This window comes from Wolffia australiana, chromosome 12 (genome assembly GCF_029677425.1).
Source record: "Wolffia australiana isolate 7733 chromosome 12, ASM2967742v1".
In the NCBI taxonomy this organism is placed as follows: domain Eukaryota; kingdom Viridiplantae; phylum Streptophyta; class Magnoliopsida; order Alismatales; family Araceae; genus Wolffia; species Wolffia australiana.
The window spans coordinates 2,780,560-2,852,648 of record NC_135846.1 but is presented as its reverse complement, the minus strand read 5'-3'; the positions used below and the strand labels follow the sequence as shown (position 1 = coordinate 2,852,648).

General features: G+C 38.3%; 2 protein-coding genes across 5 annotated transcripts; both read left to right on the top strand.

The window, feature by feature from the left end:
- Positions 1-18,098: 18,098 nt before the first annotated feature.
- On the top strand, positions 18,099-23,681 carry LOC144710520 (uncharacterized). Its single transcript, XM_078584329.1, has 5 exons — positions 18,099-18,249; positions 19,956-20,094; positions 23,015-23,108; positions 23,213-23,293; positions 23,363-23,681. Exons 1-5 carry the CDS (start codon positions 18,216-18,218, stop codon positions 23,498-23,500), a joined length of 486 nt encoding a protein of 161 aa, XP_078440455.1. The 5' UTR covers positions 18,099-18,215; the 3' UTR covers positions 23,501-23,681.
- A 12,706-nt stretch (positions 23,682-36,387) lies between these two features.
- RGD3 (ROOT GROWTH DEFECTIVE 3) lies at positions 36,388-67,873 on the top strand. Of its 4 annotated transcripts, none has more exons than XM_078584286.1 (30): positions 36,388-36,670; positions 37,410-37,451; positions 37,514-37,585; positions 37,918-38,012; positions 38,758-38,978; positions 39,403-39,460; positions 40,500-40,581; positions 41,584-41,921; positions 50,432-50,540; positions 51,279-51,756; positions 52,427-52,559; positions 52,660-52,728; positions 54,074-54,285; positions 54,728-54,959; positions 55,265-55,432; positions 55,512-55,937; positions 56,950-57,390; positions 58,061-58,180; positions 58,265-58,747; positions 59,197-59,735; positions 60,454-60,943; positions 61,043-61,111; positions 61,501-61,605; positions 62,643-62,849; positions 62,936-63,199; positions 63,285-63,334; positions 64,176-64,285; positions 64,383-64,465; positions 66,283-66,510; positions 67,443-67,873. In XM_078584286.1, the coding sequence occupies exons 3-30, from the start codon at positions 37,537-37,539 to the stop codon at positions 67,608-67,610; spliced, it is 6,027 nt and encodes a 2,008-aa protein (XP_078440412.1). In that variant the 5' UTR covers positions 36,388-36,670; positions 37,410-37,451; positions 37,514-37,536; the 3' UTR covers positions 67,611-67,873. The 4 variants fall into 4 exon arrangements, with proteins under 4 accessions (XP_078440412.1, XP_078440411.1, XP_078440414.1 ...); XM_078584285.1 differs by having other exon boundaries at positions 37,497-37,585; XM_078584288.1 differs by lacking the exon at positions 37,410-37,451.
- The last annotated feature ends 4,216 nt before the right edge of the window (positions 67,874-72,089 follow it).

The window sequence follows — 72,089 nt, the reverse complement described above, 5'->3', positions numbered from 1 at the left end:
CATTAATCACTAAATATAGAATATAGAGCAAGCAAGGGGTCGAACCACAGGGAGGCGGCAAGTAAGAATTTTTATCCGATTTTAATGAATTAATTCAAAGATGAATTAATTTTGTAATTAATAAACCTTAATTATGCTTAATAATGTTTTTAATTAATCAAAATCAAGTAAAAAACTTAATTTTGATTTTAATTATTTCGGTCAAAAAGCTCAAGATATAATTATTTCAATTATAAGATCAGATTAATTCGGATTATTAATTTCCCAATAATTATAAAATTTAAAGACAATTTTTATGAATTAAAATTGGGAATTTAATAATCAAGAAAGGGATTTTTAAATTGGACTTCAAGATGAATGAATTTTTGAATCAAAATTTTTTTGGAGGTTTTTTATATATTAACTTAAATTTATAAACAATAAAAATTGAAATCTAGAGAGATAAACTAGACAAATTAACCTAGAGAGAGAAAGTGAAGAAATTGGCGAAAAGGTGAAATTCGACCTTAAATTAAAAATATAATAATTCAGAAATGTTCAAAATTGATGTATAATTAAAGACTAAAAACCATATCTTGAATCAGAATCAAAATGCAGAGCTAATTTCATTCAAAACCACTTCTAGTGCCTTGGCGTTTTTAGAGTCGTTCAAGAAGAAGTTTGAAATACACATCAGAAACTTACAAATTTGAGTGCAGAATCAAGAACTATCGAATTCCAAAGCAACTCTGGCGTCCTTCCTGGCCAAATCCTTGGAGAGAGCTTCAAAAAGTGAAATTTGCCTTTTTCCATACATCTATTTAAATATCCAACCATAGGGAATGTAGAGGGGAAAAATACAAACATGCCCTCAAAATTTCAGCCCAATCGGACATCTAGATCTCAAGATATCAAGGTTTTACTGGCGCTTAATCTGCACCGTTGGATCTTTTATCTCTCTTCAAAATATCTCAAAAATTGGCATTTTCTGATTGGCTGGCATTATTTTTCTCGTTTTCCGCCTTCTCGGATCGCGTTCTGACACGTGGTTGTCCGCGTCCGCCACCCGCAATCATTGGAAAGTGATTCTTGTATTTAAATGGACCAAAAAATGCCACGTCGCCCTTAGCTTTATTTTTTCCTGTAAAATAAGCAGAAAAAGACAATTGCAGCCGCAGTTTTTTATGCTTGCATCGTCGATTTCTGTGTGCATTTAATGCACGTGACAAATCGACGTTGCATGCGTCTTTAATCACGTGTGTCGGTTAGCGCGTGCATTAAATGCACGCGACTAACTGATTCACGTGCATAGAATCAAGCCCGCGTGTCACTTGCCGCGTGCATTTAATGCACGCGGCTGACCGACGAGGTAATTATTAAAAAAAATGAAAAAGGTACCTTTCTCACCGACCGCGCCACGTCGATGCCCTTTTAATAGAAACATTCGCTCATTATGGCATCGCGATTCGCAATGCCATAATGAGCCAATAATGTTCTTTTCTCTCTCTTAACTTTATTTAAATAATATACATCCATATATTCGCCCGAATTTCAGGTGAATGACGTGATGTCCCTTGATATATTTATAAATATATTATAAAAGGCCAAATAAATAGAATATGTGTTATTTAGATATGAAAAAATCATTTCTTAACTAAATATTGGCCAGAAAATTATATAAAAATATGGGAAAATTACAGAAAAATTAGGAAAGCCCTTACCAACCTTTAGCTAAGTATTTAAGGCCCTGTAAAAAATATTTATTCAATGAAAGGAAGGTAAATACCATGTAAAAAATGATAAAAATTAGAAATAATAGTAAAATCAAAGTGTAAGCCATTTATCTTAATTTTTATATGATAACATGCAAATATGGTCATTAAAACACATAAATATGATGTAAAATTCATCAATTATTCATGTTATTTTGCAAGTTATCAGACCTCAATTCCGTAAAGCCTACTTGCTGTAATAAACCCCATAACCTTTATAACTATCACCTCGCATGGCACACCAGCAACTGGGATTTGCCTATTGCCTGATCAGTCATATGTTCAGTATCATGGTGTAAACCAGCAGTGAATGAGCTTTCAAATGTCTCATCATTTCCAGGAGACATATACCCAAGACATAACTCCACATGTCTCTCATAACTCCACATGTCTCACATGCCTACTAAGCATGGAAAAATTAGATTATATAATAGTTCCTAAACTATAATATGATGCAGAAATATTATTTACCATAGATGTTATCATCACATTAATGATAGCCTCATGTCTAAATCTTCTAAGTTGGATGAGCACAGGAAACTATCATCAACACAGTCATAGTTTATCAAACAATAATAGTTGAGTTAGAATTAAAAAACATGACCAGAAATGATAAATACTGCAATCCAATGTGATATTTCCAACAACCTGGCATCAATCTCATGAAATATATCCACGATCACATAGTTTAGAACACAATATGATGGAAAATGAACATGAATATAAAATCACAATAAAATAAGATGAATATTGCATGCATATTGTAACTATGGAGTGAGGTAAAAAAAAAAATTAAACATCATAGAAAATGAGATTTAGGAGGTAATTAAGAGTAAACATCAAAATAAAAGTAAGATATGATACTAATCTTCCGTTCATACACGACCATTCAGTGCAAGCAAGATAGATGGATGAGAGACGGAGAGGGAGAGTGAGAGAAGGAAAAGGAAGGGACAAAGATGAATAGAGGGAGAGGATAAAAATCATACTCTAAATGAAGAAATTTGGAAATTACAGAGAGTAAAGGAGGGAGAAAGGGAAAGAAAGGGTGAAAGCTTGATGGGGGGAGAGAGGGGAAGAGAAGGGAGAAGATTGAAGAGAGAGAGAGGGAAAGAGAGAGAGATATGGTGCAGGGCAGAGAAGAGGGAGAAAGGGCTAGCGAAGGGGAAGGGAGAAATATGTATAGAGGGAGACAAGGAGCAGTAATCTACTCGATGCGAAAGTTGGATGGTGGAGAAACAAAGATGCAGATTCAGCAAAATCAATTAACTTCTGAAACTTGATTATGTTTCTGCTATCTGGCTCAAAACTGGCTCTGATGCCCATTAAATGGAATCTTATAGTTCAATGTCATTGTTTACAATTTGGCAAACAAGAATGTATAGATTGTTTAAAACTTGATTGTTGAAAAGGACATCACATCAGTGTCATTGGATCATAATTAGCTCACAAGAAGGTGAGATACAATAGGAAATCTTCCTTATATTTCTTGGAATCGCAGTGGAACTGAGCTAGGGCCTTTTATGGGCTCCAATAAGTAGTGCAATAAAACAAGTGTATAACTCCTATATTTGTGTTTTCAAATGATGAATCTATATCTCATTTATGCTGAAAACATTTGGTCTTATGGTTCAATGATTAATCCTTGCAACACCTTAGGTTGATGGATTGAAATAAGGGTTAGAATGGCAAACGAATGGTAAATAAGTGTAAAGTATTCACAATAATATTAACCAACAAATAACCATGCTCTAGTACCACGTCTATCAAAGCCTAAGATCTCATTGAAAAAGCCTTCGCGTTGATTATTTTTCCAATTTAAATAAGGGTTAGAATGGTAAATGAATCAATCCATATCATCCACTAACTATATTCATTACACTCAATTGGTTCTACTTAAGGCTGTTATTACTGATAAACTACAAATTAGGGTAAAACTTATAAGCAAAAGTTGTCTCAACAGGGAACAAAACTTAGGGAAATAGCTATTTCAAAGGGTGAATTTTAGAAGGTGAGAAGGATAACATATAGCATGAGATAGTGAATGAGCGAACATAGTAATCATGATAGAGGTAGCAGTTATTTAAGAGGACCAGACAAGTGTCATACTAGTAATGGATCATTATCAAGCGAGTAGGACTAGAGTTTACAGAGAATGAAAATGTGAATGGTGGCCATGAGATAAGGTTATGATTAATGATAAGAAGTAGTTAATTTGGGGTTTAATAGTTTAGGGTTTACTAATTTAAGTTTTAATATAATATTGGAGACTGGGAAGATGAGACGGACTAAAGATGATGGTGTGGTGATGGAGGCAATGAAATGAAGTAGAGTGCAGATTGAGAAAGAAGTAGATAGAGTTCTAAGTTTTCTTAGACGAAGCAAGCAGGGGACACATGATGAGTTTTTGATGGCATAGGGAACATGTTAGGTGGATGGTAGGTTGCGTAGATAGGGATGATGATGGATGGGAATGATAGATGATCTACATAAATGTGTCGAAGAATTATCAATGTAAGGCAAGAGGTAACCTTATATCCTTATGTTCCACCGGGCTTAAGGTGTCTTTCTCATGCATATCAATCTTCCCATTTCTCTTTTGATCCGTTCCAAGCACTAAAGACACCAATAACACCCTTGATGGACCTTCAAAACTTCACTTTCTTTTGATCTGCCTCTCTATGAGGAAGTGAGCTTAGAGATTTTTTAAAATTGGGAGCTCAATCTATGGATCCAACCATATGGATGGATATTGGATATAAAGACGAAGTTACCCTTAAATTTTTAGCTCAATCAGAGTTCTAGATTGTCAGAGATCAATCTTGGAAGTTGGATGATTCTTAGTCGTTGATTTAATCAAAAGGTTTCTCTCTCGTCATCCTCCTAAGTATCATCATGTTGTTTTGTTAGGGTTTTGTATTGTCCTGGCATTTAATGTGATGATTAGCTTGTATTCTTCCTCAACTTTCGTGATAGAAGGATCTTGTTGTGCCATGTGTTGCATTCTGAAAAAAGAGACAAACGAGATAAAGATCACCTATTTAATATAATATTTTTATTCACATTATCTCATTGACGTGTGTGTTAGTGCGTGCCACATCGGCACGCTTCATTTCACACCCACTTACAAAATGACACATGGGCCCCACATGTAAATGTGACACCTTGTGTCTCATGACAAGCGAGACGTTCACAACTTTTAACCAGTTAAAAGAAGAAAACATATTTTTGTAAGTGTTCACTCCTTGGTCCCTTGAAAATTTTAAGAAAAAATTGTTAAACATTAAATGCCATTAATGATTTGCAGATGCCAATCAATAATGAAGTTTAATGACTGGTTGCCAGCTACCATTAATCTTAATCTTTTAGTTGGTTTGACAAATCGAACCGTGACACGTGGCATTGCAAAAACAAAAGGCTTAAAAATATTCCAAAATTCATATTAAATTAAATTTTAGCTCAAAAATATAAATTTATAAATATATATGTGTATTTCCCCTTAAGAAAATCATATCTTTATGAATATAATATCAATAAAATCAGGAAAATCATATTTTGACTCAAAAAAGTGTTTTCTTTCATATTGTGTTGTCAGAAAATCCTAAAAAATGTAATAATGTGCAGAATTCAGAACATCAATATAAAAATAGATTTAATCATTTTAGGTTAGCATTGCAACGTGATTTTAGGTTCACAATGGTGCTCGCGCTCCCACCCAGCACCGTGCACGGCGCAAGTGCGCATGGCAACGGTTGGCATTGGTTGTCATTGGAGTAAGAAAATGTCCAAAGGGGCACCCAAAATGTCTGGACATCTTTTTGGATTTATTTCCATTATTTTTTAGCCAATGCACTTAGAACCTTGCTCTAATTCCATTGTTGAGTTTTGTGCCTTTGTTCAATCATTAAAAATAAGTTTTTCCATGAATACGTAAGAGATTAATAGATTCCAAATCAATCTTTAAAATCAATATGGATTTTTTATGGGTAACTTGTTCCACCCTTGACTTGCTCACTCTAAGATTTTTCTGATGTTGTTCATGTGTTTGTCTTGTAGAAGTATCTGCACGATCACATAGCTAAAAGATCTCCACTCTTCGTCTTCAATTGTCCTTGAAAATCTTAAAGATCTTCTCACCATGAAGACACTCTCCTTGGTTAAGGGAAGAAGAGATCAGAGTGGAGAAAGGGTGATGGCGCGGCACCGTCCGATACCGCAGACTCGTCACGCGAGGAGCCAGCACCGTCATCGAGTCCACCACCGACACGTGTCCAGTCGACACGACGGGCCGCTGCATCGACGCGCGACCCCGGGTTCAGGTACTCGGCATGACGACGCGCCATCCCCATCGTTAGAGCGTTCGACTTATCCGCTTTTATTTCCTTTTATTTCACTTTGTTGGTGCAGTGAGGGGAAGGCCCATATGAGGACATCTTCCCCTCCCACCCATGCCTTAGTGGGCCTTCATTTTCTTCTTTTTCCTTTTTTCCTTTTGTTTTTATGGGGGCCCATTTTCCTCTCTCCTATATAAGGGAGGGGAGGGCGTCCCCCCCACGCACTCTTGAATATTCTATGGAAGTTATAACATTTTTTAGAAGTTGAAGAGTCATGACGTGAGAAGAGGAAGAAGAAGAAAGAAGAAGAAGGAAGAAGAAGAGAGAAGGAAGAAGAAGGAGAAGGAAGAGAGAGAGAGAGAAGGACGCACCGCCATCCACGGCAAGCTCGCCACCACTGCACCGTCCCCGTCGCCGCCACGCCGATCTCGCCGCCGCCGCGCCACCCACCTGACGCCGCCGCCCGCCACCTCGTGCGCCGCCGACGGTGTCTCCCGCCGCCCCACGCCGTCGTCCTGCACCACCGTCGTCGTTTTCCGCCGCCACCACCGCCTACACGCACGCCCGGCCCCTGCCGGTCAGCCATCCCCTCCACTGACCGACCTATCCGCAGCCCTCGCGTCCGCTGCTGTGCTGACTGGCTCTGCCGCCGTCGAGCGACCTCCCTGTCGCCAGACTGGCATCGCAGACGTTCATCGCGGGCTGCCCGTGGCTTGACGCGCCGCCGCCGCCATCGCCCCGACCCCGCCTCCACCGTTCGGTCTTCTCGTTGCCCGCCCAGTCGTGCAGCTGTCTCCCGCGGTTGTACACCGCTGGTCGTGCCACGGCTGACCGTCGTTGTCCGGTTCGGCCGCCGCCGATCGATCCCCCCATAATCCGACCGGCCTTGCGATCGTTCCCGGCGGATTAACCGTGGGCTGACGGGCCCGCTTGCTGCCTCCTTGCGGGTTGAGTGAGACCGCTGCAGCTGCAGTGCGCTGGACCTCGTCGTGCCACACTGATCAACGCTGACCGCCAGTACTGTGCGCCCCACCCGCGTGCTACCCGTGCTGCGGCTGTTCGCGCGTAGCGCTCCCCCTGCGCCACACCCGATCTGCACACCGCGCCCCGCACGTGGCTCGCCCTCCGCCTGCACCTTCGCCAACCTCCGCTCCGCACCTGTCACTCATCGGCACCATCGGCGTCACCGATCTCCTATTACCTCCGGATCTCCCTTGATCGAAATAACTGTCGCCAGCGCGACGAAGGTACTCCCCACCCCTGTTCTCTACATCTCTTACGTTCTTTAGTGTACTTTCGATTTGCCTCCTCCACGCTCGTGTTAGATATAGGTGAGCGAGACAGGTTGAGAAGACGACACAATTTTACGAGAGTCTTTCATGCCCGTTACGAGTCGGGTTCCCCCGACGCGTGTGACCGTTTTAGCGGGGTATTCCCATTCGTCGATGTACTCGCCCTCGACCCTCTTGGGCGAGGTTCGGGAGGTCCATTTGATCTCACTCATAGCGATCCCGTCAATCTCTGGAATGGCACACACCGCTCTTCGGCGCACGCAAGTACGACACATAGGACCTCATACACTCACGTCATCATATATATATACCTGTCCATCACTACTCTCGGACGACACTGACCATCGTCGTCCGATTGGGATCTTGATTCGATACCGAGCCGTTACCCTCGGTGTCGACCAGACGACGTCTTGACAATGTCCGACATCAAAGGGGGCTCCCAATTCTCGCTGGCATGGGGGCTTAAAATGGGTGCACGTTCCCTATTTGTTTTTCACTTAAGCTTTTCTCAAAAATCTCATAAAGTAAAATATATTCACCAATGCCCCTGCGATCTTCTGCTTGTGACCCTCTAAGCCTATGTATCATATAGTTAATAAGTTTAGTGGCCCAACATATAGATTAATTAAGAAAGGATCGATTTAGCCCAATCGATAGATTAAGTTTCCAGGCTGTGGGGTACCAAGCTACGTCTCATTCTCTAGAAGATATTAAGTAGTGTTTTAACTCTCTTATGGAACTTTTGCCATCATCGGTTACCATATTTATAAAATCCATCATCTGTATGAGACTCTCGATTGACTTAGGATATGGTTGATCATCAAGCCCTAATTGTCAAACCCCAAGTTTTAATTAGTATTGATGCGTAATGAGGAGCATTGGAGAACACCTTCTCTAATATCGTCACTATCGTGGCCGGGGATTTCTTACGTCATCTTTCTTGAGTCAATCTCCTCTTATACTGTGGATGGATGATACCTCCTTGACTACTCAATCATCTTCTTGAGCTTCTTACTATATCCGAGCTATGACTTGTTTGAATTACATGATTTCACTCGTAAGTTATAGTCAAAATATAGTTGTCCATCCATGAAATGCCCTTGGTATCTCAGGTCAATGGATCACTTATACAACTATGACATGAATCTACCTGATTGATGTTTACATATTATACCATTCACATATTCTTTGAATCAATTCCATGAAATCTTTCTGTCCTTAATGTCGCCACACTAATAGACATTGGATTAACTATACTTATAGTATAAGTAGGATCAGTTAGTTTATTATATCTAGATAATTCGATGTCCATCTCGATTATTCATCGAATTGGAAAATTTAGAATTCATGCTTAAAAACTTGCGATCATTATATTATGATCTCATCATAATTCACTAGGTCATTGCACATATTCATTGACATAAACATCACAGTGGAATAATGTACACGATATTTTTTTCAATGAAATTAAATAAATATGGTTGTGTGATTTGGATTGACAACCACATAATATTCATCACATGCCTCCTCCAAGAAAACACTCATAGGGAAAAAGCAATGAAGAAATTGGAAAGCGAGTGGCAGGAGGAAATTTGTGAGGCTTGGAGAGAGAGGGAACCTTCATGGTTCGTGAAATTATACATATTAAATATGAAAACTTATTCAATTATCAGATCAGATTCAATGCAAATTGGATGGCTTGAAATTGAATTGGGTTGGATCATTTAATATGATCATAACCCAATGGGTAGATCAAGTCTAAACCAATTTTTCGACTTGGGTGATCAAGGCCCATATTTGATCGACAAAATGTTCAATAAAATCGAACATTCAAACCATCAGTTCCAATACATAATCCATAATTCCATCACGAGAAGGTTAGAGCTTGGCAGTTCCTATATGAGAGAGTCCAACATTTTTCTCACCATGACTAGGCTATTACCTTTTTCACAGTTTTGGAATCTGATGCATGCTAGTTGATCACACTTTAATGATTATTTTACTCTCCTAAATGTCACATATTCATTTGCACTAACATGAGCATACATCCACAATATCAAGCTTAAATGATTTTATCCATTTATAAATTATATTCTGATTTTTCTGGATTTGTTAGTATTTTATGGATTTTTACATTGTATATGTGAATAAAAATTAAAGTTAGAAACTCTTTATATGGAGTGGTTTAGATGAATTCATAAATTTACATGTGATTAATTATGATTGAATACCTTTTTGCCAAGTTTTGAAACCTGATTTACTCAGATTTTGAACAACTATTATGAAATGGTGCCATTATGGTTTTGCAAATTGATATACTATAATGCCATTATGGAATTTCTTTATTAAAATGCGTCAAGATGTGGTTTCAAGATAAAGAGAAATTATTTAAACACAATAAATGTGATGGAAAGGTGTTGGGTTCTAGAGACCTTGACATGGCTGAAGACAAGGAATCCATGCAGCGGAAGACACATAACGGAATCATAACGACATCATTAAAATCATGAAACGAAGTACCTTTGCATGGATCGCATCCGAGATTTCTTGGATCCTAGAGCGAGACGAGTCAAACTGCTCAAGTGTGTATCCTCTAGACGTATCCATGCGATCATCAGCACGTTAAATCTCCTCCTTCTCGTTGATGAGCCATGTTCAATCTCTGTCGTTATGGTTACGTCATCCTGATCGCATCGGGAATGGAGAGGGGGTGTGGGAGAAGGGAGAAGAAGGGAAAAGGCCCCTGGACAATTGTGTCCTGGGTAAATTTCGTTCAGGGCCTTCCCCTATTTATACTAAGTGGGCATCTTTCATAAAACCACCCAAAACTTAAGTATATGTTCCAACGTCCAAAAGACCATTTGCGTGTGACCCTCTATGCCCATGTATCAGTCTAGTTAACGACTCCAGCGATCCAATAACCTTTATTGGCCTTCCAAATTAATTAATTATATCATCATATAGATTAATTAACGTCGGATCAATTTAACCCAATCGATAGGTCGAGACTCCAACACGTGGGTCCCAAGGTATATCTTCCGATGTCCAAAAGACCATTTGCGTGTGTCCCATGTATCAGTCTAGTTAACTACTCTAGTGGCCCAATAACCTTTATTGGCCTTCAAAATTAATTAACTATATCGTCATATAGATTAACCCAATCGATAGGTCAAGTCTCTAACACGTGGGGTACCAAGCCACACCTCGTGTTCTAGAAGATACAGAGGAGTGTGTATCGAGTCCCTCACGGAACCTGTTTGTCATCGGTTACCGTGTATGTATAATCCCTCATCCACTTAACGCTCCTTGGATGACTTAGGGTATGGTCAACTATCAAACCCTAATCGGTCATTCGAGTTAATATTGATGCATTTCTCTAATCACTACCTTGGTCAAGGACTTCATGGCATTGTCTTCCTTCAGCTGTCACTTCTTATACTGAGGGTGGACAATCCCATATTGACCATTCAATTATCTTCGTGAACTTCTTGATGTACCTGAACTAAGACCTTTAGAATCCCATGATTAGAGACTCGTTAGCCATAGTCAAAGTACAACCGTCTGTTCACAAGATGTCTTTCGTGTCTCAAGTCTAAGGACCACTTACACAATCGTTATGTGAATTAATTAAATGAACTCTTTCCACTAAAGAGCACCCACTATCTATCCTTAGTGTCTCCACACTAATGGCTAAGGGACCGGCCACACTCATCATATGAGTGAGTCTAGATAGTGTTATTCTATCCGAATACTTCAATGTCCTTCTTGCGTATCCTTCGAATAAGAATGTTTAGAACACATGCTTAAAGACTAGTGATCTCCGTATTACGATCTCATCATAATTCACTAAGTTTGATCATGTATTACAAGTATCACACGTGCACTATAATGAATATGTTCTACCAATGAACATCGAGCGAGATATGGAATGTAGAAGTGATGGAGTGATAATACAAAGATAAGTAGTAAGTATAAATAAGTAATTAGATTATAAATGAGAAGAAAGGGGAAACACTTCCTTATCATCATATATCATCATTTTTATTTGCCCCATATGCCAAAAATAATTTTTGTTAATGGATATTATTACTTATCTCGACATATCATTCTTCTTTTTCCCCTCGTCTTTTTACAATCTCTGTATCTATGGCCCTCCATCCTTCCAAATATCACATATATTATTTTTCATTACCTTCTCATTTCATAATCATTGATATTTCTCTCTATTTATTATCTTATAAAGTATCATCTATGATTTCCTAATCACCATTAAAAGAGGTACTAAAGTCCCAATAAAGGTTTCCTTGTCTATATCTAATCAGAATTTTTAAGACTAAATATCATATATAACTCAATTGAGAATGAGAACTTAAGCACCCCAAACTGAGTCTATCACTCGTAGAACTCATAATCGTGCATATGTGCTAATAAATGTCCTCATCTGAACCCCAACTATGCTTTGTGCATGACTTTGCATGAACTAAGACCTTAGAATGTTTTGTGATGGATGTTGGGTAAGTGTGCTTAAGATGTTGATAGTCATGCAAAATTTCAATGTCTAGTGCCAATGGTTTAGTTGATGGAAGAATTATGGGGAAATTTGACTCATAGAACGGCTAAATTCCAAGACTTCACTTCTCCCCAATCTGAAACCAAAAAAGATTGTTGAGATTCCTATTCAATAATTATATGTGAGCATCAGTTTGTGGCTGAAAGGTGGTAGAAAATTTCATTTTTTCCCACATGATATGCAAAAGTCTCTTCTAAAATATCAAGTGAACCTAACATTCCTATAAAAAAAATTGACTTGTGAAGCCCTTAGATACAAAAAACCCCATTACAATAGACAAACTTGATGTTTTGGAAAAGGGGGATGAAATAGGCTATTTTGAACGACCTACTCACGAATAAAAACTGTAGTGTTATTTTTAATGTTGTTGTAAATTTAATTCACCCAAATAAAATAAAATTTTATAGTATATAAACTCATTCAAATATGTATAGTAGGATTGAGATCATTTCCACATGGACTGGCCTTTATTAGTAGATCTAATACTTGAGTTAGGATTTAGAAGAATTATGTGTAATAAGATAAATTAATTATATAGTAGAACAGTAGAAGTGATGGAGAGATAATACGAAGATAAGTAGTAAGTATAAATAAGTAATTAGAGTAAGATAGCAGTTAGGATGATAAATACTGATAAGTAGAGTTAGAGACTACGGAAAGACATAATTTTAAATGTGGAGGTTTAGAGTTGATATTCACACCAATAATGTCCACTAATAATGTGGTAAACAAAAAAATGTAGCCTCGGAAATCAATGTGCCAAATTGGTCTCGTGAAACAGACCAATCCACTAAGCTATACATTACCTAGAAACATAGCCGCCTACTAGAAATATCATTTGGAATATATACACATAAAAAGTAGATACTGAAAGAAAATTTGAGATATAAGAAATAAGATTACAGATCAATTTGAAAAAACATAAACACAATTTATGGATAAATCAAAAAAATCAGCTAGCAACTAGAGAGTAAGAGAATGACATGTGTTTTTAAGGGAAAAATACAGTAAAAGACGGCTCGTACAGGGTGATTAACATACAAAATATTTTCACTAATTGGCTATTCTCTAAGAAAAAAGGAATATTATGCACTCATTAGATGTCAATATGATGACGATCAAAATAATTCATTGAAATATGCTCTTGAGTTTTACTCTAAGTGATTATCTTCACAATAGACTAATGTTGATAGTGGTTTTCTAACTGTTATTCCATCTGGTGTTACGGTTGAAAACAATGATGAATTATGCCAACCCTACATATTATGGAACTCAAATAAATTTTACATACAATGAATCTTGATGGTTGTAGACCACATTTTTTATCACTTCCTGACATATAGTTCATAAATATATCTTTGATGCAGTTCAAGATTTTGTCTCTAAAATATTTACCCACGGTATGGAAAGCCACATTTATAGCATGTATTCCAAAAATACCATCATCTATGTCTTTATAAGAATTCCAAACGACTAGCATGACTAGATGGATGGATGGATGGGTAAGTGGGTGGTGAATGGATGGATGGGTGAGTGGGTGGTGAATGGATGGATGGATGGATGGGTTAGTGGGTGGTGAATGGATGGATGGATGGATGGGTGGGTGGGTAGATGGATGGATGGATGGATGGATGGGTGGGTAGATGGATGGATGGATGGGTGGATATATAGATAGATAGATAGATATACAGACATGTAGATAGATGGGAGTCAATTGGATATGGAAAGAGAGAGTAAAAGATAGATAGAGAGAGAGAGAGAGAAAGTGGAAGATATATAGATATACACAGGGAGAGAGAGAGCAAAAGTGGAAGATAGATCGATATACAGAGAGAGAGAGAGAGAGAGAAAATGCAATATAGATAGATATACACAGAGCGAGAGATAGAGAAAGTGGAAGATAGATAGATAGATAGATATACAGAGAGAGAAAGTGGAATATAGATAGATAGATAGATTTATGTACATATAGAAAAATGGTTAGACAGATAGACAAGCAGATAGATAGACTGATAGATAGACAAACAAATAGATAGAAAGACAGATCAATAGATTTATGTACAGATATACAAACAGATAGATTAGATATAAGGATAGATAGATAGATAATATTGTCCTCATTACTTGGAGGCCACTGATAAGCCTAAAAATGCACGTAAATATGTCGTTGATTTTGCGTTAGACTTATACAATAAAATTTATAATTTCCCTTAATCCCTAAATATAGAATATAGAGTAAGCAAGGGGTTGAACCACGGGGAGGCAAAAAATAAGAATTTTTATCCAATTTTAATGATTTAATTCAAAGATAAATTAATTTTGCAATTAATAAACCTTAATTATGCTTAATAATGTTTTTAATTAATCAAAATCAAGTAAGACTTAATTTTGATTTTAAATATTTCGGTCAGAAACCCCAAAATAGAATTATTTCAATTTTAAGATCAGAATGATTCGGATTATTAATTTCCCAATTATTATAAAATTTTATGACAATTTTTATAAATTAAAATTGGAAATTAAATAATCAAGAAAGGGATTTTTAAATTGGATTTCAAGATGGATGAATTTTCGAATCAGATTTTATTTTTAGGTTTTTTATGTACTAAATTAAATTCCTAAACAATATAAATCAAAATCTAGAGAGAGAAACTAGACAAATCAACCTAGAGAGACAAAGTGAAGAATTTGGGGAAAAGATGAAATCTAACCCTAAATTAAAATTCTAATGAACCAGAAATGTTCTAAATTGATGTAGAATTAAGGATAAAAAACCATATCTTGAATCAGAATCAAAATGAAGTGCTAATTTCATTCAAAATAAACTTTTAGGGCATGTACATTTTGCCCATGCCTTGGCATTTTAGAATCATTCAAGAAGAAGATTGAAATACAAATCAGAAACTTACTACTTTGAGTGCAGAATCAAGAATTGTCGACTTCCAAAGCATCCCTTGTGTCCTTCCTGGCCAAATCCTTGGAGAGAGCTTCAAAAAGTGAATTTCACCATTTTCCAGACCTCTATTTAAAGATCCAACCATCTAGATTGTAGAGGGGGAAAAGAGAAACCTGCCCTCAAAATTTCAGCCCAATCGGACAACTAAATCTCAAGATATCAAGGTTCTAGTGAGGATTAATCTAGGCCGTTGGATTATTTATCTCTCCTCCAAGAACTCTGGAAATGGCATTTTTCTATTGGCTGGCATTATTTTTCTTGTTTTCTGCCTTCTCAGATCACGTGTCCACATGTGTTTATATGTATCCACCGCCCGCAATGATTGGAAATCGATTCCTCAATTTAAATGGTTATAAAATTGCCACGTCACCCCCTTCTCTTTATTTTTCCTTTTTCGCCACTCGTGCCACGCTAGCTTCCAATTATTTCCTCATTATGGAATCGCGATTCGCGATGCCACAATGAGCTAATCATTGATACAATCTGGCGCTCCAATCATTCGCCCGAATTTTCGGGCGAATGACGTGGACGCCACCTATTAAATAGAAAATTCATTTTTAAATATTAAATAAATTAATAAATACCAATTATTTCAATTCAAAAATCATTTCTTGACTAAATAATGGTCAGAAAATTATTAAAAAATATGAAAAAATTCTAGAAAAATTAGAAAAGCTCTTACCAACCTTTAGCCAAATATTTAAGCCCTGCAAAACATATTTCTTCACTAAAATGAAGTTAAATTCCATGTGATAAATGATAAAAAATCAGAAATAATAATAAAATGAAAGTGTAAGTGATTTATCTTTATTTTAATATGATAACATGCAAATATAGTCATTAAAACACATAAATATAATGTAAAATTTATTAATTAATCATGTTAATTTTCAGGTTATCATACCCCCCCCCAAGGATCAATATATAAACTTAATGTAGATGGCGCATCAAAAGGAAATCCTGTGAAAGCAGCAGGAGGAGGAATAGTAAGAAATGCGCAACATGCGATTATTTTTGCCTTCTCCTATGGATATACAGAAGGGACTAATATGGAGGCAGAAGGTTGTGTACTACTAGATGGATTAAGACTATGTGAAAGTAAAGGTATCAAAAGAATAATTGTGGAATCTGATTCTACAGCACTCTGTCAAATAATATTAAGTCATATCTGCTCTCTGTGGAAACTAAAAGAATGGTGGGAACAGATTATGAGACACATAAATCAAATAGCGGAAATAAAGCATATTTATCGAGAAGGGAATAGTGTCGCATATGTGCTAGCTAACTATGCTATTGACAAAAACGAGATTTTTTGTTTTGCAGGGTAGAAGATTTACCAACTCAAGCAAAAGGCAGATACCAGATGGACAAATTAGGTATGCCACATCCTGAATACTTTAAATCAATGATCACAAATTAAAACCAGTGCAAATAAATGGAAGATAGACGCAAGCCAAGAGGTATGTTTTTTCTACCAAAATTTAAGTTATTGAACAATTCAAAACTTCAATGCAAGAAATGGACTATACATATATTTTGTTCAATATGTTTTTTTATGTTGTCATGAGACATGATGTATTTCATTTTATATTTAATGAAAACTATGAATGTATTTTCCAAATGTCATACATGATGGAATGGGAATTCCAAAGATGAGACAACTTATATTCCTCTGATAGAAGAGAAAATGGGATAGGAGCGGAATATCCAAGGTCAATCATGAAGTTATAGATATATGATCATCAATCTAGTAATAAAGACTCTGTAGCAAGGACAACTAGAGTATGCGTCTTAGTCTGGGGGCTTGCTATTTGAGGTACGTGAAAATGACCGGTGGAACCACGACTAGAACTGGGAAAGTGGCTTGCACAAAAATTCCACATGTTATTCCAATCATGAAGACCACTGAAATGGCAAACGCCCATCAACATGACCGCTAAAAATGCCCATCAACATGGCAAATGCCATAGAAAGCAAGTTTCTTGAACAAGAACGAAAGGGAAACATATGAATCAGGGAAGAACTCAATAAGTTACAAAAAAAAGAGAAAGGAAAAATCAAAGCTCAAAATGAAGTTAATGTAGCAAAGTGGGACCATCAAAGCAACTGATTATGGTGTTTAAGCTCAAACCAAAGCTGAAATAAGCCTTTTCCCGCCCAAAGGTCAATGCTAACCCTCATCAAAAGCACATCCTTGGATACCAAGTCAATGAACTGAGGAACATATCCTTGTTGTAAAATGCTACAGTTTCTGTGCTGCTGTTTTTGAGAGTCAAATTCTATTACTACTTGGTTAGCCTTGTGTATGCCTCGAAGTCACATGTCAATTCCAAATGAGGCTACAAGCGTCATAGTCTAAGGTATTCTAATATGCTTTTGCATGACGTCAAATTTTTCACTTGAATGATTTCTGAATTTACTTGAACCAAGAGATCTAATACAAATCCTAACCAATATCCAAGTTTTACTTGAGATGCATTTGTGCATGCCATGGTGTGTTTTTCAGGTGCAGATCAAGTATTCAACAGAAATGATGGAGCATGAGTTCACGAAAGATCATTACTCACCATGATTCAAAAATGCAATATCTGAAGCAAACCGAAATACAGGGAGGAAAACACATGGCATATTTCTGAAAATGCCTCCGCATATAGAGGATGACACCAAAAGCAAATCACGGTGCAGACTGCTACATGCCAAAATACATCGTGAAATCAAGCCTCTAGCTCCACACGAGGAAGAAAGAATCGCTTTTATCATCATTGCTAGCGACATTCATACGAGGGGGCTTTGTCAATTTCATTTTTTATGTAACCCATCCACCGGATTATTAACACTCATATCACAGGTAGTAGTCACATGGCAAACAAGATACTATGTAAAGTCACGCTCATATAAATGAAATCTCATATTGATTAAAAAAAAGAAAAAAAGAAAGACAGATCGATAGATAGATAGATAGATACATACATACATACATACATACATACATAGACAGATAGATAGAAAGACAGATCGATAGATTTATGTACAGATATACAAACAGGTACAGATAGATATGTAGATAGATTTATGTACAAATAGTCAGATTGATGTATTTATGTAGAGATAGACAGAGACAAACAGAGAGATAGGAACGTTTTCTCAAGGAGTAGGGTTTATTTGCAATTCTGGGAAAAAGGAGGGAGTGGCAGAACCTCAAAGGAAAATCTTCGGAGACGAGTGTATAAGACTCCGCCCTCTTCTTTGGGCCGCTTGGATTGACGCTCCCGTCGACTTTTACTCCTCTCATCTCTCCTCGAGTTTGTCGAAATGGCGACTGCGGCTGCTCTCGTTCCCGCTGCAGGTGATCTCTCCCCGGAATTCGCCGTCTCTTATGCTTCGATTCGCCGTTTTTTTGGGTTTAATCCGTCTCGGGAAGCCTTTAATCTTCCTTTATATGATCAGCTTGAGCCCAAATGGTCGGAATTCGCTTGGGTTCCTGTTAAAAATCATCCTTTTGTAAGAATCTATGACGAACTGGGATTAAGAGAATTACGTGTTTTCATTTTATCTTCCTTTATATGATCAGCTTGGGCCTAAATGGTCCGAACCCGCTTGGGTTCCTGCTAGAAATCTTCCTTTTATAAGAATCTCCGACGAACTGGGATTAAGAGAATGATTGGTGTTCATATGCATCATGGGTCCTTTATTTTTCTATCAATCTCTGAGGAAATGGTATTAAGAGAAATGTTTGTTTTTATTTGCTTCGTGAGTCCTTTTAAGGACGTTTCTCTTTTTAGATCTTCAGGGGGCCTTTCTATGAACCTCTGAGGAATGGTATTTGGAGAAATATGTGGTTTCATTTGCTTCGTGAGACCTTATTTTCTAGGAATTTCTGAAGAACTTGGATTTAAAGAAATACGTGTTTTCATATGCTTCATGAGACCTTGTCAGGACTTAACTTTCACTAAGAGTCCGTGGAGACCTGGTATTAAGAGAAATATGTGTTTTCATATGCTTCATGAGATCTTATAAGGACTTAACCTTCACTAAGAGTATATGGAGACCTGGTATTAAGAGAAATATGTGTTTTCATATGCTTCATGAGACCTTGTTAGGACTTAACTTTCACTAAGAGTCTGTGGAGATCTCGTATTAAGAGAAATATGTGTTTTTATATGCTTAATGAGATCTTATAAGGACTTAACCTTCACTAAGAGTCTATGGAGACCTGGTATTAAGAGAAATAGGCTTCATGAGACCTTATTAGGACTTATCCTTTACTGGGAGTCTCTGGAGACCTGGTATTAAGAGAAATATGTGTTTTCATATGCTTCATGAGTCCTTATCAGGACTTATCCTTTACTAGGAATCTCCGGAGAACTGTTATTAAGAGAAATATTTGTTTTTATATGCTTCATGAGACCTTATTAGGACTTATCCTTTACTGGGAGTCTCTGGTGAACTGTTAAGAGAAATATTTGTTTTCATATGCTTCATGAGACCTTTTATGGTCTTCTGAGGGAAACAGTGTTCCGTGGACAGCCAGTTTATTCAGAGATTCTGGGTCTGGTCAATGGTGTCTCCACTAACGATCCAGTGCATAGATCGAGATATTTTATAAAAGACACTCGTTAAGGATGTTACCTGTTCCCAGGTCTGTTTTTTCGTTCTTGCTGGTCATCTTCTGCATTTAACTTTTTAGTTTTTAGTTTCTTGTAAGATTAAACAATTTTTGTTGAATTTTTAGTTATGTCAGTCTCCAAAAGCCTTTGATCCGTTTGTTGATGAGCTTGTGTATTAATGGTCCGACTCGTTCGGAGTCCATGTTACAGCTCCTTTTTCTTAGAAATACCCTTTTCTCTATGCATGATGGGACCTTTTTTGAGGTCCGCTGTGTGAAATATAGTTTCGTGGACAGTCGCCTTACTCAGAATTTCATTTCGCAGATTGTGGTTTTCTTCAAAGATACTCCCATAATCTTGTATTGTTTCGAGTTTGTTGAAAATATTATTCTTATGTTTATGCAATTTTGTTTAATTATTTCTTACGGGAGCTAACTGGATTCAGGAGGAACTCATATGGAATCATGTCGGATGTTCCATTCATCCAAGTTTCAGTCATTCGGTGGTCGATTGAATCTGTCATCGCCTCGAAGAAACAGTCATTTGAATAACCATCGACAATTGATCGTTCGGGCTGAGTACAGGTGTGTACCAATAAAAAAAAACCCTTGTATTTTTTAATCTTAGGCGGCCAATGCCACTACTCAGATAACTTCTAGTTACATGTCTATTGATTGAGTGCTTTTTATTTTGTGTTTTTCTTTGAATTAACAACGAACAAGAACTGATGTTGTATCTGTTGCGAAACTGCCTATGAGAATAAACTTTATTCTAAATGTTTCTTCAAAAAAAAACTTTATTCTAAATGATCCCGGATCATGCCATCATCATTGAATAAAATTTATTCTTACATATAATTATTTGCCTCTCGTAATTGAAAAAGGTGTCATTTATTACATTCAGTTATTTGTATCTGTTATGCCTTCCATTTCAAGGACAATAAGTGGAACTTAAAAAAGGTTTTGCTTGAAAAAACCTGCCAAAAACCAAACCTTAGCGTAATCAGCACAAGCCTGGAATATCAGTATATAGCAAAAGACGTGTTTCCTTATTTACTGTAATAGGTGTATGATTAAATCCTGGGACTTAATGAAGGATCCCTTGCAACTTTTAAAATGTGACCGAAATTCAGTGACTGGGAGAATGGTATTTTGATGAACTTTATTCTTGCTGATGCGCATTAATGTATTTCCGCTTGCTGAGAGTTAGGTCTTGTCTGTCAAACGTATGTTACACCCTAGATCCGTCATTTTTTTCTTATCTCTGGGAAGTGTTTTTCCTAATTCACGATTTCCTATCCACATTAGTATGATAATTGAGAGAGAATAGGAGTAGTTCTTTTTCTTAGATCTTATGCTGTTGCCAGAAAACCTCTCAAACCGATATTTATATTTTGATTATTTGTTAGTGTCCATCAATTTTATTTTGCTCATCAATGGCTGTCGCTGATGTATTTCAATTGATCTCATTTAGCATTAGTAATATCTACAAATATTTTCACTTAGATGCTTTTGTGGTGTTGTCTGGCTTATGTTTTCCAATTTACTTGTTCAGTAAGAAACGGTTAGAAATCTAATTTAGTAGTTCTTCGGCTTTTAGTTGTTTCGACATGGCTCAGTTATCGAGGAACGCCACATTTGATTTTTTTTTTAAGAAAATGAACGTCACATTTGATTTTTTTTCAAAGAAAATGAACGTCACTATTGGGTTGCTGTCTCTCATCCTCTACCTCGTCTTCTTTGATAAGAACTATTGGGTTCTTGTCAGATTCTTTTTATAAATGTGAGATTTTCTGATGTTGTAAATTTCAACATAAAAATTTATCATTGTGGAGGGCAACTTATTGAGAAGGTTAGTATAGAGAGCTACTTATCATTGTTGTATGTGCCTGATAGGATCCCCAGCACACGTGGGGGCATTCTCGTCATGTTCGTTTTATGTTCCTTTAAATAGCACAGCCCTCCTTGGAGGAGGGCAGACGGAAGGTTGGAGTTTAAGCATTAGTGGTTCCCTTTCTCTCTCGTCTCTCCGATATCCTCGCTCCGTCTCCCTCCACGATCCCTGTCCTCGCGATCGTCTCTGCATCACCACATCTTCAGGCGGCTCGTCCCCAGCCAATCCCTCCCCCCCTCAGCTCAGCCTCCTCCCCTACCCTTCCCGTTTCACCTCGCCATCCCCGGGAATTCCCGTCTCGTCTCACCCTCTTCCACCTTCAGATACGGACCTCGATCAAGGAACGTATCAGTGCCAATCACAAATATCAACGAATTTTTCATCGTACAGTCATCAGTCTCAGAATTGTCTCGTCAACATCTCGTCATCTTCTGATCGTCCCATCATCGTCTTGTCATTTTCTTTTCACTCTCTCATCATTATCTTGTCATTGTCACGTCATTCATTTTCATACCTATAATGGATGACAATTTTTTGTTTCAATATGGCTCAGTTATCAATGAACGTCACATTTGATTCCCCCATTCAATGATGATGTGGACTGCTGTCTCTCCTCCTCTATTCCGTCTTCTCTGAGAAGATTTCTTAGGTTCTTGTCAGATTCTTTTTATAAATGTAATGTTTTCTGACGTCGTAGATTTCAACATAAAAATTTGTCGTGTAAAATGAGCTGGTATTGAGGGCAACTTATTGATAAGGTTCGTGCAGAGGGTCACTTATCATTGTCGTAAAAGTCATCAGTCAACGAATTTTTCATCGTGTAGTCAACTTATCATTGGCTCAGAATTTCCTCCTCAACATTTCAACATCTTCTCATTGTCCCATCATTGCCTTGTTATTTTATTGTCATTGTCTCATAATTATCTTGTCAACTTCGCGTCACATCATTCATTTCATACCTAAATAGATGACAAATTCTTTGGGGGAGGGGGGTGACAATGATGATGATGAATGCGTCATCGGCGGCCAACTCTTCGTACTGAATATCTTTTGCTTAGGGGAGTAGAAAAGGATGTGGTGCAACATGGATTTTTAAAGGTCCTATGAGGCCTCTTCAGAGCCTTGCTCTTAAAATTTTTAAGTTCCTCTGGAATCTTTTGAATCTGGATATTTCAATATTTTTATCCCGATCTCTCTAGGTGTACGTGGCCCTTATCAGTATCTTCATTCTTAGGCTTGCTGGATTTTAGGTTACTTATAAATGAAGCCTCACATACCTAGAAGTTCATTCATCTCGATTCTTGGCATCTTTCCGGTCTACAAGAGTTTTCTATGATTTTCCTCTCCTTGAATTTTTTCCATTTATCTTTACTTTTTTTCTGGGTTATTTCTGTAAACCATTTAATCTCATAGTTTTCCTATATTTCTTTTCACAAGCTATGATTAATGTGGACTTGAACTTTGATAGCTTTGGCCTTGTCCTTGAACCCAAATAAGAATTAGGAAATACTTGGAAAAAAACTCGTCTTTTTTCAGCCCAAAATACTGGATTTCGATTCGTATTATGTGATCATGATATTGAACGTATATTTGTGTAAAAAATTCTTGCAGTGGCGGTCCTAGAAGCGGTAGTGGTGACTTTATTGCCGGATTTCTTCTTGGGGGAGCCGTGTTTGGAACTCTAGCTTATGTTTTTGCTCCGCAGGTCATTTTTCTCAGATTTTTCCCCACAGCATCTCTCTGAATTACATTTTTCTGCAATTTTATATTATGAGACCGAAAATATAAAATAAACCACCAAAATGACAGATCCGAAGATCTATCTTGAATGAAGACGAGTACGGATTCAGGCGGGCCAAGCGGCCCATTTACTATGACGAAGGATTAGAGGTAAACTAGGGTTATTTCCACTGTTTGATCATCCTGATGAAAGATCCTGACCATCGCTTGTTTGAGCAGAAGACCAGGCAGACCCTGAATGAGAAGATCAACCAGCTTAACTCTGCCATTGACAATGTGTCATCTCGGCTCAGAGGCAGCGGCAATGGTGCCGTCGAGGCGACTGAGGTTGACTCTGAACTGGAATCCTCTCTGTGAGTAGCACTCTGTTGATCGTTTAATTTTCGTCTCCCCGTTGACCACCTGGTGAAATCGTTGACCTTATTATGTGGTTATATTTGTCTTTGATTTTTGAGCTGACTTAGCCCGTTGACTGGCACTTAGATTTGTTTCCTCTCGTGGAAATTGACTTTCATTTAATAGGATAAATCATTGAATATTTGACTTCCCTTTATTGAGCGTTTCTTTTTTCGCCCTTCTAATTTTTGTGTCCTGATATGAGAACCAAGGTTTCTCTTGCCACAAATCTCTTTAATGCATGAGGGTGTCTATCATGTACTCTGTGTTTTATGAATATCATTCCAGTGTGTCACGTCTGAATGACCAATAAATTAATAGAATGAACAAAACAGTGATGCAACTATGTTTGAAATGTTTTAAAAACTTTTGACCAATGTTCCTGAGAAAGCACAATTCAGACCTCTAAAGAGAAATATTCAAATATTTCTGAACCCAAAAGTCCTGAACTTAAACGTTTTATTATCATCAAATAAAGCCTGCTTGAACATGGCATGGTAAATAATCTAGAAATGTTGGAAAAGTAGGATTAGAAAAACTCATTGCATGGTATCACTGCCAGCCTCCTCTGTCATCAATCGTCATCTGTCGCCTGCAAACTCATTGCGCGAGGCCGGAGTCTTTCCTGTCAAGTTGTCATATGCTAACTGTTTTGCTGCCATTCCTGATTCTGGTGGTGCGAATTAAATGTAAAATCAAATAAATTGCCCTATTTTCTTCAAAAAAAATAAAATCAAATAAATAGATTTAGGGTATTCGATGCCGCAGTCTAGTCACCTAAGTAAAGGGACGGCGGAGGTCATTCTGCTCTTGGGTTGGAATTTGAACTGAACTTTGTATCTTGGTTGAATTGGCTTGGTCTTGGGTCATACCCTTGAATGCTCTTTTGGGCCATGCCTCATTTGTCTTTGTTATTTTTTGTATATAAATACATGAAAAAAAATTACAGTTTCAAGAGAAGAGTATTATCTTAACCCTTGTTTAACCTGGTAAGGTCAAGCAAGATTTAGTCATAACTAAAGAATATGGAAAATGTAAAAATGCATAAGGAGTGAAACAATGTGTGAAATGCATTTTCCCTGAAATATTTAGGTTTCTCAAAGCAATTAAACCAAGAATTGAAGGAAATTTATCTTGACTGAAAACCCTAGAGTCTTATATTTCCAACAAAACTATTTTCAATGCAAGAACTCATAGGAGATAAGCTGGATGTAAGTATAAGTAGAAAAATAAACTGATTCATTGGGTGATTAAATATGAGAAGGTTAAATTCATCAAATAACTTATTTTTGTGTCTTCTCATTCAAACAGGTATTTTCCTTATTACTCATAATTATTAAATTCTTTTATATGATTTAATTAATGATGATAGATGCACGAGTTATGATGTCCAAATCAGTCTCATTTAGGATACATGTAATGGTAATAATAGCTTGCAAAGGAATTCCATGTAATGTTAATAATTACAATTAATTAAAACAAGTCAATTTAATGATTATTCACATTCAATGTTAATAATAAAATTCTAAGGATATGTGAAATGATGACCAAACTATTATGAGCTTTTAGTAAGGTGATTGATGACTTATATTCACAACACGTAAACATTTATATTACTTGGATAATGTATGAGGAGATCGAAATATTTACATCAACTTACTCAAAAGCATCATTCACATGTCATTGATATGGTTGATCATGTAACCATTTGTGTGGGAACACTAAGGTATAGTGGGTACTTTGAGGGGAAGATGACTAAATTTATTTTCAGTGTGTCTCTTTCTTGGATGAGAAATTTTCGAATATGATGTACAGTTCTCTGACCACATGACTCAGAACAGTCCTAGTTTGCAATCTGCCTGCATAGGTGACTGTGCGTTCAAGATTGTATCATCGTCCTTTATTATGTGAGCAGGTAGAGACTATCAGAGGAAGATAAATGAATTAAGTGGCCAAGGTGGGGGAATGTCAAAATAAGAGTTTTGATATTTCCCTTGTATTGACCAATGAATTCCCAATTCATTAGTGACAAAATACATTGCTAACGAGTTCATATTTATGTAACTATTTTTATCGTTCCCTAGCATAAGTAAAGAAAGGGTTGAATCCATATAGACCTGAAGGAATTAAAATTATAAGGGTACTATAGAGACTAAAATTTTATATTTTTAAAATCTACTTTTATTCATATATAATGTTAACTAATTAACCCAGTTTATTTCGAGATAATATAAAATTGATGGTGAAAAAATACTCATTTGATGGATATTATACAATATTTAAAGCTAAAAAAGACAAAATGGATGTTCTCTAGAGGCAAGTGTTGTTTGGAAGCATCTCAAGACCACATGGTGGCAATCTGCTCATAGTGTGCGGCTGCTATGGAGAGGATATTATACATGAGCAGTGGTAGTTAAGGCATGCAGGAATATATTGCGACCATTTAGGAGTGCTATTTTTATGTGGACAAAAGATGATCACATATTGATCATTAAATTAATCCTATGAATTTATGTGTTTATTTATAACACAAATGATCATATATGTGTGTGATTGAGCATAAAATAATATTCTGTTTTTTTGGATTCTTCTAATTTAATAGAATATTTCACATTATATTCAAAATTAATTTTTTTGAAGTTTGAATATATTTTAGAGATTAGTTAAATGGTTTGTGAAATTAAATTTTATTTATCAATATTTAATACCATTGCACCATGTGTGATATTGAGATTTATTCAGATTAAGGTCAATCGTTAGTTGATACCAGTTTATGGATGTGACTTGTGATTAGCTGCCTAATCAATGTGAAAAGAGCTATTTGGGCATATTGCTTCCTGATTCCATAACCACCCAATCATTTAAAGTAAAATTTATTAAAGCACAAGGATATGCGGCAATACAATCATTTTGAGGATCTAAAACATACTAAATGCAATTTAACGTTTCATAATCGAAGGAGCACAATAAAATCATATGATGAAAATTTCAAATATACTAACACGACGCGAACACGCACATGTACATCTGCACATGGCATGATGTGATTACATATATAAATAGTGTCCGGCTGTTAGGGTAAGGATACTACACATGTGCAATGCCAGTTGTAGTTGCATGCAGGAATAATATTGTGATCAATAAGAAATGGTAATTGTACATGGACAAAAGATGATCCCATATTGGTCATAAAATTAATATTATGAATTTATGCATTTATTTATAACAAAAATGATCATATATGTGAGTGATTGAGCATAAAATAATATTCTGATTTTTTTGGGTTCTTCTAAGTTAATACATTACTTAACATTATATTCAAAAATATTTTTTGAACTTTGAATATATTTTAGAGATTAGTTAAATGGTTTTATGAATTTAAATATTTTTCATCAATATTTAATGCCATTGCACCATGTATGATAGTCAGATTATTGAGATTGTGGCCAATCATTGGTCGGTACCAATTTATGGCTGTGACTGGTGATTAACTACCTAATCAATGTGAAAAGTGCTATGAGGGCATCTTGTTTCCTGATTCCATAATCACCTAATTATTTAATGTAAATTTTATTAATGTGTAGGGATATGTGTCAATAAAATAATTTTGAGAATCTAGAGCATAATAAACATAATTGAACGCTTCAGACACGGAGGAGCACAATGAAATCAGATGATGGACATTTCAATATATGATAACATGAGGCCAACACACATGTGCATGTGCTGATGTGTGACTCGACCACGAGATAAAATATATTAAATTTGATTTTGTTCAGTGATTATCTTAATTATTTCCTAGGGACAAGCGTCACGGTGTGAATGACACATTAAGGAATATTTGCGATTCTACGCCAATCATTGGCTCTACTTTTGAAGATGTCGAGGGCGCAGTTTTAACTTATGGACGTGAGTTAGATGATGTTTAACATAGAAGCTCGTGGTGGAATCTTTAGTGAACTTGATTATTTTGTTGAACATTGTCAAGTCAAAACATGAATCAATGAGGAGAGAGAAAAAGTTGACATTTTATAACATTGTAAATTTAGAATGCAGTACCCGGTGATCTAAAATTTATGGCCTGAAAATTTGAGGGTTTCTTTCTCTTTATCATCAATGCATCAACAATCTTAAATTTAAAAGTAGACCTTTTGTATTCATGTTATGGTTTATTAAAAGAAATTATGGTTTTGGTCCATCAAAATTATTGGTAAAATTTTTATTTAAGCTATGAGGCAAAAGAGAAGTTGCGGGCCTCTTTTGAATCAGCAAATAACCTTGATATTGGTGGAACATAATGTTAAGGTGACCTCCTTACACTATCATCTTCTTATTGACATCTATCAATCCATATACATACATCTATCTCCCTTCATCCACAACCGCCCTTCATCGTCTCCGTTACTTATCATTCAACTTTCCCCCTTTTTGATATAGAAACATATATCCCCAACATATGGGAGCAAAGTGTGTTTCAGTTTTTATGCCAAATTCATAAATCCAATATAAAGTTACAATTCACAAAGATGTATAAACTCGAGTACAATCATGGGAAAAAGGACGAATATACAAAGAATGAGGGTTGAGTTTTAAAATAACTGACTCAATCAACTCAGCCAAATTAGATCGATAAATATTTAACTTTTATTAGAATAAATGTATACCTATCTTTATGAGACATATCAATCCAATAAATCAAACATAGTCTAAATGAATTAAAAATATATGAATAAATAGTGAAACAGTCAACTCATGCAAATATTTTTACCAAGTCAACTTGATAATTTCTGATGGTGAATTTTTACAGTTTATAATTTACAAAGAGTATAATATGAGGATCACAATAAGCATTATTTGAAATTTAATAGTTTTAACATTTTTAATCAATGGACAATTAAAAATATTTATCTAGACCTACCATTTGACTTTGGGTGAAATGAGGGTGAAAATGGTCATATGATTTGACAAAACTATAGTTTATGAAATTATAGAAACAAATGATAATTATCATTTAAAGATGAAAACTTTAAAGAATATACTGAATTAACGTGAATTTATTGAGTTAATGCCTAGAAAATGACCTGATTTATTAACCTGCTAAAGTCAAATAATTGATTGAGAAAATGATGTCAGAATTGAACAAGTAATGCATGTATGTAAATTTCATCAAGGGGGATTCTAGAGGAGCTAGATTCATGAATAGGAGGTGTGGTTATTGTGATAAATTTCTAATGGATATTCTGTGGCCGTCAAGCCAATCACATCACTATGTTTTATTTCAGTGTGTTGAATAAAATATTATGTTTATTATTATTCCATTGTGATATTTATAATGAATTCCATGAATATATGTAATGGCCTAACGAATTATGATGAAATCATAATACAGTGATGGCTAGTTGTTGAGGTTTTTGTGTTTTAATGTACACTAAATTACATTAATATCATGAATTTATAATTAAGAAACTAATTTATAATTAGAGCTTAAAATATTTTAAGATTATGTTTTTTAAATGTGTTAAAACTATAAAATAAACTAGAATAATCATAAAGTACTTTTGGGAGAATGAAAAATGTTTTTTAAAATTTCTGAAAATAGTTTTAAAGTATTAAAATGTTATTTTAATACTTTAAAATATTTTAAAAAGTCATTTCATATTTAACGTATGTTGAAATTATTTTCAGAAGCCTTAGAAATATTTTTAAATACTTTTAAAATATTATAAATATTTTTCTGAATTTTTTAAATAATTAAAAATATTTTAAATAGTGCAAAATTGACTTCTAAATAAATTTCTGGCATTTTAGTTCATTTAAGAAGGGCCCAATAAGGCCTAAATGGGCGGAGCCCATTAGCCTTAGTGGCGGACCCGACGGGCGGATTTAACCAGTTAAATCCGAGGTCGGGTCCGCTACAAAAGATTGAATTAAAAAAAATAAATATATAATGTACTTTTGACCCGAAAAATCGAATTAGGAAATTCAATTTATTCCAAAGGTCGGGTCCGACGGTTGACTTTCCAAAATCATTTCTTATTTCTAAAAATCGTATTTTTTCCGACTTTTGAAATTCCTATATTAAACCTAACTACTTTAATTAGCATCAATTACTATAATTAATTTTTTAATTAAGGAAACTTTCTATAAAACTTTGAAAAATCATAAAAAATTAATTACAGCTCCTTTTGAGCTCGAATTTTTTTTGAAATTCTCAGAAAATTACAATCTACCCCTTTACCCCTATAAATACCCCTTCAGAGCAAGGGTTGAGGTATCCCTTTTGAAAAACATCTCTCTTGTGCTACTCTTGAAGAAGAAAGTGCTGCTTCTTGTGAAGTTTCTCCCCTGCAATCAGTGTGGTTGTGCTTCTCCATTGATAAGGGAAGTTTTTAATTTTCATCATTCATTTATTTACTGAATAGGGTGATAGTTTCCTCCAAAATCATTGAGTTAGTGGTGATTTTTATGAGATTTTGTGAAGGATAGTGAAGGGATTGATATTATTTTTGAAAGTGATTAAGAGGAATTGATTTGTTGATCTTGAAAGTACTTATGAAACAGGTTTTCAGAATTACATTTGATATTACATTTGAATCTTAGTTTGTTTGATCATTCATACATCATTGAGAGCGGTGATTGACCTTTGATCAATCACGGGGAGCGATATATCATTTCTTCCACTAATCTGAACAGGTAACGAAGATCAAGAAGGCAGGGAGGTGACGTTGGTGGCACCAAGGACGTGACGGTGACGAGGGAAGTGGACGTACGAGGAAGAGTTCGTGACGGTCTACCCAAAGGCGGTTCGGGGTTGAAGCTCGTGCACCAAAGAACGTGACGTACCATCGGAAGACTCCTCTGCAGAAGCAACTCTGTAAGTTGGGTTAGGGTACCTTACAAGGGAGGATCCTTAGTAAGATTATCCTGAGTCCTAATTTGGACTCGAAGGGGGGCCTTGGATTGACTCGATCACTAAGCGGATCGAGGAACCAAGTAAATCTAAGTGTTCGAGAGAAAGAAGGTGAGTGTCAAATCAAGGAATCTTAAAAGCTAACTAGGTAAACAAAAAGAAGATAAGCTAATTCACCCCCCCTCTTAGCTTCCAACACTAGTATTTATGTATGTATTCTAAATATTCATATTCGATGAATAGTCGAGATGTATATCAAATTATCCGAGTAGAGTAATACTATCTAATCCTACTTATACAATAAGTATAGTTGATCATATGGCTATTATTGTGGCGACACTAAGAATAGATAGTGGGTTTCTTTGGACAAAATAGTTCACTAAATTGATCTAAAGAATTCCCGAATGGTATTATACCTAAATTTCAATAAGCTGATTCATGTCACGGTTGTATAAGTGATCCATTGACCTGAGACACCAAGGACATCTTGTGGATGGACGAGTACATTTTGACTATGACTTACGAGTCTCTAATCATAGGATTTAAATAAGTCCTAGCTCGAATGTGGTTAGAAGTTCACAAAGATGATTGAGTGGTCAAGACGCCATTGTCCACCCTCGGTATAAAGAGGAGATTGACTCAATGAAAATGGTATACCAAATCCCTGGCCAGGATAGTGAGTGTGGAGACATCAAGGACAAATAATAGGTTTTTTTGGCAAAAAGAGATGACTGAATTTATCTACATTAACCTCTAAATTCCACTATACTAATTTTCGTTGGGTTCTATTCATGCTAAAATTGTGTAGGTCATATTTTGACCTAGACACCAAATACATCTAGTGGGTGGACATTTGAACTTGGACTATGGAATTGTAATAATGGAATTCTAAACAGTCTAATTTTGGGTGCAAAAATTCATGAATAAGAATGAGTGGACATGATGGGATCATCCACCCTTGGTATTTCAGTGGGTGGACAACACAAGACGATGATAAGATGAAGTCCTTGTCAGGGTCGTGGAATTTTGAAAAAGAGTTGTTCGATGATTTCTGAGTGTGTTAGTACCAACTTGAGTGACCGATTAGGTGTTGAGACTTGACCCATACCCATATTCATCAATGTTTGGTATATTATTTAAAATATCCTTATTTTTTCTCATGTCAGACACGTCATATGTCATTTTATGAAATAATTACATGGCATTGCACTACCTTGCCCATTTAGTTGACAAGAAGGGTTTAACATGTAGTCGTAATATGTATTGACTTGCCATGAATCATCACTTTAAGCATTTAATTGATTGAAATAATGCATCTTACCACTTATTTTATCCATATTCATATACTTTGTGCGTAAAAATGTCATTTATTATTTATTTTATTTGTTGGACATTTAAAGAGAACTTTATGCGCAATAATGGGACATGAGGATATATGGATTTTTCTGTGACTTAATATAAAGTTTATGGAACTTTCAGCTAGAGGAATTTTTTCATAAATCTGTGGCATTTTTTTGATGAAATATGATTAACCAAAGTAACATTATAAATTTTAATTTCTCATTTGTACTTTTTAGGAAGTTCAGATTTAACAGAGTGGCGTGGATGATGGCTAAAACTAGCTAGTGGGACACCAAATCGGGCTGGTAGGCTTTGGTTGTGGAGTATGCTTGATCCCACTAAAGGTCCATTAGATGGGGAATAAGTCAAGTTAGCTGATTGTGAATAAGTTAATGATGAATTAAGCCAGATGTAGCTTTCATGGCTGATAATTACGAGACCACAACGTCACGTGATCTCAAGAATACAGTGCGTCTCATCCATCAAATTGAAATTCTGGTGGCCTAGCTCTATCTATGTCTTTATCTCTATCTCTATCGCTGACACTATGTCTACACATATCTCTAGGACTATTTCTATATCTATCTCTGTCTCATCTCTATTTCAATCACTTTCTCTATCTCTATATCCTATTATCAGATCTCTCCATTTATCCTAACTATCTCTAACTCTATATATCTGCCTCTCTCTCATATTCTCTTGTAAACTATCTCTCTCTCTCTCTCATATTCTCGTATAACTATCTCTTTCGCATGTCCTAATACAATTATCTTCATCTATGACTTTGTCTCTAATGTATCTCTATCAATATCTCATACCGTCAAATTTAATAGAAATATCTCTATCTATATCTCCATTTATCTTGTATTATCATATCAGCATGCAATTATATCTATCTTTATCTCTATCTCCATCTCTCTCATGTTTTCTCATATAAATCTCTGTGTATCTCCATCTCTTGCATCACAACGTAACTATCCCATCTCTATCAGTCTCTTGAGTTATCCTATACCTTTCTCCATCTTTTTATCTCTCTCTCTCTCTCATATCCTCGTTCCACTACGTATACATCCATCTCATATTCTCATATCCTCGTTCCACTATGTATACATCCATCTCATATTCTCATATAACTATATCTCTCTCTTGTATGCTCTTTTAAATATCTCTATCTCTATCGCATATCCTCATAACCTGAAAAAATGATCTATACATCTATCTCCATTTCTCTCTCATATTCTCAAATAACTGAAACTATGTATATATCTATCCCAAATCTTCATGACCTGATATGACTGTATCTATATGTATCTCGTATTCACATATGACTGTATGGATCTCTATCTCGCATCCTCATATCCTAGTATGATTATCTCTAGCTCTTTTCCATATTCTCAAATAGCTTTATCTATATATATATATTGTATTCTCGTAGAACTGTACATATCTCTATATATTTCTCATATTCTCAAATAACTATATGTACCTCTATCACTATCTCTATCTCATATTCTCATATAACTATATATCGTTATCTCTCTCACATTCTCACATAACTCTCTCTCTCTCTTATTCTCATATAACTACATGTACCTCTATCACTATCTATCTCATATTTTCATATAACTATCTGTACCTTTATCTCTCTCATTCTCATATGACTCTATCTATACTCTATATCATATAACTATTTATACATTTATCATCGTATCTGTCTCATACTCTCATCGTGTCCTCATATGACTCTCTTTCTCTCATATTCTCATTGAGCTCTGTCTCTCTTACACTCTCATATAGCTCTCTACCTCTACTTAACTCTATCTCATATAACTATATATACCTCTATCATCATCTCTATCTCATAATCTCATATAGCTATCTCTATCTCTATCTCTCTCTCTCGTATTCTCATTGGTCTCTCTCTATCTGACATTATCATATAACTCTCTGTCTCCATCATTATCTCTATGCCATATAACTATATGTACCTCTATCACCATATGTTGCTCATATTCTCATGTATCTATCTCTATCTCTATATATCTCTCATATTCTCATTGGTCTCTCTCTCTCAAATATATCTCTAGATCTCTCTCATATTCTCATATAACTGCCCGTATCCCTATCTCTGTCTCATATTCTCATGTAAATATATCTATTTCCATCTCTATCTCTCTCTATCTCTATCTCATACTCTTATATAACTATCTCTATCTCTCTATCTCCATCTCATATTCTTATATAACGATCTCTATTTCTGTCTCTCTTTCTCATATTCTCATAGAATTATCTCTATTTCCATCCCTATCTCTCTCTATCTCTTTCTCATATTCTTATATAACTATCTATATCTCATATTAAATACAGATCTCTTTATCATATTCTTAGATACAGATCGTTATAAAAGAATATGAAATAGACAGAGAAAGATAGAGTTGGAACTAGAGATCGTTATATAAGAATAAGAGTGAGAGATAGAGGGAGATATATATGGAACTAGAGATAGTTATATACGAATTTGAGATGGAGATAGAGCGAGATAAAGATGGAAATAGAGATTGTTATATAAGAATACTAGCTAGAGATAGATATAGATAGAGATGGAAATAGAGACGGTTATATAAGAATATGAGATAGAGATAGAGAGAAATAGAGATAGTTATATGAGAAATATGAGAGAGAGATAGAGATGGAACTAGAGATAGTTGTATAAGAAAATGAGATAGAAAGAGATAGAGATGGAAATAGATATAGTTATATCAGAGTATGAGATTGTGTTAGGCCCCTAACTAGGCGTCATTCCCTGCCTATTGGGAGGGAATGCGCGCTTATTGGGAGGGCGTGTTTGCGTTGTAGACTCAAGATATTTAAAGGACTGAGTCATTATGGGTAGCGATGCCCAAACCTGATCTTTCAGCCATCACCTGTGTACGTGGCGATACACTACAGACGCTGCGCATGCCCGTTCACACCCAAGGGGGGACGGATCAGATGAAGTCCGCGCGTGCTAGGTGCACAGGCCGACAGGCGTGAGTGCACGCGAGCCAAGCGCCATGCGCGGGCGCCAATGCTATGCGCGAGTGCCAAGCGCCTTGCAGGTGCAAGAAGGGCTGCGCGCGTGCGGGACGCGCAAGCCGAGCTGCGTGCCGCAGGTGCAGCGCGCGGAATTGTGCAGGGTGCCACACAGCGGCCGCGCAAGCAACGTGCGCATTGCGTTTGCAGGGCACGGGGTAGAGTGACATCCCACCAGGGGACTAAGGCGTGTGGCGCACTGAGAGTGCCGAGGCGGCATAGAGGGCGCGAAGCTCTCCCGCGGGTAGTGCTGGGCGCGCAGCGCCCATCTTGGACATCGAATGTGACGGCGTCACACAGACTGCGCGCGAAGGTGTCAGCGCGAGTGCTGGTGGCGCGTGTGATCGTCAAGGTAGGGGTGACGTGTGTGATCGCCACGCTCGAGGGCGCGCGGCACCCGGCCCGAGCCACATGTGTAGCAGCAGAGCGGGTGCGCGGAGCGGCGACCTCAAGGCGGAGAGGCGACACTACCTTGGCGCAAGGTGCCGCGTGTCGTTCGTTTGTATCATCCCTCGTCTTCCCCCATATAATTGTCCCAATTACGATGTAACCTTTCATGATATGATATGAATGCAATGACCCTATTCCCTGACAGGGCTGTGTCTTCGCCATCTCCTCTAACCCATTCTATGCGATCTTAAGCAATTGCAAAGACTTCCGCTACAAGAGATCAAGGCTGCTCAATGCTTTGCTTCGAGCACTGAGGCCGGCACATGTCAACTTAGAGCAGGAGACCTGGCTCGGGATTTGACTGTGTGACAGATAGAGATATATATGAAAATAGATATAGTTATATGAGAACGTGAGATAGAGATAAAGAGAGATATCGATGGAAATAGAGGTAGCTATATGAGAATATGAGACAGAGATAGATAGATATGGAAATAGAGATAGTTGTATAAGAATACAAGATAGAGATAGAGATAGATAGCGATGGGAATAGAGATGGTTATATAAGAATACGAGATAGAGATAGTGGGAGATAGAGATGGAAATAGAGATAGTTATATAAGAGTACAAGATATAGATAGAGATAGATAGTGATGGAAATAGAGATGGTTATATAAGAATATGAGATAGAGATAGTTATATGAGAATATGAGATAGAGATAGAGAGATATAGATATTGGAATATAGATAGTTATATGAGATAGAGATAGAGAGAGATAAAGATGGAAATAGAGATAGCTATATAAGAATATGAGATAGAGAGAGATAGAGATAGCTATATCTCTATCTCATATTCTTATATAACCATCTCTATCTCTCTCTATCTCTATCCCATATTCTTATTACGATCTCTATTTCTATCTCTCTCTCACCGACATGCTTATATAACCATCTCGATCTCTCTCTATCTCTATCTCATATTCGCATATAATTCCGGGTACGTACGATACGGACACACGCCGATACGTGGCAACGAATCGACCGCCAATAAGCAAATCGACGGCCGAGATCTTTCCATTCAGTAGTCGTTGCACTATATCCCGCCCCGTTCCTGCAAACCGGTACGTTTCGCGGCCTCCCTCTCAGCGGCCATCTCTTCTCCACCGCCTCTCTCTCTCTCTCTCTCTCCTCTTTCTCACTCTTTCTCTCTCTAGTTCTACGGTTCCTTCAGATTTCCTATATATTCTACTCGATTCCTCTCAAATCCCCTCTTTTTTGTCTTCCGCCGCCGGTTATCTTCTCGTTACTCGTATTGTTGCCCGTTCTTTACTGTCCTGGATCGCTTTTTTCTGTTGATTTTGATGATTTGAGCGTTCCGGAGAAGTTCCAGCCCTGGATCTTATTATTTAATGATCACGGTAAATGCTGCTTTTTGTCTCGTTATTCACTCTTGGCCGGTTGTTTTCGTATATTAAATGTGTTGGTTTTGGTCTTCGCGGATGGAATGGATGTCGTAATTGTGGCTTGTAATTAGTTTTTCAATTGCTAAGCGCTGAAGGTTGATATCTGGGAAAACCCTTTTCCTCTGCTTAGGAATAAGTAGAAAATTTGAAATTTCTGGCATTGCTCGTGCGCTTGCGTTGATGATTGTAGGATCCATGGTTTGAGAAGAATTTTCGAATGGCTTCTCTAAATTTAATATTTAACATGCGGAGGTTATAAATTTTGAAACCCTAAGTGCATGAAACGGAGCGAATGGAAATTTAGGAGCGATAAATCTCAGGCATTCCTCGTACACTCTCTTTCGCATCTGTTGCAGTGTTACAGACTTTCCTTGCTTTGATGATCGTGGGATTCATGGTTAGAGAAGAATTTTGGAATCACTTTTTTAAATTCATTTTTTAGTATACGAAGTTATAAATTTTGAACCCTAACCTGCATGAGATGGAGTGAATGGAAATTTCGGAGCCAGAAATCGCTGGCATGTCTCGTTTGCATCTTCTTACAGACTTTCCTTGCGTTGATAATTGTGGGTTTCATAGATGGAGAAGAATTTTCAAATCATTTCTCCAAATTCATTTTTTTTGCATGTTAAGCTTGCAAATTTTGAAACCCAAAGCTACATGAAACAATTTATCGTCTGTTGGCTTCTGACAGTGCAATTACGAAGAGGAGATCATCCGAGTGAGATGATTGATGGTACCTGTTCTAAAATCATGGGATAAATGTTGAGACTTTCATTAGTGCTGCTTCGGATGCAGGAAGCTAAACAAATACCTGCCTCATGGCTCAACATTCATCACGGCTGCAGCGTTTGCTCATCTTGCTTGATAGTATCCTGGACAATGCTATTTTTGGATACAAAATTCAAATTCCTTTTGAACATTTATAGTCCAATTTTGGACTGGAAGGTTGCCTGCACATCACCTACTAGGAACTTTCTTCCTAATATGTATCATACTTTTTTCCTACAGTTGATCTATATTTTTAAAGGACATTGTCCTTCTCTGAACTTTTTTGGTAGGAATATTTGAAGATTTTTTCTCTTTGGTAGGAAAGTTATGTCATTTGGGTTTCTTTGGAATTATGTAGGGAAATATAGTTATGAATCAACTTATTTTTCCCGTGACATTCTCTTGGAAATGATTCCTTGACAAAAGAAAAGCTGGTTCGACTCAAGCCACAAGGTTTGCGGCTGCACGGCAGATAGGAGAAATCGCAAAATCACATCCTGCTGAATTATATGCTCTCCTGAATAAGGTTTTCTCTACCCTCACTTGCTCTTGATTTTTTTCTGGATGTATGTAATTGTGTGGATTCATGCTGAAAATCGTTTGAGCTTCTCAAGAACTTGTTAAGAGCCTCATTACTAATTGGTTTCGGGGGGACGGATGATTGGAGAGAGGACCATGTTGTATCATGTACTGCACGTTCATGAATATCATTAATTTCGGGTTGATCACTGCTTTTGGGAGATCTTCCCTCTTTCTTTCCAACAAAAAAAGATTTCAAGTTATTCGACCCCTATTTTTATTTTACTAATGATGCAACGTTTTCTGAATGAATCCCTTTTGTAATTGAGCTGTGTGCTCGTCACTGATGATGCCACATTGTTTTGGTTTTCTTCTTAACTCATGTCCTTATTCATCTGAATTTTTTTCCTGATCAGTTTTATAATTGTAAACTGAACGCCAAGGTTTTGGTGGATAAATCTGGTTGATTTGATTTATCCATACGTTTTTTGGCGTCAGATGAGCTCGAGTCAGCAGTTTCATCTGAAATAATTTATTTACTTTTGAAGTCCAGTTAATCACCTAATCGTTCTACCAGTCATTAATATTATATTAGATCAAAACTATTGATCCCGATTGATCTTTTGATACGCATACAGGAAGGATGTTTCAAATTCGCATAAAAGTCCCTAATAAGATTGAGACTGACCATTTTAACCCTGCTGTTGAACAACTTTGCATCACAATTCTTGATGTGTTATCATGGATTGCAGGTTTCACCATATCTTCGGAGCCGGAACTGGGACTCAAGGGCTGCTGCAGCTCATGCTATTGGGGCTATTGCTGAGAGTGTCAAACATGCATCTCTGGCAGAAATTTTCTCTCTCATGGAAGAAGAAATGGCGGCATCAGGGTTCTCAGACTATGCTAAAGATATTGCATCAGCATGTTCAAGCTTTCATCCTAATGTTGTAGCTGGACTCTCATTTAGAAGGTCAATCCTTCTAATTCTCATTTGTTTTTGACCAGCAGTCAAGAGTATTTATTGCCACGAGCCGTAAATTGGTATCATTGGAGTTCATTTGGAAGACTTCTCATTTATTCATCTTGATTTGTTTCTCCAAAAGGTTATTCTGCCCTATATAAGGATGATTATGTGAAAAAAAAGGTGTCAGTTGACCAGTGAAGGCAGTACAATAGATAGTTTTATAACAAGTATTTAATTTATGTACACTGTTGTTGACTGGATAACCTTTTTATAAGATGCTTATGTACCTCGCTATTTAAATTGATATGAGCGTTCAGGAAAATTTGCGACTTTATTCTATCTCACACACTCTAATTTATCTTTTTAATGGAGTTATGAAGGAAACATGAGATCTTTATATTGCAAAGATTGAAGTTTTTCTTTTTGACAGTTTTGACATTAACAAGGTTTTGGATTTCGGTTCTCTGCTAGTGGCATCAGGAGGACAGGTTTGTTCCTTTTATCTAGGCCGTCACATCTCTTCTTTCTATGGCTTTCACTTTTTAACGTTCATGGATTATGAAGAGCTAGCTTTTACTCCGTCAGAGGTTATAGTAGACGAGTTTAGGGTTGAGGGCTTAAGGTAGTCCGTAAATTGAAAAGTTTTTTATGAGCTGATTGGAGTAGTGTTTCTTGTTAACATTCTCTTTCTTCTTTGGGAAAGAGATTCAATGTTCTTGACGGATGTTATATCTGTTTCCGACTTATTTTAGATTCGAATTCCAATCTCTTTCCTGGTGGATGTGACGTTTCACATGTAAATTCCTAATTTTTTTCTTCATCTAGGAAAGTGTATTTCCCTCTTGTTAGGAAATACTTTATGCATTTTCATTATGTTACATTAGGAAATACATTTGCTCAAATCTTGTCTCCTGTAGCTATTGCATTTGGCTTTTCTAGAGCAAACGCAGTATCTTGTTTCCATGACACACCGCTTGTCCCCGTCACCTTCTCATTTCTTAGATCAAATCTAGAGAAGTTTCTTTGACACATTTCACTTCAAAATTTGTAAGTATCAGTAACCGAATATGCTTGTTTTGGATTTGCTCTCAGTTATTTTCTTTTGAAGGCCTCTCTTTGGGTCAGTAAGGAAGTTTCTTCATCCCAGTGACTGAGTTTTCAGACACTCTCTCTTAAATGCCAAATAGAATATATATTACCTCAAAACCAGGGATATAATCACTTGTTATGATCTACGATCGATTATGATTGATTCTTCAACAATAGGATACAATCACTCGTTATTGCTGGCAATGAAATAATGTTTTGTCATAGTTGGAATTTTATTAGAGTCTTGGAGGTTGTTGCAATGGCAGTCAGTGGGCTTGAAAACTGAATAACAGCCATCAATAAGGGACGCACTAATATCTTGGTCGCCATGAAAACGAAATATTATTTCAGATTAATGATAGGGGCGTTAATTCAACAAATAAGCAACTAGGAGTTTTTTCGTCAGTTTATCTGAATGTTAGTGTGGTATCCCTGCAGGAATATGACGTAGCAGCTGATAACAGCAAGACACCGTCTGAGAAACTGGCTCGGCAAAAGAAGAACCTTCGCCACCGTTTAGGTTAGGGTTTTTATGATGGAAAATTCCCATTTTGCTTCATGGAAGCTTGCTTGTACCTTTTTCGAAGAAATTAAGAATGAAAAGAGGCTCAACCTCATTTCGGTGTTCATTACATAGTACTTGTAATGGGGAGGAGAGAAAATCCGAATTGGGTCCATAGTAATGGTCTATTACATATAGACATATAAGAGAAAGAGGAAGAAGCCCATTCAACATTATTTCAAAAAAACATTTTTCCTTTAACTTTTTGCATGTTTCCCATCAATAGGATTATATTTCTCTATAATCCTATTGTCATATTTTCTCGTGTTTTAAAAATTTTGCACATTCTACGACTTCTGCCAGAAGCTTTGTAGACAATGTCTGAGAGATTGATTGTCTCTTTCTTCATTCTTCAGTGTTTAGAATTATGTTAACCCCGGTAGGGTTTTTCAAATGGGTTGTAATCCTTTCTTTAACACTCAACTTCGAGTTCCAAATTGTTGTTTTGATGTTTCGGAGCAACAAGGTAGAGAAAATGAGGGATTGTGAAGGATTAAAAAGTAGGGAAAAAGAAGAGGGAGTTGAGAAGATCATCTTCTTCAGGAGATAGGAGAAGCTGCCATCTTAGCAGGGAAAACCATCTATAAGACGAAGAGAGAGGGGTCACCGCCAAATGGAGAATGTGGAGGAGAGGGAGAGAAAAAGGCAACGCATGTGACAACAATTTCATGCCCATTTCCAAAGAGGTTCCAACCCTTAAGTAACAGGGATCGGAATGCTTTTGAGTTGGGTTGTCTTACTAGCGTGGCCTGGGGTCATATGAAAGTATCAAATCGGCACCTATTTTGTGAATCTAAATCTGAGAATTCTTAAAAATGTCTGATCAAATCTTCTTTTTGTGTTTGATTGTAAATTTTTTCTACGCCTTTTTCAGACAGCTACTAGTCGTGACAATGTGGTGGTTAATTTTTTCGTTGTTTTTAATCATTCTATTCTCACAGTTATTTTTTTGACCTTCAGGTTTAGATGTGTGCGAGCAGTTTATGGACATGGGTGATATGATAAAAGATGAGGATCTTCTTGTACAGAAAAACCATCCTCAAAGCAATGGTTTAAGTAGTGTATATCGTTCATCTTCAACGGGCCAGAGTATCCAACAACTTGTGGCAAATATGGTTCCTGGGTTTCGCCCTAGGAAATTAAGTGCAAGGGAAATGAATCTTCTAAAACGAAAGGCAAAGATGAATGCCAAAGATCAAGTTAAAGATCGAAGTGAGGATGATGATGCAGAAGTATCCCCCCTGTACAAACCGTTGACACCCAAGAGCGAATATGCTGCAGGGTCAGGTGCCGATAAGGTGTTGTTTTGCATTATCTCTCCTTCATTGTTTGTATATTCTCTCTTTAGTACAAGATTATTCATTGTTTTAGCTGGTTTGCTGTTTTTAATACCAAAAACAGAGAATCTTTTCAGTTATTCATTGTAACATTTTCCAGAGCAAAGAATTGTTGGACGCTTGTCAATTCCACGATCCTGGGAATAATTACTTAGTACTATCTCAACAACATTACCTACATAGCATGTGCTCTTTTATCGCATTTTGTAACTTTTTTGAATTAATATTTTCATTTGCCATTGATGATTATTATACTATACTCATTTCAGCCCTCAAGGGGTATTTTGGCTCTTTGAATCATTATTATACAATTTTCAGCCCTCGAGTGGTATTTTTGTTGTTGTAGCCCTTCGTGTTGTGTTGAATATATGGGCTTAAATAAAGATGTAAAGCCTGTTATTAACAGGCCCAGTTAGTTATGTTTGTATGTGGCTCATAAACCCATTACCGGATCTGTTTAAATGACAGATAGGGTACATAACAGGTAGTCAATCTAGCGGTTACAACTTGCTGTTAGAAGAGGCCCTGTATATGTACATATATTTTTTAATGAAAAGTGTACTTTCCATTCTATTCTCTTGCGCACTTCTATTCTCTCTCTCTGTTTCTCCAAGAATTGACATAGATCCACATGTTGAAAGGCAATGAGGAAGTCCATCTCGGTTCTCTCTGGACGACTTCTAGTTTGCCCCATTCTTTCCTCTCTCTTGGCGACAATTTTTTTTTTTTGAACAATAAAGAAGACCACCCGGAACCGGTGGCCTACTTGCTATCATTAACGATAAAAATTGTGTACAAACGATGTACAATCATACTCAAAAAAGGCTATTCTCTCCCTCCACCCCAAAATGACTTCAGCGACTCCACATCATGAACGACATTCTCTACTGAAGCCGGCCTCTCGTTAAAAACCACCTCATTTCGATGTATCCATATCGTCCAGAGCACCGCGAGCAAGCGTCCCCAATCAAGTTGGCTTCCGTCAGAAACTGAAGCCCAAAAGGCCTCGTCTGAGGAGGTATCCACCCCCGGCAATTGCTGCAATGCCCAAACACCCTGTGCAAATTGACATGTGAAGAACAGGTGGGAGCAATTTTCCTCTCCCCTGTCACACATAGGGCAGCCAGTGGGAGCGGCAGGGGACCATTTCCGTCGGTAGACTCGTGTGACAAGCCTTCAATGCCTCAACAACCAGCTGAAGAGTCGCACTTTAATGGGGACTTTGCGCGCCATCAACATATGGCAGGCCTTACTTGTCGTCTCGTCGTCCCGAGCTGCTCCTCGGATTTTCAAATATGCATCTTTCACCGAGAAGGACGACTCCCGCCATATCCAACCGTCCTGGGAATCAGCTATCGGTCTGAAGTGTAACAGTGACTCTTGCAGCTCCATCAGCTCCCAAAACTTCAACTCTGATAAAGCTTTTGTCAACATAGGGACCCAAGCTTCGTCCCAACATTCCTTGACCGTGGCCTCTGGATTCCGTGCTAACGCAAATAGCCTTGGGAACCTCAAATGCATTGGGCCGTGGTTGGACCAATTGTCGGTCCAAAATCGAAATATTGCCCCATCTCCCAATCTGGGCTCAAAGAACTGGAGAATGCGAGGTATGGCTTGACGCAGGCCGCTCCAGAAAGGGGACTCTCCTCTGACTCTAGCCCAACGTCTCTCCCAGTCTATCTCGGAGCCATATTTGTCTCTCAAGATGTTGAAAACCAGCCCCTCCGCTGAAGCCGCAATCTTTTCCACCCACTTGGTCAATAGTGCCAAATTCATCGACTCCAGATGTAGGATCCCCAGCCCTCCGTACTTTACAGGTCTGCATAGAATCTCCCACGCTACTAGCGGCACCCCCTTTCGGTCTTCATCTCCACTGCCTCCCCAAAAAAACCTCCTCATCGCCTCCTCCAGACGCTTCACCACTCCCGCTGGTATTTTAAATACCGATAAGTAAAATATCGGAATTGCAGAAAGCACCGATCGTAGAAGCACCGGTCGACCCCCTTTCGAAAGTACTTTGTTCTGCCATCCTTCCAGCCTCCTTTCTACTTTCTCCACCACCGAATGCCAATCAACTGCTAGAATACGACGCCCTGTTAATGGGAGACTTAAATAAAACATCGGGAGCTACCCGCAAGGCGTGCCTAAAGCTTCGGCACATTGTGTCTCTTCCTCTGAAGTAAGCCCAAAGCCTACGAACACGGACTTAGCTCGATTTAGTTGCAGTCCTGAGAAGTCTGCAAACAGATCTAGTAATGCTGATAGAGTGCGAGCTTCTGTCATTGAGCCTTCAATGAAAAATGTGGTGTCATCTGCATATTGCAAAAGCGGAATGCCCTCGGGGTAGCTTGCTGTTTGGAATCCTTTGAACAGGCCCTGCTCGCAGGCTTTGACTGTGCATGTGGCTAGGGTGTCCACCGCAAGTACAAATAACAGCGGTGCGAGCGGGCAACCTTGTCGGACTCCCCTTTGTGGCCGGATCCATCCCCCCTCAGCTCGACCATTGACCAATATCGAGAATGAGTGAGACGTAACACACCGTTTCACCCATGTCACCCACTCATCGGGGAACCCACGTTTGCACATAACAGACCATAGGAATCTCCAGTCAAGTGAGTCCTATGCTTTAGCAAAATCAACTTCCCATATGAAACCCTTACTCATCTTTGCCTTCCATGTGGATACGATCTCCCCTGCCACCATCGCACTGTCCACCAGTTGTCTACCAGGGATGAAAGCTGATTGGAAGGGTCCGATCAGGTCTCCAATTACCACCCTTAGCCTGTTCGCCAACACCTTGGCGATGATAAAATATATGGAATTCGAGAGTGCAATGGGCCTAAAATCCCCCACGTTGATGGCCCCAGAGCGCTTGGGCAGCAGAAATAAATATGATCGGTTTAGTCTCTCCAAGCCATAATTACCACGCCGGAATTCTTCCAATGTACTCATCACCTCTGATCCGACAACCTCCTAAAATTCACTGAAGAAGAATACTGGGAATCCATCGGGGCCCGGTGCACCCTCTTCATTCAAGCCCTTGATTGCCTTCCTTACTTCTTCTATCAGGAATGGCTTCACCAGCTCATCTTGTTGGACTTGTGTTAACTTGGATGCACTTCTACCGCTCCATCTCCAATGTTTCCGAGCCCCTCTTCTGGTCACTTCTCTGAAATGGTTTGCCAGCGCTTCACAACCATCTGTGTCCCGACAAATTCTTGCGCCCCCACTTTCACTCTGAGTATTTGATTCGAGCGCCATCTTCCATTTGCCGCTAAGTGGAAAAACCGAGTATTGGCGTCCCCATTCTTAAGAGTTATTTTACTACCAGTTCCTTCATCTCCCTTGATCTTCTGCGATAATAACTTGTAGGCTCTTATAATCACTCTGTATTTTTGATATAAACAGGGAAGATCACCTGAGAATGGCGGTCAACCTGATGCTATTAAAATATATGGATGATAAATACATTGGATGACCAGAATGTCCCCCTACTCCCTTCTACCACATTGAAGAATGACTCTGCATGTTATAATGAACCCTGTCTGTCGAGGCCATCCTCCCCATAAAAACCACTTCATTGCTGTACATCCATATCGTTCATAACATTGTTAGGAGCCTTCCCCTGTCCATCTTCCTCCTGGACCCGTCTATAGCCCCACAAGGCACCCTACTAGATCTGCTGTGAGGCCCATGTCACCTGTGTGAACTGACATGCAACAAAAAGGTTGGAACAGTGTTTCTCGCCCCTTGTGTGCAAAGCACGTTTACAAAGCTCATTCTGCCAATGCGCTCAGTAACATTCTCTGCTGGAGGGAACTTGTCACTAATCGCCACCTAATCAACAACCCTTCAAGAATATAAACCTTTATGTGATGACATTTGTTGATGCATCTGTCAATCCCTCTGGTCTTCATGTAGACATCGTGTATTGAAAAAGGGGTGCCTCTCCATTCCCTGCCATCCTGTGTCTCGTGCAACAGTCTGAGATATCATAGTGACTGATGTATGCTCAATAGTGCCCCCTCCAAGATCAAATTCCATGTGCCATTCCTGTACTCCCCTTGAAGTACAACATCCAGCTTAAAAATGAAAAGAAGTGGGCAAAAATTCCTGCTATAGGACGCCTCAAACCGACCAGTCATCCAATCAATATTGATAAAAGGAGCCATCCCCGAATTTGGCGCGTAAACTTCCCGGGTTCAAGGGAAGATCTGTCTCATGCCATGCCAGAAAGTAGATCCCACTCGGACTAGAGTCACACACCTCTCCCAATTCAGCCCAGAGCCATCTGTCCTTCAGGATTCTTTCAAAAAAATTACTGTCCTTCAGGATTCTTTCAAAAAACAAATTACTGTCCTTTGGGATTCTTTCAAAAAAATCTACTGTCCTTCAGGATTCTTTCAGAAAAAAATCACTGTCCTTCAGGATTCTTTCGAAAAATCACTGCATGGAACAGCTCCGCCAACATGAGGTTTTTCCACCTTGCAGCAAATGGATGACGGAGAGTGAATCAGATTCTATCAGTGAAGGTCGGATCACAGAGGTATACTGGCACACAGGTAGTGGGTCGAGCAATGGCGGAGCATTTTCGTTCGATGTCACGGCGGGGGGCCCCGAACAGATGGCGGTGGACGGGCCAGGGGGCGTCACAACTAACCGAAGACCAGAGAATTGATCTAGTGCGGTCCTTTGATATGGCGGAGGTTCGGGCAGCTATGGCAGGACTGAATGGCGAAGGCGCCCTGGGACCGGACGTCATACCAGTGTTTTTCTATAAGGAGTTCTGGAATGAGGTCAAAGAGGATGTGATGGCCATATTGGGGGAGCTGAGAAACCCTCAAGCAAATATGGAAAAGATTAATAAATCTTTCCTATTTTTATTACAGAAGCGGCAAGGGGCAGATAATGTAGGCGACTACCGGCCCATATCGCTATCCAACTCCATATATCTTATAGTTGCAAAGGTATTGGCCAATCGACTACAAGGGGTGCTTGGGGACTTGGTTGGTTCGTTTCAATCTGCCTTTGTTCCGGGTAGAATCCTGAAGGACTTAGTTGATAGTGCCGTCTTGGCGGAGGAGATTATTGCTTCGTGGAAGGATAATGGGACCAAGGGGTTCATGTGGAAGGTAGACTTTGCGAAGGGATATGACTCTTTGGATTGGCGATTCCTATGGGCATCTTTACGAAGGAGGGGTTTCCCGGAGGAATGGATCAAATTGATGAAGCGATGCGTGACTTCTCAATCCTTTGCGGTGTTGGTAAATGGACGCCCAGAAGGGGGTGGATTAGACCGCAGAGAGGGATCAGACAAGGGTGTCCTTTAGCACCGATGCTTTTTGTTCTGGCAGCTGATGTCCTAGCCATCAGTACATCCTTGGTATGTGTGAGGGGGTGTATTAGAGGGTTCCAGACGCCGAGCCATCCCTTGGGCATCCCTTTGTTACAATATGCCAATGATACACTGTTCTTCGAGGGGTCGGTAGAGGAGGCCAAGAATTTGGCGGCACTCCTGCGGGTGTTTGCAGATTGTTCGGGCCTGCACATCAATAGAGGAAAATCAGAATTTGTGGGCTTCGGTTTATCGCCGGAGGAGACCGCATGCTCTAGTGCGCTTGGAACGCCAGTGGGATCATTGCCTATGCGATACCTGGGCCTACCCCTATCCGCTGGTAAATTACAAAAAGCAGATTGGCAACCCGTGGTGGAGAAGGTGGAAAGATGCTTGGAGGGATGGAAACGGAGAGTTTTATCGCGAGGGGGGCGAGTAGTGCTATTGCGGTCAGTACTATCAGCAATACCAACCTTTTATCTATCCGTATTTAAACTTCCGGTGGGCGTCGAGAAACGCCTGAGCAGGCTCATGTGGAGATTCTTTTGGAAGGGGTCCAATGCAGGGGAGGGGCATGGCATGGCGTTGGTTCATGGGAAGACATTTGCACGGCAACTAAACAGGGTGGACTTGGAGTACCGCACCTAGCTACAATAAATGTGGCTCTACTGACGAAATGGGTTAGACGGATCGTGGGACTGCAGGATGACCTGATGAAGTCTGTCTTGAGGGACAGATACAGCTCCAATTTGGACTGGGAGAATTTCATGGATAAGGTGAGGGGGGAGTCAGACTTTTGGAGAGGGATGAGGAAGGTGTTCCCCTTGGTTAGAGAATTCTTCCGGGCTCAATTGGGGAATGGCACCGGCTTTAGGTTTTGGATGGATGATTGGACGTCGCGTGGACGCTTTCGAGACCTTTTCCCTTGCCTGTATGCCATAGCCGGTCAGCGGCAAGCATTGGTGGAAGAGTGTTGGGATGGTGTGTGGTTTCCAATTTTTGCGGCCAACTTATCCAATCAGCGGGTGGAGGATTTCATAAGCCTTCAGCATACACTGGGCAACTGGCGGCCAATGGAGGGGATAACAGATGGGTGGATATGGGCAGTTGGCCCGTTCTCCAGTTGTGGAGTATACCAGAGGTTGAGAACGCACCACAATGAGGACCCGATCATCTTAGGGGCATGTCGCTCAATTTGGGGGCAAACGATACCTTTGAAGGTTATGGTGTTTGCTTGGTTGTTCGCCAGAAAGCGGACAATGACATGCGTGAGACGTCAAAGGTTTTTTCCGGCAGAATCATCACTGTGCCTTCTGTGTACGGAGGAGGAAGAGGAGTGCGAGCATCTTTTTTTCCAATGTCGGATTGCCCGTGCGATATGGGATAGCCAGGGACTAGCAGAGATTACATCGAGCTCGGTCATATGGGCCACACTGCCGCGGCGTCAATGTGGTTTTGAGAAGGAGCGGGGGCTGCAATTCGCGGTGCTATGGGCGATATGGTCCCAACGCAACGAGGTCTTATTCAAGGGGAAGGCAATGTCTGTGGATAGGGCAATAAGTGAAGTGGAGAGACTTGTGTTTTGTTGGTTTGGTCCTGGTTGAGGTGGAGGGTATGGGGGGCACGATGGGCCATTGTATTGGCCTAGTTACCCCCCTTGTTCACGTGTACGGAGGTTCACCAAGCTGGGTGATCTTCTTTATTTGTTCCAAAAAAAAAAAAAAGAATGTTCAAGACCAGATCTTCCTCCAATCTCGTAATTCTGACCACCTGTTTTATCAGCACGGTCAGGTTCATAGATGGAACATTGAGATCTCTCAGCCCCCTCAATCCACTGGTCTGCATACCACATCCTAGGAGACCAAGGATATTCCCCTGTCGTTCCTTGACTCAGATCCTTTCCAAAAGAACCTCCTCATCTAACCTTCCAGACCCTTTTTGACTCTTGTAAGCTTCTTAAAGACTGATAGGTTTATAAGAGCTGTATCGCCTAGACAACCGTTGTATCAGCACCACGCGATCCCCTTTCACAACACTTTGTTTTGCCACCCCTCCAATATCCTCAAAGCATCAGGGCATTATGCCTTCCCGTTTTTTTCGAAAAAAAAATTCAGGGCATTATATGCCTTTTCCTCTGGTGATAGCTGAAACCCCAGAAATGCTGATTTGGCTCCATGGATCTGTAGATCCAAAAAAATGCAAATAGGTGTAAATATGGGGACAGATTCCTAGCCTCCTGCATGGAACTCTCCATTAAGAATGTAGTCTAGTCTGGTATCGGAGTAACGAGATGCCTAATGAGTAACTGTGTCCGGAACCCCTCAACAAGTCATGTGCAAATCCTTGAATGGTACGTGTAGCCGGGGCGTCCACTGCTAAGATGAACAATAATGGAGTCACGATTTCCTCAACCATTATTGTTCATCTTAGCAGTGACGCCCCGGCTACATGTACCATTCAAGCACATGACTTGTATTGAGGGGTTCCGGACACAGTTACCCATTAGGCATCTCGTTACTCCAATACACAGACAACACTACATTCTTAATGGAGGGTTCCATGCAGGAGGCTAGGAATCTATCCCCATTGTTAGACTTGTTTATGAGGAAAATCGTGTTTTTTCTAATATTATTGCCTGATATCATCCCAAATCAAATAAGTATTTGCGCGTACTCATATTTTGTAATCGATTGTTTTGAAAGAAACGTTGAATTCTTTTGCGATGAAAGACGTAAGATTTAGGAAGCCACCTTTTGATGGGATTATTATTGGTCCCACGTTTTATCTGTAATGTTAATCTAAAGATATCCAGGTTTAAAAATCATAGTTTTAATGATACACTTCCCGCAGGGTAATAATGCCTAAGTAGCATTCATGCCTATGAATTATGTGCCCTGCAATCAAATATAAATTCGAAGCAAAAGGTACTTTGGTCAGATTTTTATGATGCCACATGCCTTGAGAAATGAAGAGTAACGTTTATTAGTGCCAAGAACTTTAGTTTCTCGTTGTTTTTTTTATTTTTGGTATTTTTCTGCCGGAAGTATCTTAAGTGTGGTTGCTTTTTGCATTTAACATTCCTTATCTGATGTGTATGTCATATATCAACGAAAATAACTTTATTGGACATTAACAGGGCCTTCTCGATATTTCCACTGAAGAAATTATCCCCGAGTTTGACGGCACAGGAGGATGGCCTTTCCACCTCTTTGTTGAGCAGCTTATTCATGATATGTTTGATCCAAGTATGCGATATGGTCCTCCAACCCCAACTGGGGTATTTCTGTCATTTTTAATTGTGTCATTTTCCTTTAAATCAATGTGGCTCGCCTATTGTCGGCGTACGAGACGATTTAATTGGCTATGCTGATTTGTCAAGAAGCAAGGAAGAGGAATGAAGAAGCAATGGAAGTGCAGACTCAGCAAGTCAATACTGGAGCCTATTCAGCCCTGCTGAAGTTTGGCGTTTGTCAACTTTAGCATCATCATCGGCGACCCTCATTGACAAATTTAGGGTTGTTGATGATGACAATGAAGTTGATGAGGTTATCTTTGACAGTTGACGTTGATGATGAGTGTATCACAGTGACGTCTGTCAATGTTATCCATCAACTTAGTAAAACTTTAGTTAAAAAAGATGTCAACACTGTCAATGTCAAAAAGCCTAGCTCACTACGATGTTGACAAAATTTCGTAACATATAAATTGTTGTCACAAGTTAACATCGACGGGACATCTAAAACACCCGTGGCCTGTAGCTGATAATGCTCCTCTGAGGATCTTCCTATTTTTCTCCGTCTTCCATTTACTTTCGTTCCTCAATAATCCTTTCCTTGATTGATATCTACATCAAGGTCATTATATTCCTTAAAATATGAGACATGAGTTAATACTCGTTTATCTAATGAATACAAGTTAGGAGTAGCAGTCTTTTATTCCTATGCATTCTGTGACCTTGACTCTCTGATGGGCGCCTTTTTCAGTCTGGGAAGTCCGCCATGGGGCTATCATGGCTTTACGGGAGACCCTAACGCATCAAGGTGCCTCTGTTGGAGTATACATGCCTGACTTAGAGTCGGACATTTCATGGATACCAGACATGGGCATTGAGTCCCTGAAAAAGGAGAAGGTAGGAGTTGATGAATGTGATGAGCCACCGTCTAAGAGGTCAAAATTGGAGGATCAACCATCTGAGAAAGTGTTGGATGGTGATAGGGTTAATGCTGAAATGCGTATTAAAATTGAACCAGAATCTGAAAAAAATGCCATCGTCCTAGCACCGGGAAATGTAATCGACACGGAAGACGATAACTTATCTCCGAAGGCTGAGTTTCTGGCCAACCTTCCTCAGAGTTCTAAGCTCGTGAAGCTTATCAAGCTTGCAAGATACTCGTGGATCAAAAACTGGGAGTTTCTTCAGGATTGCGCTATTCGGTTTATCTGTGTGCTTGCATTGGACCGGTAAGCTATTTCTTTCGTCTACCTTTAGCATCATTGGAACTCTTAGTCTCGTGTAATTTTCAAGCCTTTTGGTTCTTTCTATTGGGTTTTTTTTTTGAAAGAACTTTCTACTGGGTATAATATTTTGAGAAGATAATTTTTTAGGAAACTTATGTGATGAACTTTATTTAAAGCATAGAAACCCTGTAAGAGGAAACCTTAAGTAATTCTCTCTGAAAAGAATGGCCTTGGCTTAGATACCACAATATGATTGCATCCGTCTGAGGTTATGTTGATATTTGAGAACATTACTATGAACTGAAGAAACATTCCTTGATGGTATAGCCAGATTCTGCCCAATCTCTAAATTGTTGTGTCACGAAATTTCTCTTTTTTATATTTTAATTCCATCTCTCTATCTTATGTTCTCGGGTTTGCACTTCACAAACCCTAGGCGGCTATTAGGGTTAACACAAAGAAAACTCATTCATTAAACTGATGATGCCCACACGTCCATATATGAGATGTTAATATGGGCTTTTTCAGTATTGGGCCTATTATGAGAGGCCATCTTGTTAAACATAGACGGTACACATAAGGGTAAATATGTAAATACGAATATGAAAAAGAAAATATAGAAAACGAAAATATAAACTGCCGCTAACTGACTGGCATCGGTTTTCTTTTGTAGTTTTGGTGATTATGTATCGGATCAGGTTGTTGCACCCGTGAGGGAGACATGTGCACAAGGTCTCGGAGCAATACTGAAGCACATGCACCCCACACTGGTTTATGAAACTCTTCAAGTCCTGCTGCAAATGCAGGTTGTATTCTGCTTTAAGATCTTAATTTTTTTCTGTAAAGGGCGTTTATCTGTTCGTGCTCTAGTTTTTTGATTTTTAATGCTCTCCTTCAAATCTTCAGTGCAGGCAAGAGTGGGAGATCCGTCATGGTAGTCTTCTGGGCATAAAGTATCTGGTTGCTGTGCGGCAGGTAGTTTACTTTGAGTGCAGTCCTTTAAACGAAAAATCCTCATCATGCTGTACTTCAATTATGAATATTCTTGCTCACCTCCCCGTTGTACGCTGACGTCCTCGTCCAGGTTTTAAATTTCGTCTCTTATAATATCTGTGATAGACTTGCTTATGGTACCTTGAATTTGAAAGCTCATGGCAGGTTTGTCAAGACCGGGGTTACCTTAAGGCTTATAAAACACAACTTTCACTCGACCACTTTATCTTGTAGTTTATTTAGGAGGTAAGCGAAGGTGGAAGACAAAAATGCCAGGGAGTTGCGTGAGAAATGAAAGGATTGGATCGTCTTATTAGATCTGGTGAAGGAATTAGTATTTATAGAGCTGTTAAGGGTACAAATGGAATAACACAAATAGTTATTTTTTTGAACAATTGGAATAACACAAATAGTGAGCGTATATTTGTCAAATAACAATTTCTTGATAACCTTAATATTTTAGAATGTAAAAATGTCTTTGCACATTTAGTGATACTAAACTAGACATTTAGTGATAACAGACACCTGCATGAAGAAACATATTTAAATAGGATTGTTCAAACGATACTATGATTTATTTTGATATTTATTTGTCACGGACTCTATTTTCTTAATAAAATACAGTTGAAGTGTTCCATCTTGTCCTGAAACACTGTGTTATCCTATCATGGGACTACCTTGAACTTCTATCCAGAGGACCCATCGTATAACAGGATCGTCCTAATGGGTCAGTCCTAATCATTATTACAACAAATAAGGATAAAAAAATAAAGAGGAAAAAATATAAAAAAGGATAAAGGAGTAAGATACCTCAAGTGTCATTGGTTGATAGTTGGACAATTAAAGGCCAACAGTATGCTCTGATGTTTCTTTCAAAAGACTCCTTCACCCGGTTTGTGTTTGTTGACGATCTAAAAGTCCACACGATTATTTTTTTCTGAACTTTGTTCCTAATAATTGTTTTCCTTACCCATTAGCTGTGGTATCTTCTGTGAAAACTTTGAAACCTTAGCTTTGTGGATGAAGTTTTGAAATTGTCGTAGCCTTTCTATTTACTGTTTTAGTTTTTTTTAAAGAAATAGTTACCGTTTTAAGTACCGTAGTGTTCTTCATTCTAAATTTTTTAGGCGTGGAAAACAGATCTTATAATGTCTTGAAGAGATTCCGAATTCATCATGAGTTGTTCTCTTGGCTCTTCATATTTTTATTTCTCGACTCTCCTAATCCTCTTTGTGAAGGAGACTGATATTTCGTTTTCTTGTTCTACTGATTGATTGTGATAAATAGTTGTATTTTCATCATCTTAACTGGAATTTATTTTCTGCAGGATATGCTTCAAGATTTGCTTGGTTATGTTCTGCCTGCTTGTAAAATTGGACTAGAGGATCCTGATGATGATGTGAGAGCAGTCGCTGCGGAAGCTCTGATTCCTGCAGCTTCATCTTTAGTTTCTCTTAAAAAGGGGATACTTCATCCGGTGATCACCTTGCTATGGGATATTCTTCTCTATCTTGATGACTTAAATCCATCCACAAGCAGGTATCTTTCTCATATGTGATGATTTTAGATCTCGTAATATTCATGTGAAGCTTGAATACAGTGTTTTTTAAATATCTCACGACACAGACAGTTATCTCGCTTGGATGCGAGGCGAGTAAGCCATCTATTTTAGTAGAATTTGTGGATTTGTTTTTATGCGAAATACCATTATACATTAGTTTTGTATTTTTTTTGAAGAAACATTAGTTTAATATCACTTGGTCTTCTTAAGCAAATCTTAGGTCCGTTTGTCCTTTTATTTTCAGTGCTTTTCTTGTTGCAGTTTCTTTATATGTTCTGTCCTTGCCATCACATATTTTTTTTAATTGCGTTATCTTTATTATATTTCTCTCTCGCCTTTAATAAAATGGAAGTGATTCCTCCGTAGTAAATGTTATTTTCTGTTTGTCTGACATCCCTAAATTCGTCTATTATTTTTCAGCGTGATGAACTTGCTCGCAGAGTTATATTCGCAGTCGGACTTAATGCTAGACATCGGAGAGTCATCTGGAATGAAGGAATTCGACCTCAATAAAGTTTCTCTTGTTGATGAAAACTTGGAAGCGATGAAGCCGGAGGATAATCCATATGTCTTGTCAACCCTAGCCCCACGGTTGTGGCCTTTCATGAGGCACACTATAACATCAGTTCGGCACTCTGCAATCCGCACTTTGGTGAGACTTCATCACTGTCAATGCAGACAAGAATGCCAATAATGAGTTTGTCAGTGTAGTTAGCCCGTGAATTGCCTTTGTTCTTGTTTTTCCTCTATTTTTACTCTTTCAAATTTAGAGTCATCGTCCAAGTCATTCATCTATGGCTGGGACGACGATGACATTTTGACCTTTTCATTGTCTGGAGGATGATGACAATGAAGAGGATGAGGCATTTCTCATAGATGACGAACTCATCATCATTAGCAAACCATCCTTTTTATTCTCCATTTTTGACGAATCCTTTTTATTTTCTCATATTCAAGGAACGGCTTCTAGAGGTTGGCCTGAGGAGATCAACATCTGACAATACGAGTGTGTGGCCATCTGAAATCCTGGGAGACACGCTGAGAATAGTATATCAAAATTTGCTTCTGGAAATCAATGACGAAATTCTGCATACCTCTGAAAGAGTCTGGACCCTTCTTCTTCAGGTCATTTTTACTTTGATATCGAGATTTTATTTTCCAAAAAAAAAATTTCCCTTAAAGTTTATCAATTTTTTCCTTGCAGTGTTCGGATGAAAATCTTGAATCTCCCTCCAAGTTGTATTTTTCTGGTTGGGTGCAACTCGCGGCAACAGCTACTGGCTCAGCATTGGACGATGGGAAGATGTACTGGCCTGTAGCCCTTCCGCGGAAAAGCCATTTTAGGGCGGCTGCTAAGATGAGAGCCGTGAGTTATGAGAATGAGAATGTTGCAAACCCTTGTTTTGATGCCTCGGGAGAAAATAAAGTTCTTCAATATTCGGATGAGCACCAGGCCTCATCAATGAAGATAATTTTTGGGGCGGATAGTGAGAAGGGGGTCATGTCTACGAGAGTAGTTACAGCAACTGCCCTGGGTGGCCTTGTTTCAAGATTGAGAGAAGAATCATTACAGGCTGTGGTTGATACGCTGTGGAACTATTCTATCTCGATGTCTGGGGTGCAAAGGCAGGTGCGTGCTAATGTGTATCCCTCCCTTTTCATTTGACCATACATCGTTTGTCTTTGGTTAATATGTTTGACTCTAATTTTATTTGTTGAACATTCTTTTGATAACACCTTTTTTTTATTTTTCGTGTTACATTTTCCTCGAGATGAAGAAACAGGTAGTTAGTTATTCCCCCCTTAAATTTGTAAACATATTTAAATTTCATGTTCTATTTGATTTTTGTTTTCTGTTACATTTCCATTCTACAATTTGCTATTTTCCTGTTTTTAATTTTTTATTTCCGTGAATAACAACTAGTTTTTTCTTCCTATAGAAAGCTAATTGTTGTGTTTATTTTTTTGTTCCTGTTGCCTTAGATTCTTGTGAATGGAAATTACTTTAAAAATAATATTCATGTTGTGTTTTGTTGCATTTTCTTTTCATAATGTTTTTTTTAGTTCCCTGCTAATATTTTTTTCCTCGTTCACTGGAGAAACGGGTAGTTTTTCTTATTCTAATAAGCAGCTAATTTATCAATGTTTTCCGCAAGTTTCCGCTTCAAATTATTGACAGATTATTTGTCAATAATTTAATGTTGTATTCAATTCTTGTTAATGGCAGTGTTCTGATCAACTGTTTTGATTCGTAATTCAAAATCAGAAAATACTACTTATTCTGTATTTCTAATACTTTTAGATTCGGAAATACTACCTATTCTTGTCTCAAGTTTCCCAATACCTTTTTGCAATATTAAGTGATATTAGCTATTTCATATTTCCTTAAGTGATATTTGTTGAAGCACATTTTATGTTGATATTTTCTTAAGTGATAAATTTTTGGAGTGCACTTTTGCGATCTGCTTTCATGCTCTGGGACTTATCTAAAAATCGAGTTGTTTCTCTGGCGTCATTCCGTGGATTATTAAACAACTTTTTTAGTTGGATTGATCTCTGTTGACCTTCCCCTCTTTTCTTCAAAAAAATATTTGGATAGCTGCACAGCATTATGAACCTATACAACTATCATTTTTCTGCAGGTGGCTTGTCTGATCCTGATTGCCTGGTTTAAGCAACTCAAAAGTGAGAATTGTCCCGATGTTACTAAAATCTCAGCCGGTATTGCCAACTCTCTAAGGGTGTGGCTTTTAGAGTTGCTTTCATGTCCGGACCCATCATTTCCTACGAAAAGTTCCAGTCTCCCTTACTCCGAACTTTCAAGGACGTATGTGAAAATGAGAAATGAAGGGAGGAAATTATTTAATTTGGCCGAATCATGCGTTACTTTTAAAGATCTTGTCTCAAGCAGCACCATTAGTTTGGATACACTGAGTATTGACGACGCGATGAACTTTGTCTCCAAGTTTTCTTTGCCGCGTCACCGTGCAAACGAAAATGGAAGTGAAGAAAGGCAGTTGGACGATGTAGAGCTTTCTAGGCAACGGCTTCTGTCGACAGCTTGTTATTTAAACTGTGTACAGGTCTGGGATTCTTTGCCACAATAATTATTTTTGGTAAAATATTTTTGCAATGTGAAATCAGGGTCGGATAATGATTGCAGTTTTGTCAGTGTCATTGTCATCTGCCCACATTTTCAATCGTCTTAGCTCACATGGATGCAATGTGACGACTTTAGATGATGAAGAAACTAAAAATAATACGACGACTTTAAGTATTTCATACTATTTTTGAGAAGGATATCTCTCCTCGCTCCCTCCCCTCTTTCTCTATTGCTGTCCATTTCTTCTCTCACTAGCCTCTCTCTGTTCTTTCTCTCTCTCTCTCGCTCTCCCAATGTGTCCTCCTTCATTCTCATTCGCTGTCTGTGGGCACAATGATGTCTCATCATCGTCATCTCAAGCCGTGGATGAGGGACGGCGACAATTAAGATTTCGCTGTTGTCATCCTGGCATGGACCAATGACAAGGAAAATGGCTACTCATCATTGCCATCCTGTCACTTTGAATGACAAGGAAAATGACGACTCATCAGGGATGGCAAACCCGAGACAACACTCACTTATTATTATGCATGGTTCCTACGTTAATCTTATTTACATATCTTTTTATAATAATATGTTTGGTGTAAACACCATTCTATTAGATCTTAACCTTCTGAAGCAATTAAAATCCTTTGCTTTCTCTTCTACAGAGCAATTTGCACTTGAGCGTTTCGGCCTTGATTGCAGCAGCAATAGTCTGGATGTCGGAATTGCCTTCAAAGCTAAACCCAGTTATTCTACCAATGATGGCTTCAATTAAGAGAGAGCAAGTAGGTTTAATTTATCTCTGCGCAATATTGAGTGATTTTGTTTTGCTATTAATTTTTACTTAACGTCATTTATGTTCTTGACAGGAAGAAATTCTGCAGCAGACTGCTGCCGAGGCTCTCGCAGAGCTCATTTATTCTTGTGTTGGGCGTAAACCTGGTCCTAACGACAAATTAATAAAAAACATATGCAATCAAGCGTGCATGGATTTCACAGAAACGCCACAGGCGGCAGTTATAAATTCCTTAGAAGTTGTTGAGAGCCAAGATCTGTTGAATCTTGGAAGACCTGCATTCAACCGAAAGTCAACAAAAGGGCAAGTGCCGACTGGCGGTGAGGATAAGACAAAGATGGAAGGGATTATTTGTCGACGTGGGTCGGAACTCGCCTTTAAATATTTGTGTGGGAAATTCGGATCATCTTTATTTGAAGGGTTGCCTAAGCTTTGGGATTGCATCACTGAGTTTCTCAAACCGATGCCTGATTCTTCTGATGATGACTGCAATGTGATGGAAGCAATTGATGATTTGAAGGGCAAGGATCCACAGCTCTTAATAAACAATATTCAGGTTTGATCGGTTTTTTGTGTGGTTTACATCTTGAATTTTCCTCGTTCTGAGATGTGTCCCCGATATTTGGACAAGTAAATATATTTCTTTGTGATTTTAATTTTCTCTATCGTTTTATGTAATCCTTATCTTTAGCATAATTCTGACACTTATTAATTTTTCTTTGAACAATGATAATGCTTGTTTATATTCGTATCCCCACGATTTTCCGGTTTTATTGCTTTAGATATGTGTAACAGTGTAACATGCGTTACCTTTATGGGGACAATTTCTTCAGAAAACTTTTATTATGAAGAATACAATTTATGTAACTGTTGGGGTTATGTCCAATGATTAAAATGTGTAGGGTTCTGTGATATCTGCTGCTTTATCCTCCCTGGTTAATGTCAATTTCTTTGATCATCCTCTTTGATAAATCAATTTTGTTCATTATTATGTTATGATAACAGGTAATCCGCTCAATAACACCCTCAGTCAATGAAAGTCTAAGGCCAAAACTAGTCAGCCTTCTTCCGAGTATCATTCGGTGCATCTCCCATCCCCACGTGGCAGTTCGACTTGCTGCCGCGAAATGTATTACTTCCATGGCCAGGACGATGACTTCTCCAGTTATGGGAGTTGTTATTAAGAAAGTAATTCCTTTGTTGGGGCACTCATCTTGTTTAGATTCAAGACAAGGAGCTGGAATTCTCATGAGTTTGCTCGTCCAAGAGATGGGAGTAGAACTGGTGGCTTATGCGCCTTTACTTATTGTTCCTCTTCTCAAGTGTATGAGTGATTCGGATCGTATGGTTAGAAGCACTGTCACTCACAGCTTCGCCGCTCTTGTTCCTCTTTTGCCCTTGGCGAAGGGACTTCCTCTTCCTCAAGGACTTTGTGGAGACTTGTCAAGGGACACAGAAGATGCCAAATTTCTTGAACAGCTTCTGGACAATTCTCAGATTGATGATTACGTGCTGCCTATTAAATTGAAAGTGGCGTTGCGGAGGTAAATACAAATTTTAAAAAAATACCATCAGTTCAATTTTTAGTTCCATGATTAGATCTCCATTGACTTGTGATAGTGTCACAGATTATTGTTTTACTGCAGAGTGAGAATGCCCAACTTACCTATTTATCGTAGGTTCTAGAAGAACAGAGAAAGTTCTAAAAATATCGAGAAGTCCTCAAAGTTCTAGAAGCGTTGATAATTCTTATTGAGCACAAACTTGTTTTCTAGTGTAGCGGTGTCTCCCCTACCCCATATCTGTTCTCCTATCTCTCTCCACTTTCTCAAAGTTTAACAATTATGTATAGCATTATCCTTCCCCCTGCTGTCTCTGGTTTTCTTTTAGGTCTCATTTGAGTGTCGATTTTGGAATGAATTTTGTTTCCTATTCGTATGACTTCTTCGTTTAATTGGAAGAGGAAGATAGAAGCCTCTGGTAGGTCTCCACTGGGAATGATATTTGATGGGTAGAGAGAGAGAAATAGAGAGAAGTACAGAGGGCTACTGTTTGAGATAAGGTTGCTATGTAATTCTGTTTTATGGGGAGTGAACCTATTGTAACTTGAGTTTGGTTTTAAGCCTTTCATTTGCTGCTCAGCTCTCTCCTCTATAAGCCACCTCAAATGGACAGCTACATTTATTTGAAGAGAATTACTACGGATCGTATATATGAAGAGAATTGCATTGATGCGAAAGGTGCATTTTTAAATCTTTCTAGGTACCAGCAAGAGGGTATCAACTGGTTGTCTTTCCTGAGGAGGTTTAAGCTTCATGGAATTTTATGTGACGATATGGGACTGGGGAAAACACTGCAGGCATCAGCGATTGTGGCGGCTGATATCATTGAAGGACAGGCTTCTAATACCGGAAAGGAGCATCGGTCCTTAATTATAGTCCCTTCCACTTTGGTTGGTCATTGGGCCTATGAAATAGACAAATACGTGGATGAAGATGTGTTCAAGACGCTACAATACGTTGGTTCAGTTCAAGAAAGGGCTTTGCTGAGGGATTCTTTCCCATCATATAATTTAATCATTGCGTCATACGATGTTGTGCGAAAGGATATCAACTTCCTTGAGAAACTACATTGGAATTACTGCATTTTAGATGAAGGGCACGTCATCAAAAACGCCAAGTCCAAGATAACAAACGCTGTAAAACAGTTGAAGGCAGAAAATCGGCTTGTATTAAGTGGTACCCCTATCCAGGTAAGGAAATCTTGCTTGGAAGGCTCTCACCTCCACTCAGAAACCTTTAATTTTCCTACTTTTTGATCTTTTGTGTTGACTAAAGTTTGTGTAATGCAGAATAATGTCTTAGAGCTCTGGTCTCTGTTTGACTTTCTAATGCCAGGATTTTTAGGCACCGAGAGACAGGTACGCCCAAGAGGATTGTTGATCGTTTCCTTTTTCGTTCTCTGGCTTGGCTTTATCTCTCTCTGCATACCTGCTATGTTTTAAACTCTTATCAGTGCTTATTATGTTTTTGAGTTATATGATTCGTTTCTCTTATGTTTGGCGTATTTTTTGACATTTACTCTTTTTTCTACTGAGTGGTTTGTACAACTGGCCCGTCTTTTTCTAAGTGTTCCTCAAGTTTTCTCTAATCTTTTTGATTCAAAACTGTTGCTGTCTCTCTTCATATTGTTTGGCTTATATTTCGATGTTTTCACATTTTTTCCTATTGAGCTGGCCTCAGGTCTTTTTTTGCCTCAAGGTTCCTCATGTTTTCTCTGATCTTTTCATGAAAAACTGTCGTTTGATAGTTCCAAGCTACTTACGGGAAGCCACTTTTAGCTGCAAGAGACACAAAGTGCTCATCAAAAGATGCAGAGGCTGGTGCTCTAGCCATGGAGGCGTTGCACAAACAGGTCTCTCACTAATCGGGGTTTTCAAAAATATTATCTTCTTATTCTATTTAATGGCTTAATTCTTGTTGAAGCGTATGAGAAGCAGATCTCCAATGAATGCGAGAAACCAAATTTATCCCATTTTAGTTCGAGTCACAAGTTTGGTGCATATATCCTGATTTTATTTTATTATGAATTTTTTATGCCCTCGTGGACCGCCAAGTTATGTTTTTAAAACCTAATTTTGCAAACGTGACAAACCTATGCCCCTTTTAGTTAAGGTGAATCGTGTAGTTTTCTTTCTGAAAAGTTATTTAAGGCGGTCACCGGACGAAGCGGTAACCACCCAGAGTTACATCTGAAGATAGCTAAAACTCTCCTCACTACATGGCCAACCCCTCCCTTATCTGATTATGTTAGAGTCCTGATGAGATAACCAATTCTTGAAATTGTCGGGTGACTGCCTTTTATTTGTTTCAAAAAAAACAATACCCCCTTGTAAGGTCATTACATGATCTCCCTGTGGTTTCTTGGAACGAGTAACTGTATCCGGGTTTTGTGAGGGCAAGAACTCCCGATTCGGAGGTTCTTGGGAGGTTGTTCACCTATCGCTTCGGAGGCTCTCTCGTCTTCTCTCATACCTCTTCCATCTCTCCTATTCTCCTCTCTACCGTCCTCCTGTTTCTTGATTTTGTTAGATCTCCATGGGGATCGTAACATTGGTATCAGAGCCCTCAAGCGAACCATGATGCCATGAGGCCCTCGACCTCATGGGCGAGCCCGTCACAAAAGCCATATTTCGCCCCCTAAATATTGCCTTGTTGTGATGTAGCCATATTTCCCAGTGCACTGCCACCACTTGTATGCCTTTTGAATAGTATAGTACACTTGCATAATCAGATCTTTCTTCAAAAAAAAAACTTTCTGTGAGGTCATCTAATCGTAAGCCTTTTGTTAAATTGGAGGGTACTTTATTTTGCATTTCTCAAAAAGAAGCTTTATCTTGCTGCAAAGTTTTACTCTGGTTATTAAGTTGACAAGTTGGCCAATTCTTACAGGTCATGCCTTTTCTTCTTCGCCGGACAAAAGAAGAGGTTTTGCTGGATCTTCCCGAAAAGATTATTCAGGACCGATACTGTGATCTCAGCCCTGTCCAGCTCAAACTTTACGAACAGTTTTCCAGCTCAGACGCCAAGAAAGAAATTTCAACCATCAATATGGAAGAAGCTGCTCCATCATCCAAAGCGACTTCCCATATCTTCCAGGTCAAGAAAAATGAAAATCATTTATTAATCCTCCCTGGAAGTATTTTATTACTATTTCTGACCGGTGAATGATTTATTATGTCTAGGCCCTCCAATACCTGCTTAAGTTGTGCAGTCACCCTTTGCTCGTCCTTGGCCAGAAGCCTCCAGAATCTCTCCTCCGTGCAGTATGTGACGTCATGCCCAGTTGTTCTGATGTCATATCGTCTCTTCATGCGCTGGAACACTCGCCCAAGCTGGTTGCCCTTAAAGAAATATTAGACGAATGTGGAATTGGGCAAAGTGGATCAGGAATTGACGGAGGCAGTGCAGCTGGAGAGCATCGAGTTTTGATTTTTGCTCAGCACAGGGTGAGAGCTTTTATCTATTCATCATATTTTAAATATCTTCATTATAGATTATTTTTAAAGATGTGTTGATGGGCGGCTATTATAGTCTCTTCTGGACATAATCGAGAAGGATTTGTTCCAAGCACATATGAAAAGGTCAGTGTTCTGGTTAGAAAAATCGAATCTATTTTTCCTTAAATTGTGAATTTTCTGACGCTTTAAATTATCAGTTTATAAAAATCAAACCTTCCTCTCAGAATTACAGTGAACCTCAATCCCAATTAGGGGTTGGAGGTTGATCGAAAAATCTCGATCTGTTCAATCGGGGTTGACCAACTATCAGATCACGAGCTAGTGACGTACGGTCAATCAAAATTTTATCAGATCTTGATCTAGTAATCATGATCTATCAATTGGAGCTTTCGTGGTAAGGGTAATAACACTGTAATAAATATGAAAGTAGAGTGAACCCTCTCCCTCTCTTGCATGCTCACTGGTCTTTGCTTCACGCTGTGTTTTTTTAAATGAGAGAAAGGAGGTAAGGGTGATTGGATTGATTATCCCTTTCGACTTACTGGGCCGTTCAAATATCAACCTTGATCAGACGGCCCTCTTTTTTATATCTGATCGATAGACCAATGGAGATTGATCACTATCATGTCTATTCTTTTAAAAAAAAATCATTATCAGTTCTCTCCGATTGATCAGAAATTTTATTTTTCTTCAGAATGATCAGTTTCAATCTCAGACCCTAATTCCATTTACGCAAAACACAAAATTCCTGGAGTTATCCCACGTTCTTGGTTAGGTGAGATGCTCCAGTTGGAATACTGATCCCAAAATTACTCGCCACAGTTCCAATCTCTGCTCAATCTCTCTCCAGACATTTGAGTCAATAATACGATATTCTGCCCCATATTAATTCTTTCATTACATTGAACTGCAATTCATTGTTTTTTATCAATTTTTCTCTAGCTCCTAACACCTTGATGAGCAGCGTAACTTACTTGAGGCTTGATGGCTCCGTGGAACCGGAGAAGCGGTTTGATATTGTGAAAATTTTCAACTCTGATCCCACCATTGATGTCCTTCTCCTCACCACGCACGGCAAGAACTGGGCCAAACTCAATTTTTTGTGTTTTTCGAATTTCTTTATTTTGTTTAAAGATTCTGTTCTGCGTTGTCTGTTTTTACCTTTCTTCAGTTGGCGGGCTTGGTCTGAACTTGACCTCTGCTGACACACTCGTCTTTATGGAGCACGATTGGAATCCCATGAAGGATCACCAGGTTTTGCATTTTCCTTCAAATTATACGTATCTATGTGAATAAATAAATATATTTATTAGTCTATAAATCTTTCCTGGTTGTTACTTGTCAATTCATCTACACGCATTTATCCCTCTCATTGCGGGTATTTATAAAATCTTCTGCAAATTAGATTACCTGGTGCCCCAATTTTGGACTGATAACAGTAGATTTGCACATTATAGCAAATGTCTGTCACTCGATAATGTCGGGGTATAATTCGATGTATCTCTCTTCCTAAATTTAATCTTCCCTCTGACCTTGTCAGACGCCTCCAGATTCATCAACTACTTTAATGTTCTAAAATGATTTTTTCTTGTATGAGGAACCCACAGTGGTCCACGCATGTGTAAACTCTCTCTTCCTCTCTCCAATGCGTTGTCACGCGGCTAAACTCAAAATGCCTGAAATTTCAGTTTAGCAGCGTGCCAGCCTTGACGCTTTAACAATGTCAAGGAGCCTTCACCAGCACAGCAGAAATCATTTTTATTAGTTGTCGTTGTTGGATTGGGCCTCTTAGAGAATGTTGTGATTTGTATTGACCAAGGGAAGATACACTCAGAGATCAGGATAGGGTAAATGCTGACCGGACCGTACACAAGGAATCCATCTCCTAGGTAGGCTTCTTTGGATGCTAGCGCTCCTTGTGCCTGCTGTCTCTAGTTGCTCGCAGTAACTATGAACTTCTTTCGCTGCTATTGTGCTCTGCGAGTGATATTTCTTTATCAATGTCTCTCTCTCTGCCTCTCTCATCTGTCCACTGAGCCTACTGTGATTCTGGGATCCATCAATTTCTTACACTAAGCCTGTCATGCTTCTGGGATCCGCCAATTTCTTCAACTACTTTTTGTGATAGGTTATTGACGTTGAGTCGATACATACTCGTTCATGATCTTAAGTGTATGGTATTTCTTTACCAATGTCTCTCTCTCTGCCTCTCTCATCTGTCCACTGAGCCTACTGTGATTCTGGGATCCATCAATTTCTTACACTAACCCTGTCAAGCTTCTGGGATCCGCCAATTTCTTCAAGTACTTTTTGTGATGGGTTATTGACATTGATTTGATATATACTCGTTCATGATCTTAAGATTGATATTTCGTTCATGATACATACTCGCTCCGAATCTCTCCTTTTGCGATTAGCTTCTGAGAAATCAGAACCTCTCTCTCCCATCTTTCCTGCTCTTTTTACCTCTCTCTGCCTCTTCCCCCTCTCCCATACATCTCATCTATCTTTGTACCTCTTTCACTCCCTGTCCCTCTCTTCGCGTCCTTATTGTCTCTCTTACCTCTCTCTCTCTCTCTCTTTCTGCCTCTTTCCCTCTCTCCTCGCTCTCTTTTTCTCTCTTTGTGCCTCTTCCTCTCGCTCTCTCCTTGTCCCCTTTCTCTCTCTTTCCCTCTCTCTCCTCGCCCTCTTTCTCTCTCTTATATCTCTCTGTCCTCGCGTCTTTCTCTCTCTCTCTCTCCTCGCCTCTCTCTCTCTCTCTTATCTCTCTCTCTCTCTCTCCTCGCCTCTCTCTCTCTTATCTTATCTCTCTCTCCTCGCCTTTTTCTCTCTCTTATCTCTCTCTCTTTGTGCCTCTTTCCCTCTCTCTTTACCCCCTCTCTCCCTCGTCCTTTTCTCTTTCCCCCTCTCTCTCTTCCATTCTCTCTATCTCTCTCTCTCTCTGCGCAACTGGTCCTCTCATTTAACAGTTGTCAATCCTTCAGCTATCACAAACGTTGTATTTGCGTTAAAAAGAGAAAGACATTCTCCCTTGTTCTTGTGTGCAATGTAATTGACTTTGACTGGTACAGGCGATGGACCGAGCCCACCGGCTCGGTCAACGAAAGGTGGTCAACGTGCACAGGCTGATAATGCGCGGCACTCTGGAGGAGAAGGTGATGAGCCTGCAGAGTTTCAAGGTGTCGGTGGCCAACGCCGTCATCAACGCTGACAACGCCAGCCTCTCCACCATGAACACCGACCACCTCCTCGATCTCTTTGCCCCTCCCGCCGCCTCCCCGGCCGGCCCCTCCCACAAGGTAATTCTCTTTAATTTTGAGCAATCTCTGGGTCAGTGCAATCTTTTTAATGTCTTTTTTTCCGTTCATTGACTTCTTGTAGTTTTCTGATACTCTCGTTGACTTTTTCGGTGGCCTTGAGTTTCCAAGTTTTGGTCTAATGTGGTGTTCTCTGGCTTGACCTTTTAACTGTAGCTTTTGGCTAAGCTTTTATTTCCGTTTTTCATTTAATTTTTTGCTTTTCTCCCTCTTTTTGTATTGTAATTTTTGGGACAATGGCATTTTTACCCCCTTTTGGTGTTTATTTTTTCCATGATTTTGTTCTCTGGTGATTTGTCTGTTGACTTTGTCCTCTACTTTGCGGCTACTCGAAGGGCGGTTTGGTAAAGCTGAAACTCGCCTGCCAGTTGACTTTTACTAATTTTTAATAAAAATTGGGTTTATCCCGCATTGACTTTTGTAGATACTTGCATTGCCGTTGACTTTGTTGGTTACCATTTTCATAACTTATCTTGCCAACTTATATGACCACTCTTCTGGTCGTTGACTTTTGCTGCCACCATTTCTCTGACATTGATTTATGCAGATATGAACGGCGTTGAATTTGACCATCTTTTTTTTAATTGTGTTTTTTCTGACGTTGACTTAAGCTGCTGATAATCAATTGGGTTTCAAGCTGGCGTTGACTTGTCTGCAAAACATTGCAGTTGAATTGGGTTTCCAAGTGGGCGTTGACTTTTGCTGAGACCGTCTTGTTGAATTGGATATTTCATCAAGCTTTGACTTTGGCACGGCAATTTTGACGATCGGGGTTGACTTTAGGCTAAACATTTTTGGAAACTGAAAATTAATTGTGCTTTATTGGGTTTTCAGAATTGGACTGTGCTCAATTTCCATGCCAATTTCGACGAATTGGGGGGTTTTTAATGGGGTGTTATCTTTCGGGTTCGCAGGCAGAGGCGGCCGTCGGCACGGGGGGAGAAGAGGAAGCGATGGCGGGGGAGCCGAAGGCGGGGCGGAAGGGGTTGAAGGCGGTGCTCAGCGGGCTGGGCGAGCTGTGGGACGCGTCGCAGTACGACGACTTTAATCTCAACAGCTTCCTCGCCAAGCTCAACTCCTGAGGACTTGACCTCCTCCTTGTATAGTGAGTCCCCTGCCAAAATTTTCCTTCTCTATGTTTCTCTCTTGGTATCTCTCTCTCTCTCTCTCTCTAGTTAATCATATATATATATATATATATGCATCTCTCTCTGTCTCTGCGCTGCAAGGTGCAGGAGATTGTGAGGCAGGTTGTGAGTCCGGCAGCTCATTTCGGCATTGTCTAATTTAAATGTGGTTTCTAATGGTTTTCTTCTTTATTTATATATACATTTCTATTTGGGTATTTTTTATAAGTCTGGGTAGAGAATATGAGGCTGGTCGTATGCATGGAAGCTCTGTCTATCTAATTTATTTCTCCCTCTCTTTTATTTCTTTTCTCTCTCTATCTATTATCTATCTCTCACACTTTTTTATTTCTTTTATTCCCTTCCAGCTCGGCATTGTCTCTTTTTATTTCCTTCTATCAAACTATCTCTCTCTCCTTTCCTATGTCTATCTAATTTATTTTTCTAAGTGTCTCTTTTTATTTCCTTTTATCAAACTATCTCTCTCTCTCCTTCCCTATGTCTATCTAATCTATTTTTCTAAGTGTCTCTTTTTATTTCCTTCTATCAAACTATCTTTCTCTCTCCTTCCCTATGTCTATCTAATCTATTTTTCTAAGTGTCTCTTTTTATTTCCTTTTATTAAAGTATATATTGATCTTCTCTCTATTTCTCCCTCTCTAGGTCTGTCTCACTATTTTTATCTCTTTTATTTCCTTATATTAAACTATATATTCATCTTCTCTCTCTTTCTCCCTCTCCAAGTCTGTCTCACTATTTTTTGCTCTTTTACATCTACAAAGTATATATTTTTTCTCCTTCTGTGTTCGCTCTCTCAATTTCTATCCCCATCTCTCTCTCTCTCTATCTATCTGTGTATATCATGCAGCTTGTAGCCAGAAAATATATTCTGAAGAAGTGATTTCATCAATTGTACATCTCTTAGGTCTATAAAAAAGGCTAATGAGATTAGTCTCTCTAATCTCATTCAGCCAGCTGTCAGATTCCATATTTAAGTTGTCTGTAAATAAATTGAAGCCCTTTGTTGGACGATCATTACCACTCTTCGAATATCAAAACACCTGAAAAATGGAAGAACAACACTATGATTATTGGCACGAAAGAGGCCATAATGATTTATTAGCTCGTTCCATTCTAACAAGATACCAAAACATTAGTAGACAGTAGTCAGTTGATAGTGAATCATAGACAGAAAAGAATGATAAACATAAGTGGCATATTAGTTTGACAGTAGTTTCAAATATCTGATGTCCTTATTTTACCGGAATAATCACAAATGCAAGTTATTATGACTTAAATAATTTATCATATTTTTAGAATAACATCCAGAATTTCTCAATTTTGTGGTAATTTGATTGACATTAAAACATTGTTTTCCTACTAAAATCTGTCAAGAAGTCAGAAAAATATTTTAAGGCATTCTGTACTCTTTGAAATGAAATTCTGATTTTTCTCAATTTTCTTGTGTTTTGTGGAATTTTATGACATTAAATATGTAAATAAATTAACTTAATAAGCCATAGAACATAATTCTAAATCTATTTTTAATATTTCTAAGGAGCTTTTTGAAATTTTCCTGTCTTCCCATAATTTTGTGACATGCTAATAATCCACTACACGAATATAGGATAGAGAAAATTTATGGCTCTGACTCTTCATACATCAAATAAATAAATATAATAACCTAGAGGGTAGTTCCATATCTCCGTCATCCATCCATCATTTGAAATTACAATAGGTCCCCCTTGTCTTTGTAAAAATGACACATGCAAATTTTGTTCCTAATATTGATTAGGTGACATTTTCTCATTTAAAATCCCGTTTGCATCTATTTTTCTGTTTTAAATGTGAAATATTGAAGGAGCAGTGATAAGATCAAGACATGTAAAGAAAACACATTTTGTAGCCCCTTGGGCACTTAGGACGAGGTTAGTGTGGTCTTCATTTTTTATGGCTCCCGTTTTTCTCCTCTTTCCCAGGTTATGATCGTGAATAGCCTAGGTTTTGACCATCACACACTCATCCTCTAACTCTCCCTCTGTCAGTGTGCATCCCGCTCCATTTCTGTTGTCATCACTCGCTGCTTCCTGGTACATATCTGAAGCCAACTCTGCAGAGATACACGATGAAAATCCTGTCTGCTAACTCCTTTCATGTAACCACTGTTAACCATCACCATGTGCTGCTAAAGCACTTGCTAAGGTACTTAATTAGAGATGATTAAGATTTCTCATTTGGAAATTCCCAAAATTATCCTATATAATTTGGATATATTAGAATAATGAGGATAAATATTTTCCCTACTTCCTAGAATTATTTTGAATTTAAATTCACTAGTTTCATTTATTTAAAATATATTTATGTATTAAAATAAAAACAAAATCCAAAATTAAAGTTCGAATTTACTTATTTAATACTTGGTCCTTTTGGTAACAACCCGTACTCTATGGTCGTAAGGAAAAATACAGAATTAAATGACATAAATTAAGAAACCTTAACTGACCTCTTTGTTTATTAAAGGGCAGATTTTACAACTTTAAGGACCCACCACCTGTTTTACTCCATACCCTGATTGTTTCATTTCTTAATATTAAATTCAAAAAAATATTACCCCTCTGTCTTTCTTGACTAATTAACCCCTCCCCACCATTTATGGTTTCCAATCTCCAGTTTCAAGGGATACTCACAAAAAATGTGCATCCTTTCATTTTGATTGAACACCCAAAATTAATCTATATTTAAATCAAACGTAATCTTTCCCCTTGCAAGTGGTTTTTAGAAAAGTCCAAATTTAGGGGTATAATGGCGTTGTTTCAATCCAGACTTAACCAATAATATTTATGAAAATTGTCACTTAAATACTCTATAATCAATATAGGGCAAGTAAGGGGTCGATCCACAGAGAGGCAGAAATTATATTTTTAAATTTTTCTTAAGCTTAAAATAAAGGAAATGAGTTCAAAAATGAGAAATATAATTTCTGGGATTTTCTGGATTTTTAATTCATTCATATGACTTTTTATGATTTCAATTGAAGCCGAAATACAATGAAAATTACTAAAATTGTATTAAAATAATTTTAATTAATCACCAGAAATGGAAAATATATTTTTATAGATTTTTCTAGAATTAAACTTACACAAAAACCACTAGATATTGGTTAAAAAATATTTTAAAAGTTTTAAAATCACTATATCACTATATTGGTTATATTAATTTTTGGGGGTTTTGATTTTTTTAATGTTTATAAAACACTAAAAAAATAAACTAAAACTTAGGGGTTCAGCCTGGTTTGGATCGGGGCTCATCCAGACATAACCGAAAAATTTGGCTAAGTCCTAAAGGGACAACTTCTGCCCAGCGGTCATGTCGCTGCGTGCGTACATGACTGGGGGGCGAAAGATGCTCCCACCGCCCAAGCGCTGGCGTGCAGCGCAAACCACTACACAACAACAGCGAGGATGGGAAAAACTCAAATTTTCAAGGGTAAAAACTGATTTTTTTAATGAAAATTTTTTCGCATTTGAAGTGAGGAATGATGGAGGATCTAGATATAGATAGTGACAGACTTTATATAGAGAAATAAATTGATCTAAAGAGAAAGTGGTCGAAATGAGGAGATAGAGAGAGAAAGCGAAGAAATGGTGTTGGGAAAGTTGGAAGTGGAATTTGAAGGTGAAAATGGTGAAGATTTTTTATGAAATTTCGGGTTAAAAGTTAGAGATATATATGAAGGTTTCGAGAGAGAGAATCTATTCTAGAGAGAGAAAGTAGGAAAAATAATGTTAAGAGTGAGAAAGTGGTGGATTTAAAGGGGAAATTGATAGATAATGATGGGAAATTGGAAATCTAAGTTCATAAAACCTCAATGCAAGTCTATTGAGCCCTCAATGCTTCCTCTCAAGTCTGGATCCTTATCCGTTCCTAAGATCAGGTATTTTTCAATGCAAACTAGATAAGAGATTGAATGAAAACTTCAACAAACTGACATCAAGCAGGTTGAACAACCTGGAGTCTGAAAATACCTTGTCCTGCTGGACAGCCTCTTCCTAGAGCACGTCCATAATGAGGGAAAATGAGGGAGAAAAAGAGTATTCTTAGGGAGAAGTACAAAAATACCCCTTTGGGCATTTTTTATTCTCTTTTCTTGCCATTTTGCCTCTTTTTCTCCATTGATTGAGACCTTTGCCTTGTGGTTTTCAGCTTCTTTCTTTGTGAGGTATTTGAAAGCCCAATAGGCAGGCCAGGTCGTGGCCCAACTCTCTCTATTTGCTCTTTTTGGGGCCCACCACGTCATTTGATCATTTTAAGCCCATTGGAAGAATCATTGAGCTCCCAAAAATTCTCCAACTCTTTAGGAGTTTGTATCTTATCATTCCTGTGAATTAGTACACGTGTAACTATAATACACTCATCAGTAATAAAACTTCTTGA

Bases quoted from the DNA above. Each gene is read 5' to 3' on its own strand.
- LOC144710520 (XM_078584329.1), top strand. From the start codon at position 18,216: ATGGCGACTGCGGCTGCTCTCGTTCCCGCTGCAG. The intron at 18,250-19,955 runs GTGATCTCTCCC...AACTGGATTCAG, and splicing joins TGCTCTCGTTCCCGCTGCAG to GAGGAACTCATATGGAATCA. The intron at 23,109-23,212 runs GTCATTTTTCTC...CCAAAATGACAG, and splicing joins CTTATGTTTTTGCTCCGCAG to ATCCGAAGATCTATCTTGAA.
- RGD3 (XM_078584288.1), top strand. From the start codon at position 37,537: ATGGCTCAACATTCATCACGGCTGCAGCGTTTGCTCATCTTGCTTGAT. The intron at 51,757-52,426 runs GTAAGCTATTTC...TTTCTTTTGTAG, and splicing joins TGTGTGCTTGCATTGGACCG to TTTTGGTGATTATGTATCGG. The intron at 62,850-62,935 runs GTCAAGAAAAAT...TATTATGTCTAG, and splicing joins CGACTTCCCATATCTTCCAG to GCCCTCCAATACCTGCTTAA.